The following is a 67,039-nucleotide window of genomic DNA, read 5'->3' on the forward strand; positions in this document are numbered from 1 at the left end:
ATCCACTTCATATCCGTGGATCATTTTTGTGGATTGTGGATTGGCAGCAGATACAAATTTTGTATCTGTGCAGGGCTCTACACTTCTGTAAAGACGTTCACTGCTGGGGCATTGATGCAAACCCTGTCAAATTTAGGGTGACCGAATGTCCCGATTTTATAGACGCTGTCCTGATTTTGGGGGCTTTTTCTTATATACTCATCTATTACCTCCCACCCCCGCCCCTATATTTTACACTTTCTATCGGGTCACCCTAGTCCAGTTGTGCAGTAATCAAAATGTATTACTATCTGCTATCAGTTACACCAGCTGCAAACAACCCAAAGGGTTTCTAGCATTGTCAACTCCCATGATTGTATAGTGAGTCTCACAAGTGTTTGAATTTTCCTTGAAGTCCCAACTTCTCGAATCATGACCTGACACATAAGAATCTCAGGTGCTCATTTAAAAAAGAAGCAAGTTTGTAGCCCTCAAGATTTCTCAGCCCTGAGAGCTGGTAGAATAGCAGCTGGACTCTGACAGAGGACTCCAGTCCTGAGATCTGATTGGTGGAACCCCAGGAGATCTCACTGGTCCCCAACCTCTATTTAACCCACGTACAGGAACAGGACGTTGTCCATGCAGCTGCATTTTCCCTGCTTTTGCCTGCTTCCCCTGCGATAGGGGCTCTTACTGCCTGCTGCTGATCTGGTAACCTGGCTCTGCCTGCCTCCCACCTGACTCTTGGTTTCCCCCCTCTGGACTCTGAACTGCTGTTACTGGACCCAGCCTGACTACCGAACTGGGCAGCCTTCCTGCATCCCGGCGTGACATCGCTGCAGAGAAAAGCTTGGAAACATGAAGTGAGTGCGTCCTAAAGACTCAAAAGCCAGAGGGCAAAGAAAAAGAACCCACAAGTGTATTGCTTTTAAAAAAACCCATGATATCTAAACCAATCTCATACTTTGGGGGATGTGAGGGCTGGATTCATGATTGTTTCCCCCATTAGATACTAGCACAGAACGGCCTCCCTGCAGCCAAGTGCCTGGGCCAAGCCCCTCTAGTCCAGGTGTGAGGTCTACTGGTGGATGGCAATGTGTGGGGGAAGGTTGCCCACTCTGTGGATAAATAGGGGAGTTCAACGGCCAGGGCTGCTAACAGAGCATCTTTCACAAGCAGCACATTTTATTAAGTCACTCTTTAAGCTTAACCAGCCTCTGATGGTTGGAAAAGTTTAATTTGTCTTGCATGAGTGGCTAGACCCAGGAATTTACCCTGCATGATGTACAGAAGAGTGACGCCATAAAGTCGTTCGTACTGTTCCAGCACGATTTTAACCTGCCACCTGTTCAGACGGATGCGTCCCTTCATGAAAGGGGTGTAGAGCAAAGGCTAAGGGTTTCAAAGGCTGCATTGGATTTGAGGTGTCTCAGTTTTTTGGGTGTCCAACTTCTGCCATCCTATAGGTGCATCATGAGGCCCGTGCTGGGCAACCATCCCTGATAGTGTCTCAAGTGAGGCCCTGAAAAACAGGCATCTAAAATTACTCGTCACTTCTGAAAAGTTGCCCCAAAGTTCCTACGCCAACCTGCCTGATCTGCTCTATAGTAAATCAAAGGGCCAAGGTCCTTCATGCTTGCAACTGGGCCTTGAAATAAAACATCAGATATTTAGAGATTGGTGATAAACTCATGGGAGTTGACAACACTGGAACTATCTATTTAGGAAAAAAAAAATCTCGTTGGTCTTAACTGATCCTTTCACATTTGCACCTGCAGTACAGGCTGATAGACACAGACAGAAATGTCCACCATCCCCAGAAGGTTACGTGAAAGATCTCACTAGTATTACCAACACCAATAAGATGCCTTACCTGAAGTTGCTTTTCCCAGGCAAGACTTTTATATGACAACACAAGGCCGACAGCAATCAAATCAAACTTGCTAAAAATTCAAAGTAGGCTTCTGGCTCGGGAACATTTTTCAAAAGCACTTCACGACACTAACGCTTTCTAATTGCTGCTAACAAATGGCGAGCTATTGGCACTGGTATTATTATTTTTCTCATGAGTGGTCTTGTCTCAGAACTGCCATTAACTTACTGTCCCTTTATAAGAAGCAGCATCTCTCACCTATCTCTATCCTCAGCAGAATTTCACCTTTTAAGGTGCTAATAAATATATGTTGTGCAAGGGACCATTTGTCATTTCATATCCGATTGGTTATCTAGAAAGATAATTCAGCAGCCTGAAAATGATAATGAGAGTTATTCTGCATTTCCCTCTGTTGCCATATGCAATTATTTTAATGGTGAACTTTCTAAGAGTCAGAGCTCTGGCATTATATTTAGAATGACTTTATCATTTGGATTTTTTTTTAAGCAGTGCTAATTTTTTAGTAGTTCTGATACTGTAGTTTTTTGTGGCACTGTTACAGTTTATTCCGTATATTAGATCAGAGGCAGAGGTAACAGAGTTGGACAGAGAAAGGTCAACACATTTGCACAAAGTATTTAATTATTTTGAAATGGAATGAAACCAAAAATTCTGAAATTCTTTGTGAAAGGGAAAGGAGTCTCAGCTGTGGGGCAATCTGCCTGTTGGGCTGCCCCAGAGCCAGGGACCCCAGAAGCTCTAGGATGCACCTCTAGTTCCAGAACCTATGCAGGTAATTCCAGCAGCACAGCACAACCTTATGCTAGCTGGTAATACCTAGGGAAGTGGTGGAATCTCCTTCCTTAGAGGTTTTTAAGGTCAGGCTTGACAAAACCCTGGCTGGGATAATTTAGTTTGGAATTGGTCCTGGTTTGAGCAGTGGGTGGAACTAGATGACCTCCTAAGGTCCCTTCCAACCCTGAGATTCTATAATTCTATGACCTGGTGCTTAGGTAGTTGCACTAGACAGTGAAAGAAGAGGCAGTCTGTTTCTAGTTCTGCTACTGTTTTGCTGTGTGACTTTGGGAAAGTCACTTCCCCTCATACCCTTTATTCATTTGGGGCAGAAATTGTCTTTTATTTTAGATTTGTACAGCTCCTAGCACAATGAGGCTGTGGTCTCGACTGGGTTTTCTGCATGCTACCATAATATAAACAGCTGGCTCTTACACTCCATACGCACAGGCCGCTAGAGGGACTTGTGACACATTATAAAAGCGTGGTACACGCCTGCACAATACGGGCCGCAGAAGGGTACATGGGGAATTCAAACATGTCAAGCACGGCAGTCTGCAAATATAAAAAAGTGAATGTGTGCTAGGGACTCACACATGGTGCAAGAGTCCCAGTGCCCTTTGGAAATTCACAGATTCTGTTGCTGGAGCGTTCAGGCAGGCATAAAACTAATAAACCAGGCGCCCATGGGAAATGACTTTCTGACCTTTCCAGAGGTCAAACTTCAATTTAATCACTCGACACTTCTGTTTTCATCAGCGTACCTACAAATTAGTTACATCAGAAAGTAATTACTCGAGTTCCCATGTAGTATGGAATGATAGCCAGGGCTACTTTGGGAAATGAAAGATTAATTTCAAATATATGTATATATAGTAGGTCCTGATAGCAGCAGGTATAAGGGAAAAGGTAATTTATGATTAAACCGGCAATAGGCGTGGGGAGAGAGATACCGTGTAAGGCATGGAAGAAAATTTGGGACTAAGGACCAATCTTTGTTAAAATGTAGGGCCATTAGGGGAAATGCCTTATCGGGGGTCATCTTATTCCATTAAAATTTGAGCAAAGGTTATAAAACCAGCAATAATCCCTCTTGGGGAGAACGAGATGAACAAGAGAGTTTTTTGCACGCTGGATGGACTTGCCCACATATCCAGGAATTTGGTGGAAGTGAGATCTGCCCTTTGTCAACAAAACTATGCATGGTTATAACAGTGAATTGGACTAACTGTGCATACTAGCTAAGGCATTGCAACTCACAGATCATGGGGCAGATTCTGCCCAGGGTCCGTGTGGCGGGACATGCAGTCAGTAAAGACACTGTATCATAGTCCCTCGGGGTTGCTAGGTGTCCGAAAGGAGGTGGAGTGAGGGCATGGCCTTGGCTTCACCTCTCCCACTGCACAGTCTGTCACAGCTGGCTCCACTCATTTGAATACAGATACATGTAAATGTTTTCATCTAGGACCACAGCCCTCAGGCCAGACTGACAGGCTGGGGGACTCTATCCTGGGAAGCAGTAACTGCGAAAAAGATTTGGGGGTCGTAGTGAACAAATCAGCTGGACGTGTGTTCCTAGTGTGATGCTGTGGCTAAAAGAACTAATGTGATCCTGGGATGCATAAACAGGGGAATCTCGAGTAGGAGCAGAGAGGTTATTATACCTCTGTGTTTGGCATTGGTGCAACCGCTGCTGGAATCCTGTGTCCAGTTCTGGTGTCCACAATTCAAGAAGGATGTTGATAAATTGGAGAAGGATCAGAGAAGAGCCACGAGAATGGTTAAAGGATCTGAAAACCTGCCTATAATGCTAGACTCAAAGAGTTCAGTCTATTTAGCTTAACAAAGGGAAATCTAAGAGGTGACTTCATCACAGTCTTTAAGTATCTACATGGGGACCAAATATTCAATAATGAGCTTGTCAGTCTAGCAGAGGAAGGTCTAACACAGTAGTTCTCAGTCAGGGCTACACGTACCCCTGGAGGTACTCAGAAGTCTTCCAGGGGGTCCGTGAAGTCATTTAGCTATTTGTCTAGTTTTACAACAGCCTACGTATAAAGCCCCAGCGAAGTCAGTACAAACTAAAATTTCATACAGACAAAGATTTGTTTATACTGTTCTATAAACTGTACACTGAAATGTAAGTACAATATTAATATTCCAATTGGTTTATTTTATAATTATATGGTTAAAGATAAGAAGGTAAAAATTGTTCAGTAAGAGAGTGCTATGACACTTTTGCAAGCAGGTAACTCTTAAATGAGGTGCAAGTTAGGAGTACACAAGACAGATCAGACTTCTGAAAGGGGTACAGTAGATTGGAAAGGTTAAGAACCACTGGTCTAACATAATCTAATAGCTGGAAGTTGAAGCTAGACAAATTCAGACCAGAAATAAGGTTTACATTTTTAACCGTGAGTCTAATTAACCACTGGGACAATTTACCAAGGCTAACGGTGGATTCTCCATCACTGACCATTTTTAAATCAGGATTGGATGTTTTTCTAAAAGTTCTGCTCTAGGAGTTATCTAGGGGGAGTTTTATGAGTTGTGCTATGCAGGATGTCAGACTAGATGATCGCGGTGGCCCTCCTGGGCTTCGAATGTCTGAACTCCTATCTCGTCTGCATGGGGACGTAATGCCCAGCATGCCAGGGGGTGGATCTAGAGTGCAGTGGCTTGCCATTCACTAACTGGCCAGGTGGACCTGCAACAGCACATGAAAAGGTCCTTCATGCACTTTGACCCACTCCCATTTGAAGAAACCTGTGGAACTTTAGGCTACGTCTATGCTGCACACCACAGGCGGCAGCAGCTACACGTCACAGTGAAAAGCAAGCTGTGTCCACACTGTAGCTACCAGGGTCAGTGAAAGGCTCTGCCGGTGGGGAGGCAGTGGGAAAGGCTCCACTAGAGAGAAGACAGCAGGATACTGTACTACTAGAATTAGCAGTGTAGAGGTGGGAGGCACTGCTTGGACATGTGGCGAGGCATGTAGGGTACATACCCCAAGGTTCTGGCATGTCTGGCAAGCTAGTGCCCTGGAAATTCACATTGGCTTCCCAAGCCCTAAATCTCTGCATAGATCCTCTGAGACGGGGGTCAGGTAGACCCTCTGCAAGAGTTGCACCATGGTACATTGGTGTGTAACGACAGGGCGTGTGTCTGACTCACAATTCTGCCTGACACTGCTCCACCTGCTCATTCCGAATTTTTCCCAGGGACTCCATCCTCTATGTAGACCCTTTTCTTTAGCTAGCCTGGTTGTACCTAAAACAGAATCCAGCCATAGATAGATGACATCTCTGTTAACAAGTCAGCAGCATCGAGACCCCAATGGCTGTTAGCTCTGCATGTAGGCCGAGTTCTTAGAAAAGAAGAGGAGCGCTACACAGAAAACAGAACGTCACAGTTTCAGACGGTTCCCTATCTCAAATGTCCTGCTCCCAGCTGGGCTAGGAATACTTGATAAAATCTCATGGTGTTCCAGCCCTTTCTAATACAGCAACGATGGTGCCACGTTCCAAGGAGACCTGTATAAAGGACTGGAATCTGTCTCCATCTGAGTAGTTCTCACACAGAAGTCCCTTAATTCTGTGGGGCTGCTGACAGGAGTAAGAACTGTTTGCCTGAGGGAGATCAGCAGGACCTTGATCAAAGTAACATGACTCTTCTCCTCCACCCACTTCTGGCTTCCTGTGGTGCCCTCAAGTGCCAAACTCATCACTTCTGTCTGCAAAAAGTTCTATGGCCTCTGGAAATTCCCCATCTGGAGTGGGGTAAAGGTGGTGGAGTAGAAACGTACCTTTCCAAGCAGAGAGATGCAGTACATAGGCAGGGTGTTGAGTCGGTGGGCATCAGAGTCACAAGAGACTATGGATGTGGAATCAGAGCTTTTGATCCAGCTAGCAGGTTGTGTATATATATATACACGCAGGGCTCTAGAATAGCAAGGCCCTCTATGAATGTGATGGCCATTAGTGCCTAAGGATACCACTGGGTACCAGTCCCTGCTTAATCCAGTACAGAGGTGTTAGAAAAATAAAATGAATGGTGAGAAAAAGGTTCATCAAAATTGGTGAAACCTTCACAAAAGTTTTGTTCAAGTTTAAGGTTAGTTCCCATTGTGTCAAGGCTGGTTTTCCCATTTGCCATAATGTGTTTGAGCAGCACTGCCCTCCACTGGGTGGAACTGAATCTGCTGCAGTGTGATACATTGTGTGCTTTCAGAACTAGCAAATCTGAGTTCTATCCCCATGAAGTTCTGCATGGCCATACTCATAAATTACCAGGCATACCTGCACAGTTTAGACATATATATGAGATGGGGCAATGGCTTAATATGGTTTTGAGATGTGTGGAAAAGTCCAACAGAATTTGATTAACTCAGAGTTAGGGTAGCTGAGCCAGTTGGGAAAAAGCAAAGAGCCAGCCTGATCACTGGGCCTTTATGAAGGTTGAGATTTGATCCCTTCCACTACTGATCCAAGATCTGTTCTGCCCAGAGTGAAAGATTTCTCATCTGGCATGTAATTCTTCTCAAGGCGAGCATGGGTAACTTGGCATTGCTATAGTCACTGCCCTGTGTATGTTGATGAATAATACTGTTACCCCTTTTTCACCTGAGCGATTGGCCAAAACTTGTGGTACTGCAGCTCATTCTAGATACACCTCTCCCCAATATAACGTGACCCAATATAAGACAAATTGAGATATAATGCGGTAAAGCAGCACTCTGGGGGCACGGGGCTGAATGCTCTGGTGGATCAAAGCAAGTTTGATATAACGGTTTCACCTATAACACACACAGTAAGATTTTTGGCTCCCGAGGACAGCATTATATTGAGGTAGAGGTGTAATACTTAGTCCTGCCTTGGGTGCAGGGGACTGGCCTAGATAACCTCTCAAGGTCCCTTCCAGTTTTCCTAGGAGAAAAAACTGATGCTGGAGTAAGATGTTTTCCGTGACGCAATCCTGTTGATTTACAAAGCGTGTACAAAGTTCTGTTTCCGTAGACCCGGGAGGAATCAAACAGTAGGAGCCAGTTTCTTTGCCCAGGTTCCACTTTTGAAAGTGGTATGTAGGGTCCTAAGTCACTTGGAGCAAGATATTTAAAGGAATGGGTGTTAGGTGCCTAAATACTTTTTAAAATTTGGCCTTTGGGCATTTTGAAAACGTTACCCACTATCAGGAGTAAATGACCTCTTACATTGTAGAATAGGGACAACGGTGCCTGCAGCACTCAACGAGCCGTTTCAACTGCCTTTTCCAGCTGCAGCACTCAAACCAAATTCACCTTTTATCTCTTGGTGTTAAAATTAGACATCCAGTGATTTAAGAAGTAAATAAATGTGCTAACTAGCGAGAGCTGCAATCCTATTTTTTATGCAAAAAAATAATTATAGGGCAGGAGCTAATTGCCTTTGATCACATGGCAGAGTGAAGGAAAAACAGCAATCATGTGACTGGGGGAAAAGTGTAGCAAAAAGAGAAGCACAAAAATAATAGGTAGGGGAATCAGGAAATGAAAGTGCACATTTCCTTGAAATGAGTCAACTATCAGTCACATATCAGATTCCAGTCATGCAGTTAAATATTATGGGTCATATCCTTGCCTCTGCAACACTCTCACACAATAAAAGACTTTTAAGGGGAAATTGCACTGGTACAGGATCAACGTAGGGATGATGTACGTAACTCTGTGCTGCCTTCCGCGCAGCCCCAGGTGAACGGGCACGCTGGGAGCCAGGCTAGGGGATGGTAGGGTGAGTGGCCAGTGGTCTCTGCTCTGGCAGTTCTGGGCTGCTGAGATGATGAGGAAGGCTGCTGCTGGTTGGAGAAGCCTCTAGGATTATGCTAAACTGTGATCCAGAAGCCACAAGCCACCTGTGTGCTTCTACCTCCATCCTGGGCTTTGCCTCTCAAGAGGCACAGATAGGTAGATACTGTCTACCGATCCCTACACATGGGAGGGCAGGCACTGGCTCATGACAGGAACTGGTGCTTCCGAAGGGAAACCACAGCCGGCCTTAGGGAGGCACAGGGGCAGCACCCTCTAGCTCGTCAATGGATGGTCTGGAGCAGGGGTCTGGGGAGGAGCGAGCAAAGCCACCACGTCAGTGCTGGGAAAGCCAATTTCATTTGTCCTATTGGAAAAGGGAGGCTTCGCATCGCCAGCCTGTACGATTTCCCCAGTATGGTGAGTCCCCCATGCTGGCGGGGAAGACAGCTAGTTTAGACACTAGTCTTGTGATCACAATTAACCAATGGGATTTTAAAGAGATTTGATCTGAATATTTTCATCATCGTGTCATTCAAATCCCCAAAAGGCTGTTTTGTCAAAGCCAAAACGTTTCATGGAGACACTTTGGTTTTGTTGGAGTCTCAACCACACACACACACACACACACACACACACACACACACACACACACACACACACACAGAGGAAGGGCGACATCACCAGTGCCAATGCTACTCCTGTCTTCACCACCTGCTCCTGTATCCAGACAGAACCTAACCATGGATGCCTCTACTCAGATCCTAGTGTGGATTTGCCAAGACTGTGGCCTGCATTTCCCACTCACAGAAAGCCAGGCTGGGGGACCATCCAGTGTGTGAGATGCCTGCTGGTGGGATCTCTCAGGAAGGAGGTGGGAGAGCTACAGGAGGAGGTGGTGTGGCTGAGGAACATCCGTGCCCATGAGGAATTCCTCGAGAGTGTTTTACATGGAGATATCCATGGCTAAGGAGGCTATCAAGCTACAAAGCACTGCTGTCACAACACCAGGGGAGAAGGATATGTCTCTGTCACAAGGACTGGCAGCTGGTTACTTCTGGCAGCAGGTCATGCTCCACCCCTCCTCCCAACCCACCCGCCATGGTGATGGAAAACTGATATGCTGCCCTGGCCGTGAGCAATGAGGAATCTCCCCCAGAGGAGGAGGAGAAGCCATGTACCCCCAAGGCTTGGAAGATCGCAGCCACCACTAGCAGAAAGAAATACAGGGTAGTGGTGATTGGTGACTCTCTTCTGAGGCGGATGGTGGCACCTATCTGTCACAGCATCCCGAGAGAATGCCAGGGGCCCAACTGCAACACATTTCGGAGGGATTGTTGAGGATCATGCAGCCCTCTGACTACTACCCCCTGCTACTCATCCACGTGGGCACTAATGATACTGCAAGGCATGACCCTCAGCAGATCAGAAGTGATCCAAGGCTCTGGGAGTAAGGGTGAAGGAGTTGGGAGCATAGGTGGTGTTCTCTTCAATCCTTCTGGTCAAGGGTAGGGGCCCAGGCAGAGACAGATACATCCTGGAGGTGAATGCCTGGCTGCGAAGATGGTGTCTCCAGGAGGGCTTCAGCTTGACCACACGATGCTGTTCCAGGAAGAAGGACTGCTACAGAGATATGGGGTCCACCTATTGAGGAAGGGGAAGAGCATATTTGGATACAGACTGGCTAATCTAGTGAGAAGGGCTTTAAATTAAGTTTGAAGGGGACAGGTGAACAAAGCCCACAGGTAAGTCAAAAACATGGAGACCCAGGACAAGGGTCAGAATCTGGAGGGAGCATGGGCTGTTATAGCAGGGACAAGAGAGAGACAAGTCAGAACTGGGGGGCAGGAATCAAATCAGTATCTTAGATATCTGTATATTAATGCAAGAAGTATGGGGAATCAGCAGGAAGAACTCAAAATGCTAGTAAATAAACACAACTATGACATAGTTGTCGTCACTCATTACTGGAATATTGGAATAGAAGGTACAGTTTACTCAAGAACAGGCAGGGAAAAAAGGGAGGAGGTGTTGCTTTATATATTAAAAACATATACACTTAGACTGAGGTTGAGATGGAAATCGGAGACAGACTTGTTGAAAGTCTCTGGGTAAGGATAAAAGGGGTAAAAAACAAGGGTGATGTCATGGTAGGGGTCTATTTCAGACCACCTAACTGGGAAGAAGAGATGGATGAGGCTTTTGGTAAGCAACTAACAAAATCATCCAAAGCACAGGACTTGGTGGTGATGACGGACTTCAACTATTCAGATATCTGTTGGGAAAATAGAGCAGGGCACAGATTAGCCAACAAGTTCTTGGAATGTATTGGAGACAATTATTTTTTATTTCAGAAGATGGAGAAAGCTACTAGGGGAGAGGCTCTTCTAGATTTGATTTTGACAAATAGGGAGGAACTGGTTGAGAATTTGAAAGTGGAAGACAGCTTGGTGAAAGTGGTCATGAAATGGTAGAGTCCATGATTCTAAGGAATGGTAGGAAGGAGAATAGCACAATAATAACAATGGATTTCAAGAAGGCAGACTTAAGCAAACTCAGGGAGTTGGTAGGTAAGATCTCATGGAAGAAAGTCTAAGGGTAAAAACAACTGAAGACAGTTGGTAGTTTTTCAAAGAGACATTATTAAGGACACAAGAGCAAACTATCCCACAGCATAAGAAAGATAGGATGTATGGCAAGAGACCACCTTGGTTTAACCAGGATCTAAAAATGGTCTAAATGACCTAAAAATCCTTATCATAAAGAGTCCTACAAAAAGTGGAAACTAGCTAGAGCCATAAAAGGTAACAAGAAAACTTTCTACAATTACATTAAAAGCAAGAGGGAGACCCCGGGTAGGCCTGTTACTCAATGAAGGGGGAAAAACAATAACAGAAAATGTGGAAATGGCTGGAGGTGCTTAATAACTTCTTTGGTTGGTGGTGACTGGACGTCTAACACAGTGAATACCCCTACTTCCCTAAGTAGTCCCTACCAGTGCTGATATATTTAGTTGCAGTATAATTTTTAACAACTGGATCTCACTCTTTGCTGTATGGAGACCCAAGCTGGGTGGGGTCCATGGTAAACAAAAGAGACAAAACTGGGACTCAAATACAGTGAAAGCCTGTTTGATTGGCTGCAATTGTAGCTGTCTTCTACAATAAATGACTCCTCTTTAAGCCAGTCTATAGTACTATATAGAATACTACCCAAGCAAGTAGCCCCAATGAAAGCAATTAATAGGGATTACTTATGTGATTAAGGGGTTTACAGGAATAGGGCTGGGTTAAATGGGTATAATAGTAAAGTATGAAATCAGTGGAGTTACTTCAGATTTACACCTGTATATCTGAGAGCAGAATTAGCCCTTTAGGTTGCAAGCTCCTCAGGATAGGAACCTAACTTAATCTATAGACTTTCCCACACTGGAGCCTTTCCGGGGAGCCTTTCCACTGATTCCCATTGATCCCAAGACGTCGATATAAATCTGAGAGGAGAATCTGTCTATATGATTTAACTGCACATTTTGGGCACTGAATAAATGCATAATAGTATAAATAACCAAATAATTACAACCAGTAACACAAAACAACCAGCCTTTCAAATTGTTGAGCAAACTTTTAATTTTTTCCTCCATCCAAAAACATCTTCTGTGGTGATATTTCTGAACAGGCTTGTGTTATTCTGAAAAGCTTTTTACATACTCTCAAGTATAAATATTCTGATAGGAAAAAAATAATTCTCAAACCCAACCACTCATGCTCACATTTGGAGAGATGGGTAACGTGGCATGCGTCGCTGAGACCGGATATTTTCTGCTTAACAGCATCTGCCACGGAGACTCCGACTGGGTGTGGCACACAACGTCAGACACCTCTGGACTGTGCTGGTTGTTTGTATAGCCTGGGTCACCACCAGCCGGGAAGGGAAATGGTCTGGATCTAAAAGTCTGGCACACTGAGATGAGATGATCAAAATAAGAAAAGCAGAGATACCTCCAGACAGGCAGAGATGGCACCATAACTGCATTTTTTGTGACCGTTGATGGAAGGAATCACAGAGCCAAGCAGTTGGGTAGAGGCATATCCTATGGGATGGTGTTGGTAGCACTACCTTGGGTGATAAAAAGCCGTGTATGGGCGGGTTCATTGTACAGTTCAGTTCTTCACCATGGAAGGCCAAACATGGGACAGGTGCTGGTTAGCCAAAACATTGCACGGGTATTAGTTGACTAGAAGAAATGAGCTTGCTTTTGTCTATTGTACAGTAGCTGTGGGTTGTACCTGGCTGCAGGAGTGTCCCATCCTAGCACATCTTCAATGCCACACTTCGCAATCACTGCTTAGTTTCACCTACTTACTGATAAATGCTTTCTGCTTATAATAATACATTGGTCATTTGTGAGGGCAGGTTTTCACACTCAGGATCCAAGTTGCTTTTAATCCAATTTGCTTCTTAAATAAAATTACAGTACGCACAGAAACAAAAGCTGCAGAAGAACACAGCGAGGATTCACAGAACTCATAATCAAGTACTTAGTAACAATATATATATATATATATATTAAGCTTTAGATTAAAAAATATATTTCTGGGTTTTTATATCTGTATACTATAGGATGCAAGGGACATTAACACATTTTGGCACGCAGTGATTCACGGTGCTTTGCCCTTTAATATGATGTCTGCTCTAACATTATAATGTTTCCTTTTTAGAAGAATGCAGCTAGACTAGACTTTTTTTTCCTTCTTTTCTTTTATTTTAAGTAGAAAGCTGGATGTAGTGCTGCGGCGGAGTTGCTCCTGCGTATGCATGAAGGTCTTCTGGCACAATTCTGTTACTTTATGAAGGAGAAATATAATAGTGCTCCAGGTGTTTAGATGATCTTGTTTTCCAGGGCTGCGATCCTTTTTGTCACAGCTTCCAGTGAGCAAGAGTTAAGGGAAAAAATGGCAGTGCATTTCAATGATTCCCATGCCAGATCCTCAACTAGCACAACTCAAAGCCAATGGCGATACCCCAAGGTATGTCTGCTGAGGATCTGGCCAATTATAATAATCTAGTCCATGGTTTCGCCACCTTTTCAGGTTGCTGACCCTGCATCTGAAGTCAAACATTTTCACAACTGCTTTACATTTACTATAAAAAGCTAGAATAAAAACGTTACAGTGATCTGTATGTGTGTTTTTGAGATGATGACCTTGAAGGACAAGGTTTTGCGGGGAGCACAAAGGGAGATATTCTTTATTTTAGATTCTCATAAAATTTTCAATGCCTCGCAACCCTCTGACTGCTTTTTGTGTCCCCTCTTGGGGTTGTGAGCCAGTGATTGAGATCCATTGATATAGTCCAGGGGTGGGCAACCTATGGCACATGTGCCAACGGCGGGACATGAGCTGATTTTCAGTGGCACTCACACTCCCTGGGTCCCAGCCACCAGTCCAGGGGCTCTGCATTTTAATTTAATTTTAAATGAAGCTTCTTAAATATTTTAAAAAACCTTATTTACTTTACATACAACAATAGTTTAGTTAAATATTATAGACTTATAGAAAGAGACCTTCTAAAAATGTTAAAATGTATTACTGGCATGCAAAACCTTAAATTAGAGTGAATAAATGAAGACTCAGCACAGCATTTCTGAAATGTTGCGGACCCTGGATATAGTCTGACCTCCTGCATGACATCAGCCCTTGAATTTCACCCAATGATACCTATAGAGGAGGGAATTTATTCCATCAGTGACACTATGGGGTCTGGTAACTTGGAGCTGACCTATAACATCTGACTTCAAAAGACATCCAAGCTCAGTGGTGGAGAATCTTCCTTATCCTTCAGTGAGTTCTCCCAGTGATTTATCAATTACCCTTCCTGTTAAAAAGTTGTCACTGATTTCCAGCTGGAATTTCTCCAACTTCTACATCCAGCCACTGGCTCTTGTTCTGCCCTTGTCTGCTAAATTGAAGGTCTCCCTGTGCTGCAGTGCAATGCTCCTGTTCTCACTGTCGTGAACTGGAATTCTGCCATTGACTCAGCAGGAACAGGCATCTATTGCATACTTAAAGCAGCATCTCCTTGTGATGAAGTGCTGGTAGACTTGTATTTAGCATGCACCTTGCAGCAGAACCTCTTATGAGCTCTCTGTTCTGCCCCCTCCCTGCCTCTTGCTTTCTTCTGTCTCTTTCCCCTACTTCTGTGAGCTTCTTTACTTACCCAAGTGGCAGGAGAAACTGAGGGAACTGGGATTGTTTAGTCTGCAGAAGAGAAGTATGAGGGGGGATTTGATAGCTGCTTCAACTACCTGAAAGGGGGTTCCAAACAGGATGGATCTAGACTGTTCTCAGTGGTACCAGATGACAGAACAAGGAGTAATGGTCTTAAGTTGCAGTGGGGGAGGTCTATGTTGGATATTAGGAAAATCTTTTTCACTAGGAGGGTCGTGAAGCACTGGAATGGGTTACCTGACGAGGTGGTGGAATCTCCTTCCTTAGAGGTTTTTAAGGTCAGGCTTAACAAAGTCTTGGCTGGGATGATTTAGTTGGGGTTGGTCCTGCTTTGAGCAGGGGGTTGGACTAGATGACCTCCTGAGGTCCCTTCCAACCCTGATATTTTATGATTCTATGATTCCTTAGTCCTGCTTCAAGTCTCACCTCAAACTCCCTTTGACTGTCTAGCCTTCCAGGCTAACTCCCACTCCACTGCTTCCTGCTCCTGTTTTCAGGCTGATGCCTCTCATGAATGGGAAAAATTCCCCTCAGTATCCCTAAAGCTGCCACCATAACCTCCTTCAAATCCCTCTTTAAAACCTGTTTCCGCTATGGTGCTTCCACATCATTATTGGCTGGCATTGGTTCAGCAAGTGCCAATCTATTTGTCTGTCTTGTCCTCCTGTTGTGTCTTGCCTCTCTCAGAGAAGGTGAGCTCTCTGTGGCAGGGACTGCTTTCTTTGTTAAAGTCTGCACAGAATCTAGGTACAGAATGTGGTGTTTTTAAAAACAGTGTTGGAATTGTAGGCTGTCTCTTTAATTTGTAAAGGGTTTCTTGGCGAAGTTTCCAGTCTAGGGGGCTCTGCAAGAAAGCATGAGATCAGAGTCAGTCTGCAGAGAACCTAGAGCAAGGTGGGTTGAATTGTGCAACACACTTTTAAGGGAGCAGCCTGCTTTGTCTCTCTCTGTTTTGTGGTTCTTGTGCTGAATTCTAAGTAATAAAACAGTGTTATGTTGCTGCCTTCCGGCAAGCGTATTTAATGTTTTTATCTAACTTCTGTGTGTGCATGCCATGATTCTCAACACTGAAACCTAGTTTCCTGACTACTACTCCAGTTTCTTGATCGCTGCACTAATCTGTCTCCCTGGTTGGAAGGTCTGGCTAATCTGCTGTCTAGAAAATGGAACCTGACATTGTGAAAATAAGCTGCTTCTAAAGGATATGTTTTTGTGTCAAGGACTTTATGAGGTCTTCTACTTTTTTCTGGAAGTTCACAATGGCTTTACATTCACATGGGTCCTCTTCTGTGGGTAAGAGAACAAAAATGATGATGAATCAGTCATCAGACAGAGCAAGAAAGGAATATATCAAAACCTAAACCATGGGGACAAGTGCAATAAAACGAAAGCCTTTTCTCCAGTCAGAGGTATGGAGGAAATCAGTGCATCATTCAGCCAGATTCTCTGAATGGTTATTGCTGTGTTTAACTTTAAACGAACTAGAGGGTAGCACACTTCATTGCTTATGTAGGCCAAGCTCTGTGTGTTATCCAAATTTTTGTATTTCATCAATGATTTACCTAATACTGATTACCCAGATGTGGCTTTTCTGATTTTCAGCAGGGTTCTGTTTATTCAGGCTGTCACGGAGTATGGGGGGAGACTAGGCCCGGCACCCCTGGCTTCCTGCGGTTCACCATGACTCTCAGTCAGTCAGTAAAACTGAAAGTTTATTTACACGACAGGAACATAGTCCAGGACAGGTCTTGCTGGTACAGACAACAGGACCTGCTTTAGTTAGGTCCGTCTGTGGGCCCCAGGGAGGCCACAGCCCCATTGGGAAGCCCAAGTCCCGTCGGGGTGCCCCTCTCCATTTCCCAGCCAGCTCCAAACTGAAACTCCCTCCAGCTTCTCACTCAGCCTCCCCCCGCCTCTTCTCCCAGCCTTTGTGTCCTTTGTCCAGTTTCCCGGGCAGAGGTGTTACCTGGCCTCCAACCCCCCTCCTGGGTTCTCATGTTACATGCTCAGGTATCCTCCCTTCCCCAATGCCGGCAGTCCCAGCAAAACTCCCCTGCAACCTTCCCAGGTTAATACTCCCCACTCAGCAGTCACATAACACATCAAGAACATTCCCACTTCATCACATATGCCTACACCATCCCTGCAATTTCGGAACTGATCAGCTGCGGTGTTTAAAAGTGATTGTGCTACAGACAGACAAACAGAAAGGTCATCAAATTGAATGTGGAGCCAATTAACAGACCTAAGTCAGATACTTGGCTGTCATTCAGTCTTTTTGTGCCACTCTGGTTGCAAAAGGGGTGAGAGGGCCAGTTTAACTGGCCAGTGATGGAGTCCCCTAGAGAAATTGTGGGTGGTGCAATTCAGGAAGGCTTGATGTTTTAACGAATTACTGGTTTAGAAGCATGCTGAGACCTTTGGTTGAAAAACACTAGGGCAGAAGTGCAAAATGCTATAATTTGGGCAGACTGACATTTTTTCAATCAAAGAATTTCGACAAAAAAAAGAGAGAGAGAGAGAGACAGAGAGAGAACCAACAAAACCACACCCCTACACAGAAACAAAAAAATAATAACAACCCAACACCTGTGAGTGGAAACCTCTAGATGTACTTTTGCCCCTTGCTTCAAGAGTCAGTGTTTTCCACTTGTAAACATCCTCCTGCCCTCTCCCCCACTCACCAACACAGATTTTCGTGGGCAGTTCCTTTGCAATCTTGTTGATGGTACTGAAATCAGCAGTGTAGAAGTAGTGTGCTGCTACTGGCTCTGAGGCAATTTCTCTTAATTCATCTTCAACGGCATTGCCCACTCCCACAGCAAACATCTCAAAGCCTGCAAGCAATGAGGAGCATCAGTCCTACTGCGACCATCTCATTGGAACAGCAAAAGAACCCAGCCAGCTTGTAAATCCTTCTTTGCATTTAGCACGTGATGTGCTGCGTACAAACTAGGATGCCCCCAAACGCTCAAAGATGGACACCGGAGAACACCCACAGCATTTGCACATGGAGTCACTGTGCTTTCAAATCCCTCAGCTGTAGGGTCTTGTGGAATGGGTGTGATTGTGGCCATTTAATGCAGAGCGTGCAGCCTGAGAATGGGCCACCTAAACTACAAGCGCATGTATTGAGCCACTGCAGAACCCCAAAGAAGCATTGATATGTTTATGTATTACAAGGACAAACTCAGACCAGAATCCCTGTACATCTGGGAAAACGCAGCTCTGGATTTGTATCCAAGTTTGTCTACAGTGAGGCCATGCCGAAACTGTGGATCAAACTGCTGAACTCTGGGAAAGGCTGAAGCTAGATCTGAATTTTATTTTGGATCCACCTCTAGGTTGTTCTTAGGGCAGAGGCAGGTGGGTAAATACACTTGCCTTTCATCTCCCAAGGCGGGTGTAGTTAATATCCACTGGCAAAGGTTCTAAAGCGAGTTTATATATATGGGTTGGGTGAAAAGATAAGGAAAAAAATCAAGAACCCTTTTAAACTATCACCCCAAAATGACTCCGAAATGTTTGTCCCAGGCAACTGTGACAATCAGAGTCCAGACACCCGAGGAGGAGGACAGGGGGGTCTGAATGCCAAAGAATAAGCAATTGAATCAACTGACTTTATTCAATATTTATTGCACTATAAAAGAGCATTAAAGTCTTTTATGAAAGCTGGTGACCCTCTGGTCATTAATATTATTGCATGATGTGTGTATGGCTAGTGTGTAAAGAGGTACGTGTGCACACAGGAAATAGGTTACTAAAATATGTTTGGGGAGCAGACTTGCTAAACGTTTGTTCTAGACAAAGGAAGGTTGTTTGCCTGGATCTCCGGTGTAAATTGAGCAAGGTGATGCCAGAGACAATGGAAGTTACATTTACATGTGAGTCAACAGGGGGGCTGGGAAATCAAGATGAAGAGACAAACAGCGGGGGAGAAGAACCCATTAGTTCTCCATCACTGAGGGGACAAAAGGGGCCAGCACCCTTTGATTCTGTGAAAGTTGGATCCCCTTTCCTAGAGTGTTGGAGATGCTAGTAGCTTGATGTAAGTAAGAAACTGTTTTAGGCAAAGACATAACTGGTTCAAATTAAGTTTGAAGCACTAACGTGTGTGTAATTTTTGTTTTGTTTGTAACCCCATTTTCTCTGTTTTATTCTTGCTTAGCATGACAAATCTGTGTTCTTTATTAATACACTTATCCCTGTTTTATTTCAAAGCCATCTCAGTGCTGTACATTAAACTAAAGTGTGGGACCTCAGCGAAACTAAGAGACTGGCGCGTGCACTGTCTCCTTGGAAGCAGCAGACTTAATAATTTCTGTGAGTGTCCAGTGAGAGGGACTGGACACTACAGAGAGATGTCTCTGGGGGAACTTGGGAACTGAGGTTCATGGAATATTATCTGTAGGGCAAAGTTTAGACTGGTAAAGTCTCGAGAAGTTTGCTGGTAAGTGCATCAAGGAGCTAACACACAGTTTCAATTCCAGGAAAAAATAAAATCCATCTATCTCTTGCTGAGGCAGAGGGGTGACACAGTGGATTATGGTTGTGGGCACCTCACGCATAGCATCACAGGAAAGTTGTCTCAGCCTTTGTTCAACCTTTCCTAGAAAGGAGGATGTTATAATTCATTTTAATCCTGTTCATTGCCCCCACCACAGGGGTCATGACCCCCCGGCTGAGAACCTATGGTTTAATAGGTACTCTAGGGGAAGTTTCCGAAACAAGGCACAAAGCAACTCTTCATGTTCTCAGCACTTATATCCAGAGGACAAGGTCACCCACTGAAAAGCAGACCAAATGCTGGAATAGGGGAGTAACAGGAGCTGGTCAAAAATTTTTAGATGAAATATTTTGTGTCAGAAAATGGCAGTTCATAAAAAGTGAAACTTTTTCTAGGAAAAGGTTGATTTCAATCAATTTTTCAACTCAGAAACAAAACTGAAGGGAAAAAAAGTTTGAAATTGTTGAAATGTTTCATTTAAACTTTTTCAAAACGAAAAATTCATGTTTTCCAGTTCAAAATTACTTTTGGTTTTGAAATTTAAACTAATGATATAATAAAGAGGCTTGAAATAGGAACAAAATGTTTTGATTGACCCAAATTGATGGTTTTTTTTTGTTTGCTCACAAAAAAATTCAACTTTTTAAAACTTTTTTGTCTCAGTTTTAGATGTACGGTAACCAGATGTCTCGATTTGATAGGGACAGTCCAGATTTTGGGATCTTTTTCTTATATAGACTCCTATTACCACCCCCCCATCCCCTGTCATGATTTTTCACATTTGCTGTCTGGTCACCCTGTTTGGATGGGACATTGTTTTTGAAATCTCAAATTTTTTTTGCAGGCTGGGAAAACCATATCCTGACCAGCTATAGTAGTAACAGACTGCTGGGTCTCTTTCCCAGGAAAACCTGTCACTCACTAGGGACAGCAGATGGTGTTGTGAAGGGAGAGCATTTGTGCAGGTACTTGGATGGTCTCCAGGGTCTAATGTAAACTGTCTGAAGCCACATCTTGGGTGAAATCCTGGCCTCATTGAAATTAGTGGGAGTTTTGCCATTGACTTCAATAGGGCCAAGATTTATCCCCTGAACTACAGGATGCTTGTGTGAACTCTGGCCCTATTTAGATTCAAGCATCACTAACTTTTTCCAGCGGCTTTGCCTTAGTTCATTTGGATTTGCAAATTAATTTCAATTCTGCAGTTTCTCGTTGGAGAAAAAAAATTCAAAAACAGACTCCAATGAAAAACTGCAGAATTGGAATTAATTTGCAAACTGGACACCATTAAATTAGGCTTGAATAAAGACTGGGAGTGAATGGGTCACTACACAAAGTAAAATCTATTTCCCCATGCTAATTTTTCCCCTACTGTTACACCTTCTTGTCAACTGTTGGACAAAAGTGTTTTTTTCCTCCTACTGATAATTGCTCACCTTAATTGACCACTCTCTTTACACTTGGTATGGCAACATCCATTTTTTCATGTTATTTGTCTATATAGATCTTCCTACTGTATTTTCTACCGCATGCATCCAATGAAGTGGGTTTTAGCCCACAAAAGCTTATGCCCAAATACATTTGTTAGTCTCTAAGGTGCCTCATTCTTTTTCCTGACACAGACTAAGACGGCTACCACTCTGATACTTAATCTGTGGGGCTGTTTTATTTATCCCCCAATACTTTTTTTAGTTCTCAGTGCTGCTGTCCTTAAATACATCTCTGTGGGTTTCCTTTTAACGGCCATTGGCTATAGTAGCCCAGCATCCTGTCTTTGACAGAGGCCAGTGCCAGATGCTTTAGAGGGAATGGACACAACAGGGCAACTTTGAGTGACCAATCCACTGTCAACCAATCCCAGCTTTTGGCAGTTGCAGGGTTAGGGACACTGATGGTCCTATCCTCCATGAACTTATTTTCCCCCACCATGAAGGCAGCTGATGCTGATAGTGACTTTTATTACAAATATAGGGCAGATCCTCAGTTACCCACAGGATTGCATTGTGCATGGCATGAAGGGGCTCTAATTCAGCATGTAATAGGCTGCTGAGCATTCTCCCCAGACAGAGGGAATCTTCAGCTGATATAAACCCAGTGGGTGCATCTTAACACCACCTGCTTTCACCCCTCTGGCATACAGGGAGTGTTGGGGATACAGTAAAAAGCTATCCTGAGGGCATGTTAGGGCAGACCTGGATCATGATGCCTCCCCCCATCCTAGGTGGGTGCAATGGCCCTGTGGGAGCACGCTAGCTGTCATAAGTTAGAGCTGCCCTGTGGCTGCTCCAGTTTGTGCCATGAGCCAGTTTGGCCTTTGTACATCCCCAGCAATGGGGAGGGTTTAGAGCATTAAGCAGAACTGAGGAGTCAGCCAGCTTTCCGCCTAGACCCATCACTGGATGGGAACTGAACATGTGAGGAAGTGCGACTGTCATGTGAGACGGCAAGAAACTAACCAACCTAACAATTTAACAAACAAAGAAGTCGAAGCCCAGCACTGCAGAGGACTGCTCTCATGTCTAGTGACATGCTGTCCCTGGAGTAAAAGCTGAGCCACAGAACTTCCATCCTCCTCCTGAAATGGGGGGTCAGTAATCTCTGAAGCAAATTCTTTCCACAACAAATGCACCTAACCACACCCTGCCCTCAGTCACACTAACAGGCCCCCAGTACGTCCCCTGAAGTTATCACAGTTACTCTGGTCTTACACTGAGGAAGGGTGTAGCCTGCAGAGCTTAGTTTAACTTTGCATTAGGACACTGTTCTGATAGCCAGAAAGGGAAGAGTTCACCATTTAAAAAGGCTCAGAAGAACATAACCTCTATCAGACAGGTGCTAACTGCAGGGGCGGCTCCTGGCACCAGTGCCGCAAGTGTGTGCCTGGGGTGGCAAGCTGCAGGGGGCGGCCTGTCGGTCGCTGTGAAGGCGGCAGTGCACCTGCGGGAGGTCCGCTGGTCCTGCAGCTTCAGTGGCAATTCGGCAGCAGGACCGGCGGACGTCCCTCAGGCGCACCACCAAAAGCCACCTGACTGCTGTGCTTGGGACAGCAAAATATGTAGAGCCACCTCTGGCTAACCGGCTCCTTTGCTGGTAGCCTCAGAAAGAGGCCCATGACTGACACAGAATAGAGACAGAGGATGGGCCTTCTAAAGGGACTATGGGAGTTAGCTGCCCAGCTCTCATTGAAAGCCAAAGGCCCTCTGAAAATCCCCTTTGCCCACATCAGTGGCCCTCTAAGTCAGCACTGAAGCACATGGGCAGGGATTGAGGCAATGTAGGCCAACGTTTTGCTCTACTGATGCCCATGTTCTATGGTGAATGGAGGACATCGGTTTCTGGGACTGCCAATCAGCATCATACATAGACCAGTATTTGACCCAAAGGAAAACCAATGCCACTGAATTGTGGAGGCCTACCTGAATCCTTGGCTTTCTTGGCAGCATCGCTGATGTAATCTTGTGACCGTCCATCCGTGAAGACAATGCCCACCTTGGGGAATCCAGGTCTGGCTCCACTGGAGGGATCAAAAGACTTTTCAGTGAGGTGCCTCAGTGCTAGGCCTGTCATGGTTCCTTTCTCCATGTAGGACATCCTTTTCACTGCTGCCTTGATGTCCTTCTTGTTGTTGTACCGTCCCAGAGGGAACTCCTGCCTGACGGAGCTGGAGTACTGGACTAGGCCCACGCGAGCATTTTTATCGGAGACATCCAATGAATCCACAATCTGGTTAATGAACTTCTTCATAAGCTCAAAGTTCTCAGGCCGCACACTCTTGGAGCCATCAATCAGGAACACAAGGTCAATGGCAGATTCACCATTGCAGGCTGGGGAGAAACAAGAGAACAGGGTAAAGGGAATAGGTGAGAAGTTCATCTTCCAATTAACCAGAGAGAGAGATAACAAAAAACAGTATGGCTTTATTAATAATAATAACTCAACATTATAGTAAATTTCAAAAGCATGTCGCTTCCCAGCAGATATAGCACTGCTGACATAAATCTCGACCTAGGTCCTTAAGTTGGTCTGGCTAGATATTCAGTTTATGCCATTGCTAGTGATTTTATCACACCACCAAAGCTTTTAGTGACCATGTGGTGTCTGACCGTGTAGCAGCATTCCTTGGTAATCATATAATAATAATTAATAATAGCTGTTTGAAAAAGGACAATTATTTTTCACACAACTGTTTAATATTATTTCAAAATTTCCCATGAAAATTTTTATTTAAAAATCAAAAACCATTTTTTTCCAGTTTTTCAAAGCTGTTTTCAGTTAAAATTCTAGGTTTTAGTTAAAAAAAATCAGTTTTCAAAACTTAAAATCCAAATTATTTTACTGGAATCCAAAAACGTGTACTGAAAAATGTTGGGCTTCTTGGTTTCCATTTTTAACAATAAAAATAGACCAAAAATTTTTTTGTTCATTTTGGACAAAGTTCATTTTTCCCTAAAACAAAAAGTTTGACAAAAAAATTTAAACCCACTCTAATAATTATTAATAATAATAATAATAGAATCATAGAATCATAAAATATCAGGGCTGGAAGGGACCTCAGGAGGTCATCTAGTCCAATCCCCTGCTCAAAGCAGGACCAATTCCCAACTAACTAAATCATCCCAGCCAGGGTTTTGTCAGGCCTGACCTTAAAAACCTCTAAGGAAGGAAATTTCACTACCTCTCTAGGTAACTCATTCCAGTGCTTCACCACCCTCCTAGTGAAATAGTGTTTCCCAATATCCAACCTAGACCTCCCCGACTGCAACTTGAGACCATTACTCCTTGTTCTGTCATCTGCCACCACTGAGAACAGTCTAGATCCATCCTTTTTAGAACCTCCTTTCAGGTAGTTGAAAGCAGCTATCAAATCCCCCCTCACTCTTCTCTTCTGCAGACTAAACAATCCCAGTTCCCTCAGCCTCTCCTCAGAAGTCATGTACTCCAGCCTCCTAATCATTTTTGTTGCCCTCCGCTGGACTCTTTCCATTTTTTCCACATCCTTCTTGTAGTGTGGGGCCCAAAATTGCTCACAGTACTCCAGATGAGGCCTCACCAATGTTGAATAGAGGGGAATGATCACATCCCTCGACATGCTGGCACAGACCTAGTTATCACCTCATAGAAGGCAATTAGATTAGTCAAGCATGACTTGCCCTTGGTGAATCCATGCTGACTGTTCCTGATCACTTTCCTCTCCTCTAAGTGCTTCAGAATTTAATAATAATTAATAACAATAATAATAAAGCTTTTCACTGGCAGATACACAGTACCTTTCATTTGGGATCTCCATGCACAGTGAAGCCAATAATTGGTTAAGCCTCTGCAGTAGGCTAGAGAATGCAACTGGCTGAACCTCAAGACCCATTGCAAAGTCTGTTTGTTCTCCCAGGCTTTCCATGAGGGGTATGTATTGGGCATAGGGGAATATATGAGGTAGGAGCATTTAATCTGTGTGCACTGGGGAGTTTTAACAAAGGGCATTGGTCTAATCTGTGAATTGGTGTCATGGGACCCTCCAAAACCTCAGCCCCCAACATGCATGCTTGGTGAGGAAGTGATTAGAGCATATGAGTCTGGAGGAGGCATAATTCCTGGGGCCACATTATGTCCCCTCAGGGGTGTGTCCAGAAAAGATTAGCCAATGAGATCGGCATGAAAGTTTCCAAGGGCAAGTTTCAGCTCTGCCACTAACAAACGTCTTATTTCACATGATTCAGTCTGTCTCTTGATCAAACCGGCAGTGACCATATGAGGAGTAAAAGGAAGCATTGAATGGAGCACACACCAGAAGGTTTTTTTGCTCTGCCGGAAATCACAGAGCCATGAAGTCACTGGACCCTGACACAGTGAGCGATGGTAAATCCCCTTTGTTGCCTCCAATCATTCCCCACACTCAGTGCACAGCACAGCTGCCAGCTAACTTCAGAGATGGCAACCGAGCCCCTACCAAAGCATCCACCTCCTGCCCCTCCCAGCACCCCACTCTTCTACCAGGGAGAGGGTCCCACATGGGTCTATGGCTTCATTTGGGCCTTGGGACTCTGCGTGTTGGGGTTCAGACCCACAGATCAATGGAGCCCATAATTAATCTGCCCCAGTTTGGAGGGTGTTGGGTGCCTTCCAGGAGATATCTCTGCTAAGAGTGTAAATTTTGTCCAAGAGCCTGATCCAAAGCATGTTTAAGTCAATGGAAAGATCCCTACTGACATCAGTGAGCTTGAATTAGGCCCTGAGTCCATAAGGATCCTTCCTAGGGGAGAGCTACTTTGTTAAATTCTCAGTAGTGAGCAACCCATGGGATTGGGGTGAAGGCACCATTCTTTTAGCCTCTTGCTTTTCTGAGGCAGTGCCTCTGATATCTCAGCAACCCCCTGACATATCATTGCACTGCCACGTTCATATCAGGGATGCACAATGGTATTTACCACTGCAGGTTTTCCCATCGCTGTTCAGAGTGAAGCCCTCTTTGCAAGCACAGGTGTATGACCCGGGTGTGCTGACACAGATCTGCTGACAGTCGTGGTCTCCAGAGGCACAGAGGTCTGACAGATCTGTAAGGAAAGATACAGAATAAAAACATGGTGACTCTGAAGAAGAAAGTGTCAAGGCCACTTTGACCAAAGACGGCACGAGACTTGTGTTCCTCTATCTGCCTGCATAGCATGTGCTTTAATGTTCTCCCTTTCTATAAACTCCTTCTATAAGTCCTCATTTAATAACACATTGCTCATAGCAGGATTTATCACTTGATGATTGCCTGCTCTGTTCATTCCTTCTGAAGGATCTGGCATTGGCCACTGTCGGAAGACAGGATACTGGGCTGGATGCATCATTAGTCTAACCCAGCATGGCTGTTTTAATGTTCTTTTATGCTGCAGATCTCAAAACACCAAGGGAAGTAAGAGTTATTATCTTGATTTTTCAGATGGGGAAACTGAGGCACACAGAGACAGTGACTTGCTCAAGGTCCCTCTGGGGCACCACACATTGGCCACTGTCAGAAGACAGGATACTGGGCTAGATGGATCTTTGGTCTTTGCCAGTATGGCCGTTCTCATGTTCTTATGTCATGCATCTCGGTGACAGAGCCAGGAATAGAGCCCATATCTCCACAGTTCAAGTGCAATACCCTATCTACTGCACAACTCGTTCTCCAACATCCCCAGCAGCAGATCACAATTTACTTCACTGTTCAATGAGAATTTTGCAGTTTTTGTTATTCTTTGAATTGATCACGAATAACTGTGAATAGCCAACGTTCACTCTTCCGGCAGTTGGGTCAGTTGTGATTAGTGCAATAAATCACATGGGATCATTGCTGTTCTCTGGTTAGATTAGTGTGCAAGCAAACTTAAAGTTCATTTTACAGTAATACTTGCACATTCAGCTGTACATTTGCTCTCTGCGAACACAAGCGCCGATAGAACTCGACCTGGGCCTGAGCAAACAAAACTGGAATTGAAGTCAATGGGCACATCCAGTATTCATGTCTGAAAACCTGGCCCCAGTGTATCAATGCTGGTCGAAAGGAAACACAAGGATGTAACAAATCTGGCGGAAGCCAATTCGTTTACAAATTCGGTGAGTATTTGCAAGAAATAGTGTATGCCAGTATTTACCTGGCTCTGCCACAACCACAGGGCCTGAGTCAAAGTCCATTAAAGTCAGTGGGAAAGTTTCCATCTGGTCCGTATATATGTGCTCAAGCCTTCTGATTGTTCTAAACAAAGCAGTGTTAACCTCTAGCATTTATAAGCAACCCTACCTTAATGAGTGGGTTAGCACATCTCCAATGTAGAAAAGGGGAACTTCAATCCTGGGCAGAGGATACAAACAAGAACTATGCACCATTTACATCACACTTAAGTGCTCAAAATAGACCTTAAGTTGCCGAGGCCTTGAGCTGTCCTGATGCACCAGGGTGAATCCTCCCCCTTGTGGATCTCTAAGACCATCACAAAGGGAAATAAGTATCATCATCTCTGTGTTGGGGAAAATAAAGCACAGTGAGATGAAGTGATTCTCCCAAGGTCCTGGGAACAGAACTCAAGTTTTTTGTGTCCCAGCCCCTGTTCTATGTACTAGCTTCTGCTGGCTCAGCTGCATATTAGCTCCATTTTATAGCTGCGGAAACTGAGGTAGCTACAGTCTCCATAACACGTCAGTGGGCATATGACTTCGGATAACTTGGTCCCCATGTCTGTTCCTAGACTTTGTTTGTGTAGTTAGATTGTAAGGTCTTTGGGCCAGGGACAGTCTTCTTGTGTTTGGATGGTGCCTCTTGGATCTACTGTAATACATATTGTGAGAGTATGACTCTCCTGCAAACTCCTGTTCATACCTACAGGTAACATTTATGGTAGCTGGGGAACTGTGCTATTAAGGGCTGAGCTTCCCAGAGCCTGGGGAATGTGTTGTGAAACTCTTGTTCTCATGCACAGGTGTTGTATCTGGACACAAAATAAAGGAGATCTCTGGCAAGCATTGAGACCCAGACCCTCAAAGGTATTTAGCCTCCTAAATCCCATTGATTTCACTGGAAGTTAGGAGCCTTCAAGGATTTGGTCCAGACAGATCACCAAACACAACACTGAACCCCATGGAAGGGTACTGCTATTTCAAACAAAACCTGCAAGACTGTAGGAGGTGAAAAATACTCATTTCCCGTGTCAACTGAACAGGCCCAGGGATTTCCCACACCCTTCCGGCCAAGCACGGATGTGTGGCAGCAGTCTGGGAAAGGTGTGACACAATAAAACAGTGAAGGAGGCCTGTGAGATGCTCTGAGACTGATGTGTAACAAGTCATGATTAAGTCTTTCTGCAGTCTGTGTGGAACGGTGTTAATGTTGAATCTAACATGAGACAAGTGTCTTTTAATCAGATGCAGTTGTGCATACAATATTGAAAACCAGGGCAGGTGTTCAGATACTAAGGGAATGGACATCCAGATATAACCTTGAGGGTGAAATCCTGCCCCCACTCAAGTCAATGGAAGTTTCTGAAGCAAATGAAGATTTCAACTAAGATTAAAGATTTTTGAAATTTCACCAACAGTTGAAATTTTAAGAAAAAAAAAGGGGGGATACATTTTCACAACATTGTGACATTCCTTCCCCCCTCTTTTTTTTTCTGGACTGGTTCTATTGCCTGTCTGGCAGAGATTTTTCAAATTTGGATTTTTTCTAATTTGGGGGGAAAGGTCAACGTTTCCCTTTTCATTTTTTTTTCAGTCAGCTAGAGAATTCAGAATACTTTTATTGAAAGAACACATAACGAACCTGTGGACCTAACTGCCAATAGGCACTATTGAAACCAAGACCTTCGAAGGATTTTTTTTAAATGATTACAGAGGAAATAGAACACCCACAATTATATTAGATACTATTTAAAAATGGAAGGGATATGAAGCTTCCTGATTCCTAAACCTCATAGCTGGGGGTTAAGAGGAGATTTCCCTTATGGGGCAATTATTCCATTATCCCCTCAAGAACGTCCTCCACCTTCCTCTGAAACTGTTGATAATTGCCACTGTTGGACACAACACAGGGCTACACGGATTCCTGTTCGGATTCAGTCTGGTAATTGCTATGTTCCTTTGTTCCTGTCTGTTCATTAAGGAAGGTCTGCACCTCACCTTAGATCCTCTTGCTGCTCCTTTAGGACTTACCACAGAAGGCTTCTTGAAATTTCGTGGCCAGCTTCTCAATGACACTATAGCTTTCTACATAGTCCACGTGATCGTCCAGCGGCTCGCTCGCCATTTGCCGAAGAGTGTTCTTGTCCACTCGGCCCACCCCGATGGCAAACAGCTCAATGCCAAGGGATCTTGCCCTCGCTGATACATCCTTCACACCATCCTGGGGGCGTCCATCTGTTACAATGATTGCCACCTGAGGAGAAGAGGGAGGGAAATGGAGAGAAGGGGTGATGGAGTGTCTCCGTGCAATTTAGCACAGTAGTTTTTCTATAACGTGGATGTGCTCAGGGAGGAATCTGGCTCAATAGCTAACTTCTTCATATCCATGGAGTTAAAGCCCAGTACAAAGTGGAACCATGATTTCCTTTCCCCACAACACACCAGAACATCAGCATAGTCTATTTCAGGGGTAGGCAACCTATGGCACGGGTGCCGAAGGTGGCACGTGAGCTGGTTTTCAGTGGCACTCGCATTGCCCAGGTCCTGGCCACCGGTCCGGGGGGCTCTATATTTTAATTTAATTTTAAATGAAGCTTCTTAAAAATTTTAAATACCTTATTTACTTTACATACAACAATTGTTTAGTTATATATTATAGACTTATAGAAAGAGACCTTCTAAAAACATTAAAATGTATTACTGGCACGCAAAACTTTAAAATAGAGTGAATAAGTGAAGACTTGGCACAGCACTTCTGAAAGGTTGCTGACCTCTGGTCTATTTTTCTGCCCCCGTGGTTTGTTCATTTCTGGGCTGCAGGGGTTAAATTGACATTGTCTTAAACATCTTAAATAGGGAATGGCTGGATGATACCAGATTTAAGGAAAACAAAGTAAAGACAGCCTTCTTAACACACAGCATTAACACTGGATCAAACTCAACAGTCGATGCTCACCCAAAACTCCTGCTGAAGTCAATGGACGTTCTGACTAAGTAATGGCTGAAGGAGAGAATTGGCCCAATAATAGTGCCTTTAATTCCATCTGAGGATATCAAAGCACTTGGCATACATTAAGTGATTAAGCTTTATCTCCATTTTACAGATGGGAAAACTGAGGCATAGAGGGCAGAAAATGGCTTGCTTAAGGTTAGTGACAGAGTCAACATTTTTGACTCTTAGGTCCCCGCCAAGTGAACTGCTAAGCCAAATCAAAACTGTTTCACAGGCAAATGCTCTTGGTAATAGAGAAGATAAAGATATGTGAGAAGAAAAATGCAAGAAATAGCTAATTGAACCACAGCAGTAGAATTCTCAGTGATCCATCAACACACAGGTCCTTAAGGTTAAGCTTGTGTATTATTCACCTTCACATTTATACAATAGAAATCACAAGTAGAGCAGGGGGAATCTTTTTGGCAAGCAGTAAATTCACCAAAAAATGCATTTTTCAGGGTATCAAAACTATTCATAGATTTGGGTAAAATCCAATAAATTGTTTCAGACAAAAAAACTGAAAACAAACATGTCAGAAATTTTGGAATGGTTCATTTTTAAAAAATGAAAAAAGAGCCGTTTTGAAACTATCATTTTTAAATGACTGTTTTGAAATAAAATGTTGAATCCAAATGACGTTTTCAGAATGAAAAAGTCAAAAATGTTATGCGAGGTGATGTCATTTTGAAAAATGTTTCCTTTTGACCCAAATTAAATGTTTTCAGTTTTTCATTTTGGCAAGAAAAAAATAAAAAACTCTCAGTTTAAAACAAACCAATGTTTAGCCATATCTTCAGTTTGTCCATTGAACCAAACAATCTATTATTCACTCAGGGCTAATCAGAGAGAACTTGGATGGAGGGCTCACCGGTTGCTCAGTTAGGGGTAGCTTTAAGGCTGCCCTCCATTGCTGTGGGGGGCAATCTCATCTGATGCCAGGATCTGGCCCTTGGTTTATATCAAAGATGAGCAAACCTCAAAAGACATGGGCCTTCTATTCTGATAAGTGCCCATAAATTCATGTGCTTAGTGGAAGGACCTTAACCTTTTGGGAGCTGTAGAATTTGGAGTTAAAACTATAGTGATTGGAACATTTTTGGTTGAAATGAAATTTCCCTAAAAGCACATTATTTCATCACTCCTCTTTGCAATGACATGGATATTGCTTTTTTCATCAGAGACAGAATGTCTCACGCTCAACAACCTGGTACAGTAGTTACAGCATTAAGCAAGGATTTGGGAGATTCTGCTTTGCCTTTTTCAGAGTAGAGTTTATCATCCCAGATCCTTCTAAGGGTAGATCTATACTTACAACGCTGCATTGGCACCACTACACCAAAGTAGCTCTACCACATTGCTGCTAAATGGTACATGTTGTCTTCCAGTCAGCTCTATTTGAAACCTAACAAGAGCACAAGATCTCTGGCGTTTGTTGTTTCCAATGGTGACAGAAATATTGCAAGCACAGTCTCTCGTGGTTCAACTCTTCTTCTGGCCAGACTCTGGAAATGTGGGTGTGAAAAAGATTAATCTGTGAAAATCATCACTGTACGCTATGCGATTAGTCGCTATCAGGAGAGAAATAGCATTCCACTGAGATGTAAAGTTCTTTCTTCCTTCCTTTATTGACATGCAGCTTCAATAGAAATATCAGCCAAAGTCAAGCAGGGCTCCCCTCCCTCCTGTTTCTGCAGAAACCACCCATGCAATCCATTCTTTTTGCCAGAAGAGAGAGCCATTGATTCAGCAACTCTGCATGAAAAATGCCACTCAGCAAATGGCAGCATAACTATGCTTTCATGTGGTGCTACTGATTACCGCTTAGCAACACCATGCATTATCAGCTAGCTTTAGTGAGGGGCACCACCCAATGAACAGGGTTCTGTCAGTGGCTAAACGTCTCTCTAACAGGATTTATCACTAGCGGTTGGATGCATTCCTTGCATTTTCTTTGTCTGAGGCAAATAAGTGAAGTGAAGTGAAGTGCCCAGGCTAATCAGTAATTCCACTTCTTTAAGCCCACTGACAACCTGCACAGATCGGATATGGGCCTGAACCAAAACCACAGACCTGATCCCTGGGGATGTCTGATATCCAACCAGAAGCCTGGATCCAATGGAAATTTGGACTCAAGCTCCGAGCAGCTGTGAACCCAAAATTCACATCAGTTCCTGAGCTTTGCTGCTTGAGCCTGTGCTTAGGGCAGGTCATGTTTTAGGACGGCGTTGCACAGTGGGGATGCAGCATGGTGCGGTGGCTAGAACTCAGGCTGGGCAGCAAGACACCTGTGTTCTTGTCCTAGTTTTGCCACTGACCTGCTCTGTGACTATGGGCCAATCAGTGTGACTCTTTCTCCTCCCTCCACCCCAGAGTTTCTCTGGCAAGGTGGAACTGTCTGTGGCTATAACTACATCTGGAGCTAGGGGAGTGAGCCGCACTCATATAGACATATCAATTCTAGCTCCAATGGGCCAGCATGCTAAAAAACAGCATCGGCGGGATAGTACAAGTAGCAGTGAGTGGTGGGGTTCCAGTGGATTTGTACTCAGAACAGCTAGCCCATGCCCCAGCTGCACGGCTATTTTTAGTGGACTAGCTCAATGGGAACTGGGGTGCGTATGTCTGCACAAGTTGGGAATCACACCTCCAGCTCCATGTGTAGGTGTGTCCTCCCACTCTGTGTATCTCCAGTGCCTGGCGCAATGGAGCCCTGGCCTCAGCTGGAGCCTCTAGTTTATAGGAATAGGATAATAACCCTTTGAATATATTTTCTTAGTTCTCTAGCTGTGCTCATTGTGTTCTATGTGGTAGAAAAATGGTAAGAAACCAACAAGAGCAGCAATTCATATGTAACTAGGTCCTCATGTTTGTGCATATTTGGGATCCACCTGAGACTAGCAACCGGCACGAACTTGGAGGGAGGAGCACAGGTTGCAAGGAGGAAGCATTTGGAGGAGGCACTAGGAAGTCAGTCTGTGTGCACATGGCTGGAACACTGGCTGGAGTTGCAGCATCTCTGTCATTAATTCGCCTCATAAAGAGCTAGTTTTGTTTTACAAACAGGGAGTTGCTCATGCTGTTGCCCATCATGTAGCACATGAAACACTGAGCCTGTGTGGTTTCTTCACAGTGTTTTTCTTGGGTAAAGAGCCAAAGACACATCAGGGCCACTAGGTGATGTGCTAATAGTAACATGGCAGCCTTGCTGAGTGGGCTGAGAAGAGGGTCTATAGTAAGGAGAGCCTGTGACAAGTTCAGAGGGTCATAATCAGAGAAGTATTAGGGATGGATAAACTGGTTTGATAAAATAGCTGAGCTGAATCGCCATCCTAGCCCCCGACTGACTCTGAACTGAACCCTACATTTTTTGAGGTTCAAAAATTTCCACCATTATGGTCCACTTTCTCTACCAGTCTCTGACTTTCCCAGCTCCAGATTCCTCCTTGCACTTCTCCTGCGGTGGGTAGCTGTCCTCTGCCCCTTACCAAGGCCTGTGCTCTAGTGATACAATCTAGCCCTTAGCGAACTAGGATAAATCCCTATTTGCAGCAATTCCTAGGTATTCTCCGCATTAGTATAGGGACGTGAGGCAATCCTGTGGATTCTGAGGCAGGCATATCTAATGATTGAAGGCACAGCTGGATGTTTTCAAGTGCTCTCACTGTAGCAATGAATGCAGTCCCCACACCTTGTGAGGCAAGTGGATATGTGAATACCCTCCTCACTTTTGTAATTTTCTTTGCAAAATAATGATCCAATTTTTGCTGTTCCTAAAGGAAGACAGTAATAGGCCAAAGTCTCTGCAGTCTTTGCTGGTGGAGTAGCCAGCTTCGGGCTACAGGAGAGATGTAAAACAAATATATTTACCTTGGTCTTTTTGGGCCCCTTCCCTCTAGGAGCACAGCTGGGCCAATGCTCTCGGGGTCCTCCTAGCACGTGTCCTAGATATCTGGAAACAGTGGTGTGGTTTTTCAAAAGCATGAGGTTTGGGCCTTGCTCTGTTCCCGCTGCAGTCAATGGCAGTTTTTCTATTGACTTTAACAGAAGCAGGATTGGCCCAGCACCTTCCAGGTTTAGATTTCTAACCGGTCAGCCCCACTGACTACAGTGGATGTAGCCAGGAGCAGAATTTGGCTCACAAGATGGGAAAACGTGACCTTCGGGCTTGAAAGAAGATGTTAAAAAGAACAAAGCATTTAAAAAAGGAAGTAAAAAGTGCAAAATGTCTATTGTCTATAAGGTCCCTCCCACAACAGGCCAGGAAGCTCAGTAACAGTGGAGAATGAAAAAGAAATGGAAAGACCAGCAGTGAATAAAGATCTGGTTCAGAAACAAGAAGATAAAGCTAGGGGGAAATGGCCAGTTCTCTAACTAGTGGTGTGCTCAGGAATCAGGGCTAAGAAATGGGCAATTGACTTAATGGGCTGGGTCCTCAGCTGATGTAAATTGCTGTAGCTCAATGGGATGAACTGTGCGTGAGCCTGATTTGCTGATGGGGTAACATTTTTTAGGCTAGTAAAAATGAAAGGGAACAATGAAGAACTTCAGAAGAACCTGAGTGATATGGATGGCAGCGCAGACCAGAGCAGGGCAATAATGCACATTGGAAGGAATTATTTTAAACTACTTGGAATGGATTAGTGGGATAAAGATCCTGACAGTTTAATGGCCAACTCAAGAAAGCTGTCTGGTCAGTGTGCACAATGTGTAAAGGGAACCTTGATAGACGCCAATCCACATCTGAGCTTTCTTGGAAACATCCTGTAGAAAACTGAGTCATGCATGGACATGTGACTTGCCCATGTGACTCCAAGACTCCATTTTGTAGCTGGATTCTACACAGGGGGGAACAGGGGTTTCCACTCACAAGAGAGAAACTATATAAGTCCCTGGAAAACCCCCCCATTTTGCCTTCAGCTGGCTCAAGAGATAGCCTCTCCACCCCAAGGAGATGCCTGAAAGAAACTGGAACAAAGGACAGTAACTACTGGAGTGTGAGTGATTGCTGGACCCAGACGAGAAGGTGGCTAGTCTGTAAAAGAAGCTTATTGGAATATCTCCAAGGGTAAGATTTCATCTGTAATCACTTTCTTACTGTATTAGGCTTAGATTTGCATGCTTTATTTTATTTTGCTTGGTAATTTACTTTGTTCTGTTTGTTATTACTTGGAACCACTTAAATCTTACTTTTTGTATTTAATAAAATCACTTTGTACTTATTTATTAACCCAGAGTATGTATTAATACCTGAGTGAGGAGGGGGGACAACTGTGCATATCTCTCTATCAGTGCTATAGAGGGTGAACAATTTATACAGGGTAAAACAGATTTATTTGGGGGTTGAACCGCATTGGGAGTTGGGTATCTGAGTGTTGGAGACAGGAACACTTCGTAAGCTGTTTTCAACTAAGCTTGCAGCTTTCGGGGGATGTGGTTCAGACCTGGGTCTCTGTTTGTAGCAGGCTAGCATGTCTGGCACAATCAGGCAGGGCACTGAAGTCCCAAGCTGGCAGGGAAAGCAGGCTCAGAGATAGTCTTGGCACATCAGGTGGCAGTCCCAAAAGAGGTTTCTGTGATCTAACTCATCACAATTATAATTCAAAATTATCTTAACAAACGGAGAAATGGTCTGAAATAAATAGGATGAAATTCAATAAGGACAAATGCAAAGTAGTCCAATTAGGAAGGAACAATCAATTGCACAAATACAAAATGGGAATTGACTGCCTAAGAAGGAGTACTGTTATACTATGTCAGAAACTAAATATGCGTCCACAATATAATACATCTGACGAAGTGGGTATTCACCCACGAAAGCTCATGCTCCAAAACTTCTGTTAGTCTATAAGGTGCCACAGGATTCTTTGCTGCTAATAAAACGCTGTTGCAAAAAAAGTGAACATAATTCTGGGATGTATTACCAGGAGTACTGTAAGCAAGACACTGGAACTAATTCTTCCACTCTACCCAGCATTGATAAGGCCTCAAATGAAGTACTGTGTCTGGGCACCACACTTCAGGAAAGATGTGGACAAATTGGAAGAAATCCAGAAGAGAGCAAAAAACTATTTAAGATCTAGAAAACATGACCTATGAGGTAAGATTGGAAAAAAAGGGCAGGGGTTGTTTAGTCTGGAGAGGAAAAGAGTGAGGGTGGCCATGTTAAGTTTTCAAGTACATAGAAGATTGTTATAAAAAGGATGGTAATAAATTGTCCTTCTTATACACTGAGGACAGGACCAGAACTAATGTGCTCAAATTGAAGCAAGGGAGATTTAGGATAGACATTAGGAAAAACTTCCTAACTGTCAGGGTGGTTAAGCACTGAAACAAATTACCCAGAAGGGTAGTGGAATCTTCATCATTAGAGGTTTTTAAGAATAAGTTAGACAGACACATGCCAGGGATGGTCTAGATCAGTGGTGGGCAACCTGCATCCTGGGGACCGCATACGGCCCGTCAGGGTAATCCGCTGGCGGGCCGCGAGACAGTTTGTTTACACTGACCATCCGCAGACACGGCCGCCCGCAGCTCTCAGTGGCTGTGGTTTGCAGTTAGCTCTGGAAACATGAGGAATGAAAATCCAGCCACTTCCTAGCGGGAGTTGCTACAGCTCTGGGAACCTCTGGGAGCTGGGTTCTGTTCAACCTCACCCTGCCCATTTGGTTCCAGCTGCAGCTTCCTGGTTATCAATGGAGGTGTAAGAAGCAGGACAAGTCAAGCTGGATTGTTCAGCTGAGTGGGGTTTGTGGAGCTTTCGGTTTTGAATCAGAGCACTTGTGATGCGGTAGATATAATTTACCTAGATTTTAGTAAGGCGTTTGACACGGTTCCACATGGGGAACTGTTAGTTAAATTGGAAAAGATGGGGATGAATATGAAAGTTGTAAGGTGGATAAGGAACTGGTTAAAGGGGAGACTCCAGAGGATCGTATTGAAGGGTGAACTGTCAGGCTGGACGGAGGTCACTAGTGGAGTCCCTCAAGGATCGGTTTTGGAACTGATCTTATTTAACCTTTTTATTACTGACCTTGGCACAAAGAGCGGAAATGTGCTAATAAAGTTTGCGGATGACACAAAGCTGGGGGGTATTGCTAACACGGAGAAGGACAGGGATACTATTCAGGAAGATCTGGACCACCTGGTAAACTGGAGTAATAGTAATAGGATGAAATACAATAGTGAAAAGTGCAAGGTCATGCACTTAGGGATTAATAATAAGAATTTTATATATACGTTGGGGGCGCATCAGTTGGAAGCGACAGAGGAGGAGAAGGACCTTGGGGTATTGGTTGATAACAGGATGACTATGAGCCGCCAATGTGATACGGCTGTTAAAAAAGCAAATGCGATTTTAGGATGCATCAGGCGAAGTATTTCCAGCAAGGATAAGGAGGTGTTAGTACTGTTATATAAGGCGCTGGTGAGACCCCATCTGGAATATTGTGTGCAGTTCTGGTGTCCCATGTTCAAGAAGGATGAATTCAAACTGGAACAGGTCCAGAGACGGGCTACTAGGATGATCCGAGGAATGGAAAACCTGCCTTATGAAAGCAGACTCAAAGAGCTTGGCCAAAAGAAGGCTGCGGGGGGATATGCTTGCTCTATATAAATATATCGGGGGGTCAACGTTAGGGAGGGAGAGGAATTATTTAAGTTTAGTACTTATGTAGGCACGAGGACGAATGGGTACAAACTGGATATAAGGAAGTTCAGACTTGAAATTAGACGAAGGTTTCTAACCATTAGGGGAGTGAAGTTCTGGAACAGCCTTCCGAGGGAAGTAGTGGGGGCAAAAGACTTTTCTGGCTTTAAGACTAAGCTTGATAAATATATGGAGGGGATGTTATGATAGGATAGTTTAATTTGGACAATTGATCTTGGATTATCACCAGATGGGTCTGCTCAGTGGTCTGCGGGGAGATGTTGGATGGGATGGAAACTGAGTTACTGCAGAGAATTCCTTCTTGGGTGCTGGCTGGTGAGCCTTGCCCACATGCTCAGGGTTTAGCTGATCGCCATATTTGGGGTCGGGAAGGAATTTTCCTCCAGGGCGGATTGGCAGGGGCCCTGGAGGTTTTTCGCCTTCCCCTGCAGCGTGGGGCATGGGTCGCTTGCTGGTGGATTCTCTGCAGCTTGAGGTCTTCAAACCAATTTTGAGGATTTCAATAACTCAGTCTGGGTTAGGGGTTGTTATAAAAGTGGATGGGTAGGGTTCTGTGGCCTGCCTTGTGCAGGAGGTCAGACTAGATGATCATATTGGTCCCTTCTGACCTATGAGTCTATGAGTCTATGAGTCTATGGATTCATTGAGTGAGACTTGGTCTGCCGGACAGCAGAGAAAGAAATGCTAATGTTTTGTGTGATGATCTTTAAGGGTTGATTTTTCTAAAGATGTTTCCCAGACATTTTTGTTCATTTCTTTTTCAATGACTAATCAAATCCAAAAAATGAAATATTTGCATGGGAGCTTTGAAATCCAAAAAATATATATTTTTTTCTGCCAGAAGACAAAAAAAAAAATTAAAATGTTTGGTTCTCTCATTAAGATGACGAAACTGAAAACTTTCAACTGAATGAAAATTTATTATTTTTTAAAAACCACAAATTAATTTATTTTCCAAAAATTGTAAAATTTTTCAGTTAAAAATGTGCTTGCTCTTTTAATGCTAATAAACAGGCCCATTTTGATGAAAATGAAAATTTTCCACAAAAATGTTTCTTTGGACAGCAAAACCATTTCTCTTTTTAAAAAAAAATGTTTAAGTACAAACATTTTGACCCCATTTTAGTCCTGCATCATCATTATTACACAATGGCTTCTCAGAAAAATGGGGCAGGGAGGCTGGTATTATTTGTGATAGAGCCAAAAATAAATAAATAGGTAGTCGCTAACTTTTTTCCTTATCACAAAAATTGGACCAAATCCATCCCTGGTATAAAGGCTCTCGGAGCATCTCCCATTGAATTACACCAGGAAGGAATCTAGTCCATTGTTTTCTGTTCTGCTTTGGGGTTTTGCAATGGCTGTTCCTAAGACCTGACAAAAATCCTGTAGCATGTGATTGCTGGGTTTTTGTTTTGTTGTTTGTTTGTTTTTTATTGTTACACTGTGAATTATCCATTGTAGACAGGTTAGGAGGAATGTATCTTCCTGGCATTCTCTTCCCAAAGGCCAGTATCAGACAATAGTGACCTGTTCTTTAGCACATAATAAAGAAAAATCATATTACACTGAGCACAAAGCTACCTGAGAGTTTGGAATATGCCCAGCCATCTCTCAGTGAAGTAACGACTGTATTTGCTAGAGAGTTTGGGAGACCCAGCTGAAAGGAGGCCCTGTCTTTGTCCCTATTTCATTGAGTTTTCTGTCTAGTTTGTAATCTCCAAGGTGCACTGAGCTACTAGCTAACTGACAGGAGGGCTTTGTGGGAAACTTTAATATCCTTCCCTCATCGTCCCCTGCTCCCGCTGCTACTACTGTCTCTCCCTGGTAAGGTCTTGCTGGAGATAAAGTTTCCCATGCACGTGCAGAACTGCTCTTAAGGGGGTGAGCTGTAGGTCAGGTTCAAAGAGGAGGGGAAAAGTTCCCTCTGAAGCTATTCCCAGTTCCACAGGACCACTGCCAATTCATTCATGCTGTTTGGCTTCAGGGAATAAAGCTCTAGGGGAGGGGAGGAGAGTTCTCTAGCAGATTCAAGCAGGAATTTTGATGCCTCAGGTTCTGCATTCAGAAGGAGTCTTCAAGTGTGGGGTGAAGAAGCAGTGGGCTGTAAGGAGCTGCTCTCTGAGATGCAGGAGTTTCCTTATCACCCTTGTTGGCCTGGAAGCTGGCAATGCTAGACATGTAGTGGCGAGTCAGATGATATGTGTGGACAGCGCTACATTCAGTGACAAGGGCCCGCATGCCCCATCCAGAAGCATGGAGTGCGGATTGAACATTTTAAATGGATTTTCTTAGACAAAACAGGGCCATTTTCAATCACTGGAAATAAAATTTTACATTTTTAAACTGAAGAATTTGGGGAGTTTGATTGTCTGGATGAAAACATGAAAAATGTTGGCCAGTCGGGGAAAAAAAATCATTTTTCTCAAAAGTGTTCACAGGTATGAGGACTGGAGAAGTGACAGGCTTCTAAAAGCTCACGGGGTGGAAAATTCCATACGTGGAGCGAAGCAGAGATGATGAGGTGGGAGATGCAATCAATGGGTTTTGTGCATTTCCAGACTGCTGGTGGATCAGTGTCTTACTTCATTTTAATCCGGCCTTGGGGGCAAGGAAGGAAGACTCTAGAATCTCCTCTTTTAATCCAGTGATGGACACACTCCAAAAGGCCCGAAGGACAGTTTGGGTCTGAATGAGCCCAGATGAGTTTGAAGCCATTTGGGACTTGGGCTGCAAATACCATTGAATCAGCACCTAGATACTATGTGTATAAACACAACACATTAGATAGCAGTCCTGTTTCATCATCCCAGGCTGCCTCTCTTGGGTAATTTACCATTTCTGTTTCCATGAGTAACACCTGAAAGCAGTGAAAGGCAAAATATACCTGTGGGACAGAATGAACAATTTTGAATCTCCAAAAAAGATTAAAGTTGAGTCCATTCTTATTCTATTTGCACAAACTTGGCCAGAATCACAACCAGGATCATCCCAGGATTTCAAAGCACTTTACAAACATTAATTATTATTAATAATGATAATAGTAGTAATAATAATAATAATACCAAACTATTATGCACTTCCTTATATCCATTGGTGAGGTGAATGTCATTACATTAGGCATGAAGTATCATTAAAATTAGGCTTGGCAACACCCCTGTGTGGGAGTAAAAAGTTATTACACTTTACACCATTTTACACCTGGCCACACTTCATCCCTAAGTGCCTTGCCCAAAGTCATACACAGCCAGTGGCAAAAGTGAGAAAAGAAGACAACAATTCTGGCTTCCAGGCCGCTGCTCTCACTTTCACAGGAAGGATGTTTTTGTGGTTATGGCACCGGACCGAGCTTCAGAAGATATAGGTTCCATACCTAACTCTGCCACAGACTTACCGTGTGACCTTGGGAAAGTTAGATTTTCAAAAGTGCTCAGTTTTGGCCCTGCCTTCAATGTCTGTGCCTCAGTTTCCCCTCTGTGAACTTGGGCATAAAAGAGTGATGTGAGGTAAATCCATTCATATTTGTTAGGTATGCTGATGCTAGAGTGACAGGGGGCGTAGACGGTAGGTACGTGGAGAGATCTGATCCCCACTTATTGGCACCACTGTTCAGTAATGTCTGGTTGATTTCTGTCTACTCCAACCATTAAAATGCTAGTGTCGGGCTGTTTGTTTGTTTTTCCAGGTGTGGTCACCTTTTTACGAGATGCATTTCTTGCATTTAGGCTTTGCTGGTTGTTGGGGGTTTGTTTGTTTTTGCTGCCTTTGGTTTCTATCCCCTCTCCTTTTTGCACACACCTTCACATGGCCGGCTTCCCCGTTCCTCTGCTAGCAGCAGAGGAAAAAGGAAAGAAACTGACATTCCAGAAATGTTAGAGTTGGGAATGGGGGGAAACCTTCTTCAAACAGCTGGTTTCCTGATTGATTGGGACGGAAGCTCTGGTTGCCCATGTTAAGCCCTTGCTTACTTTTCTGCTCCCGTCTGGCTAGCAGAGAGCCTGGGGAGCCAGTTTTGGGCATGTGGGCCTAGGCTACTTCATGACTAATGTTTAGTTAGAACCCAAGCTTCTAATGAAACGAGCTTTCTGCATGCACAGAAGGGAGAGGTTTCCCCCAACTGTCACTGAGCTGAGACAGGTGTAGCCAAATTCAGAGGTGAGGAGACAGGGGAAGGCAGATGCTGTTGTTGTTATATGGGAGGGCTTCAAAAAAGTACTAGATAAGTTCATGGAGGACAGGGCCATCAATGGCTATTGGCCAGGCTGGGCAGGGAAGGTGTCCCTAGCCTCTGTTTGCCAGAAGCTGGGAATGGGCGACAGGGGATGGATGGATTACTTGATGATAACCTGTTCTGTTCATTCAGAAGACAGGATACTGGACTAAAAGGACCTTTGGTCTGACCTAGTATGACCGTTCTTATGTTAAATACCAACCTAGACCATGATCTCTCTGCCCCACACTCACTACATGCACAGAGAAAGAGGTGGTCTCTACCCCAAAGAGTTCACCATCTCAATAATCAAGGCAGACAAGAAGTGGGCTGGAGGGATGGGGGAATTAAGGTTTCCAGGGCAACCTTAATTGTGACATTTCCTACCTTGTGAGTTCGAGGTGGGGTTTTTTCAAAGGCAAAAAGAAGAGTGAGGCACCAAGGCCCAGATTGTCAAAGTGAGTTAGGCACCTAATTCCCATTGAAATAAATGGGAAATAGGCACCTACATACCTTTGAGGATCTGAGACAAAGATCCCACTGACTTTCAATGAGAATTGAGTCCCCAGTTGCTCTGTCTGTCAAGAAAACCAGCCTCCTTGCCACTGCAAAATTAAAAGTCCTTTAGTGTCATCTCCTTGGTTGGGATGTTAGTAAAGACGGCCATTGCCACAGAGATAACAATCACTTTTTCCCTGTCCCGAATAGTGTGGGGGGGGCTTTGGCCATTTTCTTCATCGTTTCCAGTCTCTGATTAGACAGAAGGAAGGAGGGTTGTGGGGGAAGGGAGAGTGACACTGACTTCTCCCAGTGCAACAGATCAGCAGATAATTCACTTACCTTGTTAATCTCAGGAGACCTCACACGGGCCCCTTCTGAGTCGCTGAATGCCCTATTGATGGCAAACTGGATCGCCAAGCCCGTCATGGTGCCCGTGGAGAGCGGCTTGATCTTGCGGACTGCTTGCAGCAGGCTGGCTTTGGTCCAATGGGTCTTGAGGGAGAACTCGTTCTTGACTGTGCTGGCATAATTGATCACCCCCACCCGGGTGGCATTGGGGCCCACATCAAGGGACTCGATGACCTGGGACAAGAAGACTTTGACCTGCTCAAATTCATGGGGGCGCACGCTGCGAGAGCTGTCTATAATGAACACCAGGTCGGTGGGTCTTGTCCTACACAGAGCACCTGCACAAGAGAAGTAGGAGGAGAAAGATGAAGAAATAAGGCTACAGAAAAAAATAGTGAGGTTCGTGGGTCAGAGCAGGATGCTGGGGAGTCAAGACTTACTGGTTCTTGTGGGGAGACAGGGTTCTACTGGGTTATGGCACAGACCTGGGTGTCAGGATGCCTAGCTCCTATTGCATCTGATGAAGTGGGTATTCACCCACGAAAGCTCATGCTCCAAAACGTCTGTTAGTCTGTAAGGTGCCACAGGATTCTTCGCTGCTTTTATAGGTCCTGTTTGTAGCTCCAGAGAGCTTACAATTGAAACAGATCAGACAGATCCGGGAGGGGGGGAGTGGAACACACCAGCAGGATGAACAATGTGGCAGCAGCAAATGGCACCTTAGTTCCACAATTTTTGGAAGGGGACTGGTTTTAGTTAGGAGGCAATCCTCTAAATAGAAAGAAATGTGAAGGGAGAGGGGACACTGGAGAGAAGGCAGGTGAGGGGGCAGGAAAGTGGAGAGAAGAGGGTAAGCGAGACAGATGCAGGTTACAATGGAGGATTGTGAATCAGGGCTCCTAGCTCCTATGCATGGGTCTTTGTAGATGACAGAGAGTGAGGTCTAGCGGGTCAAAGCTGGGTCATTGCTCTGCATGAGACTGGGCAAGTCACCTCACTGCCCCGTGACTCAGTTTCCCCATTTGTAAAACCAGTGAGATGATGATAAATATTTACTTATCTCATGGGGCAAAGTGGGAACTAATTAATCAATGTTTATAAATGTTCTTTTACTTTGTGTACAAGAAAAGTATTTTTATTGGTTAAAAAACATAACACCGCATACAAATACATGTACTTATAATGCACAGAGATGATGAGATAATAATATTTGGCATTTGTGGGGCTGGATTCACCACTCCAGTTTTACGCTGTTATGCTGATGAAACTCAGTGCAGTCTCAATGGAGTAAAACAGCAGTGGAGCAGACCAATTGTTTGAAGCACCTTTCTCAGATGCCCTGCAAACGCTTTGCAAAAATTAACACATAAATTCCCACAAGTCAGTGCAGTAAGTATTATTATTCCCATTTCAGAGATAGATAAACAGAGGCACATCTAGGTATTAAATAACTACCTCACAGCTCCAGGGGGTCAGTAGAGGTGGAAATAGAACCCAGGAGTCCTGACTCATACAACCCTCTGGTATAACACTTAAAGCAGTAGTTCTCAACTAGGGGTACGTGTATTCCTGGGAGTACACAAGGCTCTTTCAGGGTGTACATCAACTCATCTAGATATTTGCCTGGTTTTACAACAGCCTACATAAAAAGCACTAGCGAAGTCAGTACAAAATAAAATTTCATGCAGAAAATGACTTGTTTGTACTGCTCTGTACACTGTACAATGAAGTGTAAATACAATGTTTATAGTCCAGCTGATTTATTTTATAATTATATGGTAAAAATGAGCAAGTCAGCAATTTTTCAATAACAGTGTGGCTGTGACACTTCTCTATGTTTTTGTCTGGGTAAGTAAATAGTTTTTAGTGAGGTGTAACTTGGGGGTATGCAAGACAAATCAGACTCCTGAAAAGGGTACAGTAATCTGGAAAGATTGAGAGCCACTGCATTAAAGCACGTTTCCTATTGGTATCACATCACGAAGCACTGGTGATTATACTGTAAAGAGTAAGGCTGCACTAGACAAGTGAATCGGTGTGAAAATGTAAAATAGATTAACCTAAGACTACATATTTCCCATGTAACGTCTATGTTTCCTTGGTAAGATCAGTAATAAACATGTGGAGAAAACTATTGGTGGTTAAAATGCTCTGGGGTGCAGCGGGATGGAATTTCTCAAAACTGACCATTTTGATGAGATTTTGTTCATCAACATTTCAAACCGTGACCAAAAAAATAAAAAGTATTGATATTTTTATGAACATTTCCCAAATTGCCCCATTTAGCCTGCCTCTGTGAGGTTCTGTTCTCCTGTGCTCTGTTAATATTTCATTTTCACTCAGGGAGGATACAGGGTCTGTGATACAGGGAAAAGTTCTGTCAGACTTTGTTGGCAGATTGTTACACGCAAGCTTTATGACCAGCAAGTCTGTCTAAAATTAAGACATAGATTTAGAAGTTGGTCATCAGTGTGGAATGCAACTGATCTCTCACACTATTAGACATATGAAAACAAATATCCTGCTGTACATCCATGAAGACAGATCATCAGGTGAGTTTCCTGAAAGCCTCTAGGTCTGAATGTGTCACTGGCTTCAGAATAATGTATCTCTAAACAACACAATGTGCAGGAGGGATTCAAGGAGGAATTAGTCAGTAGGACACAGTGGTTGCCATTGAAAAGTAACCATTTACCTCAGGGGGTTGGTTTCACTTCACTTCCATATTTCATTGCAGGAAATAGAAATTGTCGGTTTATAATCAGTCTTACATAGTGCTTTAATTTTTAGACAAAAAAAGAACTTTATGAAGTGTCATTATACCCATTTTACAGGTAGGGACACTGAGGCACTGAGCTTTTCCCAAGGTCATGCAGTATGTCCCTGGTGGATCAAGGAATGGACAATAGGTCTCCTGATTCCCACTCCAGTGACCTAAGCACCATTTGGGTTTTTTTTTGTTTGTTTTTTTAATTGTTAACTGCTGCCAAGAAATAAGTGTGGTACCAAAGCATTGAAGTGTGGGATAAGGACTGACTAAGCAACAAAAGATTTTAGAAGCAACTTTTTTGCAAAACGCTTTTGTATTTTTGTCCCAAACAACTTTTTTTTTAATCTCTTCTTATGGAATTAAAATGTATTTATGGGGAAATAAAGAGAGAGTATTGGAAAATCAAAAGCAAGTCTAGCTAATTGTGTCCAGCCCCAGAAGGCTCCCTAGTCTATTCAGGAAGAACTATGCCAGAACAATTAGTCCTGAATAACTCCACAGATGGACATGTTTATTCTGGCAGAGGAGTGCCTTTTTCCAAAATAGCTTAATTGATTTTGGAAGTGGATTAAATTAAACCAAAAACAGCACTTTTATTTTGGAATAAAAATGGCCACATGTGGACTTATTCCAGAGTAGATACTCCACTTTAAAGCCACTGTCTACCTTATTCTGTAATAACTTTTATAATAGTCAAACTCTTATGGCAATGAAACAGAGTTTGAGGAGCACCATGGTGCTGTATTAATAAAAGAAACAGAAAACTGTTGATAACTCAGTATTAAAACATGTTTATATTACAAGCAGCCTTCAATCATACTAGAAATATAGTGGATTGGATGAATGGTCCATCTGTCATTTCCTGACTCTGGTAATATCTAGTACTGGATGGTTCAGGTGTAGAGATACCATCTCTTCACAAAGCTGATCAGTTGGGCAGTCTGGGAAGAACATTCCTTTCTCTAAGTGGCTATCTCATGCCTTGCAGCATGTAGTCACATCACCCTTATCATTGCTGTGATCTGCACAGGTAGAAATGTTTTAGAATGTCCCAAAATCACTCAGCCTTTTTACAAATCCAGCCCCAATATTTGTCTTGACCACCTCCTGCAGCCATGAGTTCCGCAGATTGGCTGAACATTAATTGTCGTCTGTAACTTCATCCACTCCCTACCAGATCAGTTAGTGGACTGATTTCTTTACCATTTTTACAAGCCTCTTTCACTATTTGCTTTTCCTTTTGAATTCAACACTCGTGCATTTGTTATATATTATTTGTAATACCACAGTGCCTAAAAGCCGACAACATGGACCAGAACCTCATGGTGCTAAGTGTTTTACAAACACAGAACAAGCCAATAGCCCCTGCCCCAAAGACCAGAGATAACAGGTGCAGACGGACAGACTGGGAGTACAAGAAAACAACATGACAGTGTTGTTCAGCATGATAGGCACTGAACTCAGCACACTGGCTGCCCACCATTGTCAAGTATTTTGTAGCTGGGAAATGGGGATTTGCAGACATTAAAATTAACCATCCTTCTTCGAGGATGCTCACAGGGTATCTCTTGGGCAGCTTGTCTCTAAGGCAAATCCTGTCATCCCAATTCAGGCAAAATCTACAATTAACTTCAACAAACTGAAGGGAATTCACTGAAAGTTTGCTTGAAAAAGGACTACATTAAAACCTTAAGAAGGACCAACCTCAAAACCAATCCATTCCACTTTACTGGGAAAGGTGAATCAGCGCTAGGAATGTCTGATCAATCCAGGCCAATTTGCTTCTTGAATTCCCCAAACAAAACCAGCTCTTTGAGGAATGGTTTGAGAGAAGAAGCAAGTTCTATTCAGGAGATAAAGAGGGCACAGGACAGCTCCTTTAATGGCAATGCCTCCTCCAGCTAAAAGGAACTGGACCTGATACTATGCTGAAGACACACTGAAGCAGCTTCTGTTAACAGTGTCTGTTCCATTCACATGGCTCTAATTCTTAAATAATGAAGCAAGCAGGAGAACGCAACACAGACACCAGGATTTTGCTGCCTTTATCAACTATTTACAAAAGATTCTTTGCACAGTCCTGCAATCTGTTTGGTGTCATTTTTCTCCTTTTCTCCTCCCTGTGTTCGCATCTGCCCTAGCAGGATGGCTTCAGGTGACGAGAAGGCACCGCAACCAAACTGACCTCTTCACTTACCTCTGGGCTGAGGGGGAGCCCCGTAAATGCCATGATCCTGGAAGAGAAGAAGCAGAGAGAGCAAGAAGCCAGAGAAAATCCTGTCCATGGTTGCTCAGAAGCTGGAGGCAGAGTGACAGGCAAGAGGCTTGGGCCAGAGGTATTAACATGCCGCTCCTCGGAGAGGCAGCAGGCCAGCCTCTGACACATGTGACATATCTGGGGGGAGGGCAAGGTTGGGAGTGGGGAGGGAGAAAAAGCAGAAGAAAACTTTGAATTACATGAAGGGTTGCCTGGCTTTGTCCCGCCCCTGGGGCTTTCCACAAGGGGTTCATTGCTTGGGTAGGGGATGGGAAGTAAGAAAGAGGACCCGCTACTGCCTGGAATGTGGAGAATCTGAGACCTGGACAGTGGGGCCAGTGAAACCAGGTTGGGGAAAGGGGTTAACCTGTCATTCACTGGCTTTAATCTGCACAGCCTGATGTTTGCTCCACTCAGTAAACAGTCTGCGGTGTAAGGGGCTAGCATCCTTCCTGAGCCTGAGACTGGAGGGGGTGGGAGAGTGGGACAGGAACAAGGTCACACAAACCACCCCTTAGACATCCAGCTCGGCACATGAAACGCAGGCCTCAGGATTTCGGAAACATCTGCCTTGTAGTGGGCTCCCCCCTCCCACCCTCCCCCACAGCTTTTTAATAATCGGCAGGCAAAAATATCAATCTGCTAAGGTAGGAGTGAGAGAGTAGAGGGGAATGAAAGGACTGGAATTAGCTTAGTGAGATACACCCAAAGTAATGTGAAACGGGAGTTAATTTCAGGGGGAAATTGTTACATCCATTTTAAAAATTGTACCCTTTGGGATACTGAAGAGAGAGAGAGAGAGAGGTAAACCAGGAGATATCAATAGCAAAGGATAGATAGATAGCTTAGTAAACCTAGATAAATAGACAGATTAGAATAATGTATGAGTTATTGTTTTTAGCAGGGTGCACCATTCTGCCCAGACCTAGACGAAGATACAGTGCCTGCCACAAGCGGCTGACCATCTAAATAGACAAATAAAACCAGAGATGCATTGGGTGAATAGGAATCAGATGTCTTCACTATCTATAAAGCACTATGCAGATTTAGAGGGCTGCGTTAATACGTTAATAGTAAGCAGATGCATTCATCACAAAGTAACATAACAATACTTCCGTGTTGGCTGATAAATGCCTTTAGGCTGCAAGTGATCTGCCAATCTCATCTATCCAGCCATCCATTCATGTCCTTCAGCATTCGTTCATTTCACGTGCACTGTATGACCGCGAACTTCAGCAAACCACCTTCAGATCCAGAGGAGGCCAATTCCGCCATCCTTATGCTGAGTAGCTCTTTACTCCACAAGTGTGCACACCTCCCCGAAATCAATGGGACATCACACAGAACAAGACGCTACTCAAGTGAGTTGTGAGCAAGGAAAGCACAATCTGGCCTTAGAAGAGCTGGCCAGAACATTTCAAAGCCATCAACATCTTGATGAGAAATGGATAAACTCTCCAACAAAATTTTGCAAGAGGGAGCCCGGGCTCTGAGATCGTCCCATCTCGGCAGGTTTTAGCCCCAGTCTAAACATCTGTGCTGCTATTTTTAGCCACACTGCACGATCCCCGTGAGCCCAAGTCAGTTGGCCCATGCTCCAAAACTTGCTGCTTTGGGCTTTTTATTTTCAGTGTCGCCAGACCCCAGGGCCCCAACTCTGCTGCTCTTGCTTGTGGTGAGTAGCATCCTATTTCACAGGTTGCGCCATTGAGATAAATGAGGCCAACTTATGGAGGAATTGCTATTTAAGGTGAGCAAGAGTAGGAGAATTTGGCTGCAGGTTATCATGGGAAAACACACACACACACATATATGTATGCACACACAAAGCATAAGTATTATACACACACACACACACACAAATATACATCCACACAAATGCATTCATACACTCATATATACATTCACACTTGCAGACACACACATATAACTCCCCTACACACACACACATATACACACACACACATAACTACAAATAGTGTCAGGGAACAAAATGGAATTAGAAGATGTGGTTTTTGCTTCCACCCCCATTTTTATATATATAAAATATGGGTTTTTTTCCCCTTTTGCTCTGCTCAACACACAAAGACCTATTGGTGCAGACAGTATTGCTGGCCATGAATGGGGATCATTCAGATCCCTCCATAAATGAAGTCTCTATGGCCGTTCTTGCAGAAGAAAATATAAAGTTTCTCTGTGTCATTTTTCTGCTAATTAGCAAAGAAAGGTAAATACATTTCAGGTGAAACTTTTCACTACGGAGGTCGGGGCACACATGCGACATTAAAGCTTTGAAAACAGAGTGAGGGCAGAGGCATTTTGGATACCCTACGTCTGCATTTATAGATCTTTAAAAGAAATGTTTATTTTTAAAATATGAACCATAATTTTTGCCTGGGCCTCAGAAAACTAAAACACTGGAGCCAATATTTCCAGAGGAAAATATGCATTTAGGGCTGTTCTCAAGGCCACTCACAACACAAACAGACAAACCATTAAAGGATTACGCTGGCCCCATCCTGTATGGCAGCTATTGTAGCTTCATGTTCCTAGAAGCATAGAAGATTGTTCTCTCTCCCTCTCAAACACACACACACACACTCCTCTTTACTGAAAGGAGCACTCGTTTCCAGTACTAGATCCGGCTCATTCCTTCTATTTCTAAGGAGCTTTGAATCAAGGCAGTACATCAGGATCAACCTTGCCCTCACTGGAGTCAACTGTTTAGAGCAAATAGCAAAGGTCATGTGCATTAGCCCCTCTTTACCAAGGAAAGCAAAGGGTGAAGGTGGTGGGAAACGGCAAAGAGAAATACATTGCCCAGAGTCTCAGTCGTAGGGGTCCCTGTAGATCAGGGTTTCTCAAACAGGGGTCTCCGCTTGTGTAGGGAAAGCCCCTGGCGGGCCGGGCCGGTGTGTTTACCAGCCCCATCCGCAGGTCCGGCCGATCGCGGCTCCCACTGGCCTCGGATCGCTGCTCCGGGCCAATGGGAGCTGCTGGAAGCGGCACGGGCCGAGGGACTTGCGGGGTGGGAGGGGAGCTTCCCATAAACATCTGCAAGGCCACCTCATTCTCCACCTTCCAATCCCTCCCTAAAACTCTCCATTGCCGTGATGCCTATTAAAAAAATTGTCAACTGTTAGGCCTGTGGTGGTCTGAGACAACAGCCAATCATGCAGACTCTTGTTTCGTTGTACTTTGCTGCCTGTTTGCATCCGTTGTCTCTTCCCTTATACTTAGATGGTTGGCTCTGTTGGGCAGGGGTTGTCTCGTTGTTCTGTGCTTAAACAGCGCCTAGCACAGCGTGATCCTGGTCCATGGCTAAGACTCCTAGGTGCCGCGGTAATAATAATAATAATAATAATGAAAAGTTCCTAGAAAGGCTGTGGAACCCAGGCATGTCCATAGCCAGCAATCCCACATGCTACAGAATCACTGTCACGATTTCTTCTCACAAGTGAATGGGAGACTTAATTAGAATAAGCTTCACGGGGCAGAGTGGCCCAAAGCCTAGAGCATTCTCTTATTCAAGAAACCTGGATTTTATTCACTCATTCATTGCCTCAGTTTCCCCATCTGCGCCATGGGAATAACAATACTTCCCCTTCCTTGGTAAAGCACTTGGAGATTTGTTGATGGAAAACGCTGCACAAGAGCTTTGTAAGTATGATCATTATTAGTTCATTTACACAGTTCTGTTTCTGATCTGCTCCTTTTTTCCTTCAGCCACCCAATTCCCTTGAGACGTGCCAATGAATCCAGTTTTCCCAGTCATCTAAATCTGCTCTGCTGTAGTTTGAACCCGTTGCCTCTTGTCCTGCCCTCTGTGGCAAGAGAAAACAACATTCCTCCATCTTTTTTATGGCAGCCTTTCGAGTATTTGAAGACTGCTGTCCTGTCCCCTTTTAATCTGCCCTATTCCAAATTATACATACCCAGCTCCTTCAGCCTTTGCTCGTATCTGACTTGTATTCCATCCCTTTGATCATCTTTGTCACTCGCCTCTGGATCCTTTCCAGTTTCTCTACATCCTTCCTATACTTTGGTGACCAAAACTGGACACCGTACTCCAGCTGGGGCCGAGTGGTACTCTCACCTCCTCTGACTTTCATGCTTTCCATTGCTTTTTTGCAGCCGCAGCATCGCATTGCTGACTCATGTTGAGGTTGTGATCCACCACAACTCCCAGATCCTTCTCAGCAGTGCTGCTGCCAAGCCAGTTTTTCCCCGTTCTGTATTTGTGCATTTGGGTTTTCTTCCCTAAGTGTAGCACCTTACATTTCTCTCTGTTGAATATCATTTTGTGGGCTATAGCCCAGTTCTCCAATTTATCAAGATCCATCTGCATTTTAGCTCTATCCTCCAAAGTGTTGGCAAACCCTCTTCCTCTGCAATTTTGTGTCATCTGCAAACTTGATCAGTGTGCTCTCTATTCCTACATCCAGGTCATTAATAGAGACGTTGAGCAACACCAAAGCCAGAACAGATCCCTGTGGAACCTCCCTTGAGACCTCCCTTCAATCTGACATCATTCTATTAATAGTTACTCTTTGTTTGCAGTTGTTTAACCAATTATGTATCCATTAATGGCAGTTCTGCTGAGCCTGCATTTCTCCAGTTTACTGTGTCAAAAGCCTTGCTTAAGGCCAGGTATATTATGTCCACCACACTCCCCCTATCCACAAACCAGTTACCCTGTCACAGAAGGAAATCGAGCTAGTTTGGCATGATTTGTTCTTGGTAAATCCATGCTAGATGCTAGGGATGCCCCTTTATCCTTCAGGTATTTGCAAATGGAATATTCTATACATTGATTTAGTAGCTTCCCAGATATCAAAGTCAGCCTGATTGGTTTAGAGTTTCCTGGGTCCTCCTTTTTACCCTTTTTAAGGATGGGCACCACGTTAGCCCTTCTCCAGTCTTCTGGGACCTCTCCTCTCATCCATGAGTTTGCCAATATTATTGCCAGTGGTGCTGAGATTTCTTCAGCGAAATCCTTCTGTACCCGCAGGTGAATCGAATCAGATCCCACTGATTTGAAAATGACAAAACATTTTTACCTTATTGAAATGAAACATTTAGACATTACTGCAATGAGATGATTTGCCATCATTGACGTGAAACATTTTGACATAGTTGAAACACAATGTTTTGATGGTCTCAAATCAATTTTTTTTCAAGGTCTGTTTAGCTGGAAATTAAGAAAATTTAGCTTTTTGTTCTGGTTCAGACCAAATATCTGTTTTCAAAAAGCTGGAATTTTCCATAAAATGGACATTCTGATTTCCATCCAGCTCTAGCTGTGAGGCATTGAATATTTTATTACATTTCAAGGCAAAGAAAATCTTGTTTTCCCATTCTCCACAAACCCTGACTCCAAGATTAAGACTTCTCAGTCACCCTTTTGAAATGTGCACGCAAATACATGGTGTAGGCTTAGCACTTTTATCATTTATGTTATTTTTCTTTTACAGTAAATGTAAAAGCACCAAGATATTTTTTTACTTCATATAAGGGGTCACCATCAAGCTGAAAAAGTTGAGAAGCACTGGCTCAAGCTGTAGGTTTTTGGATCCAAACTTCCCCTATGTTTAGGGAACTGTCCCCTCAGAGCTAGATTTTACACACGGCTGCCTGTGTTCTGAGTCCTCAAAAGTAAATACTTTCTAGGAGGAATCCGGAGATGTGGCTAAAGTCATGTTAATTGGCCACCTAAGTCGTGGAGTAAAGGAGAAGGCTCCGGTTGGGAAAGCCAGCCAAACACTGAGTAGTTTACTGTTGATTTTTATTTTAGTCAAAATAAATATGCTTCCTCTGGTAAACATAACTTTCTTCCCCGCAAGCCACCAGAAAAACGTGACGGTTTTAGCAAAATACCTTAGCACTCTTTTAACAATTAATTTTTTTTTAAAGGCGTCCTTTGATGTTACCATTTCAATGTTACTGAGCTTGACTCAGCCTCAAAAATACATGGGGAAATTTTGTGTCCAATGCTTCCATTTACCCAAAGTCAAATTCCAATGTTTTCTCCCCGTTTCACTGCTGGTTTAAAGGGAGTGGAGAAGCCACTTTTAGTCCAGTTGTTTATCAGGGAGAATGTTTATTGTCAAACCACTTTCCTGAGGAAATTAATACTGTTTTTGGCAGGGTGGGCTCGATAAGACTTAAACAAACAATGGGAAAGGCGGAAAACTGGGGAGAAATGTATGGCCTTAAATACAGACCTTTTGAATAACTTTTACGACCAAAATGGTGAGTGAACGTTTATTTTTTATGCTTTAAATAGCTGGTAAATATTACTGAGCTCTGATGCTATAAATGGGAAATGCTTTTTACAGCTAACAACTGTTTATGTATTTTATAGGTCACGCTCATTTCAAAGGGATCAATTTTTAATTACCAAAATTGTTGTACATCCTCAGTTTAACCACATCCTCACCAGGGGGTTAGGAATCAACAGGACACCTGGGTTCTATTCCTGGAAGTGCCACTGACCTACTGTATGACCTTGGGAGGTCAGGTCCTCTCTTTGGGCCTCAGTTTCCCCATCTGTGAATTGGCAATGGCAACACTTGCCTGTCTATTTTAAGAGGTTAATTAAGGCCACCACTTGCTCTGTAGGTGCATTGACAACCTTGGATTTTGTGAACTCGGTACAGGTTCATTGCACAGAGAAGGCAGGATTGAGGAGAGCTGTGCTGGATGGTCATATCCTCTCTAAACTTTGGTGGTCTGGGGAGGAATGAGGCTGGCTTCTGGGGGTTGACCCATGACTATACAGATCCATAGGTCATCTCCCCCCACCAATGAAGGGGATGGTCTGCATGGGGCACTGCCACAGAGAGGCTCTGCTGTTGCTGGATAGCCTCTGTTGAGGATGCTGCCTCCTTAGCCCCCAGGCCTCCTTAGTCTCCAAGAAGCTAGGATGACAGGAACTATATAAGGACACAGGAGTTGACATAATTCATAAGAGTTAACATGCTGCCACAGACATGGTAGCTCACCTCCAAACTAAGTGCAGGAAAATGCCCCATTGTAGGTATGCCCTTTAACCTGCATTGGGGTATTATTATTATTTTAATTAATGAATTAATTATATGCTCTCATTCCTTATGACACATGCAGCAGCCCAGGTCCACTTCCATCTGTCTAATATGCCACGTTTCTTGCTCCATTAGTCTGTTTCCAGGACGGCAGCATGTGCGTCTCAGTGGTTTTCTTGTATGCCATCTGTTGTCTCCCTCTCTTCTGTTTTCCGCCAGTAGGCATCGCACCCAGGGCTTGTCTAGGAAGACAATTTTCTGATAAATCTTTGTCTCTACAGTCTGCCGACCAGTCCTTTGTAACACATCAGCACTAGATACTTTATCCTACCAGCAGACACAAAGTTTTCTTCGCAAGCATCTCCTATGAAATCTATGGTTTCCTTCGTGGGTTCCTAGCATTTGCCAAGACTTAGAAGCCTATAACAATGTGAGTATCACAATGGTATTGTCTGACTTTATCTTGGTTCTTGTGTGCATGTCCTACTTTTCCGGAGATTTGCCAGTCTTAAGAAGGTTCCACTTGCCTCCCAATTCTTGCTTCCACCTTCTTTTTGAGTTGGTCATTGGCACTAATTGGGCTTCCATGATACACAAACTTTAGCCATGCTGTATTTTTCACTGGCAATCACATATGCACCTTCATTGCTGACTCTTCTTTCAACAGTCATGACCTTCATTTTCTTCTGGCTGATTCTTAACTCTAGTTTTGCGCCCTGACGTTTGATCTTGATACTGGTGTTTTTCATAGCTTGATCATCTGTGTCCAACAGAACAATGTAATCTGCACAGTCCATAACTTGATGTTTTCTTCTATTCCATATCCCTTTATCTTCCTTTGGTGTTGCTTTTTGCATCACATAATCTATCAGAATTCAGAAAAGAAGTGATAAAATGCCTCCTTGTAGCACTCCAGTGACAATATCAAATCTGTCAGTCTCTCCACTTTCTGTCATTACACAGCATTTTGAACCTTCATACAGCATCTTAGCTAGCGACACTGTCTATTTTGGAAGCCCCTGTTGTCACAAGATCTTCCCTAGAGCCTCTCTGTGAATGCAGTTGAAAGCTTTGGTAAAATCTAAAAAGTTTAAGACAAACCTTCACTGGTAAGCAAGCCCGTTCTCAGTCATTCATCTCAGTGTAAAGAGGTGATCTATAAACAGTTTTTTCAAACTACAGGCTGCTTGCTCGGTGTGTGGTTTTTCATCTATAACCAGTTTGATTCTGTTCAGTAGTCCACTGCAGAACACTGTTCTGGGTATGGAAAAGTGAAGTTATGCCTTGACATTGTCACACATGAGCTAGTTTCCTTACTTTGGTAATTTACAGACCATTTCTTTCTTTCACTCCTCTGGGCAGAATTCCTTCTCCCGGACTATATTACAAAGTTGACATATTCATGTACTACCACCTCTTCCCCGGCATTAAGCCTTTTAGCAGCGATCTTATCTTGACAAGGCACTTTGCCATTTTTAACTGCTTAGTTGCTTCCTCTATTTCTGCCTCTGAAATGCCAGTCAGGGAGACATGTACTTCTACACTTTCTTCTCCACATCCATCGACTGGAGCTGTTGGCTCTGGTTGGTTGGGGGTGTCATTAAGATGTTCAGGCCCTCGCTCCTTGTTCTGCTTCCATTGATAACAATCCTCCATCTTTAGTTTTTATGATACCACTGTGACTCTGGAAATGACAAATGCTTACACACCCTGGAACGGCTTCTTCAAGTCACTCCTCACTTCTTTGGCTTCTCTCACGTTTTTTGTCAAGCCAGGGGCTGTTATTTTTCCAACACAATTTCTTTACTTTTTTATCTTCCTCTGCATACTCCCATAGCAGAATGCATTGTTCTTCTTGTCTCACCTGTGCTTGCCTCCTTTTTAAGGCTTTTCGTTCTTTAATCAGTTTCCATGTGTGTGGCTATATCCACTCTTGTTTCCATGGTCCTGTTGGTTCTAGTGAAGATGCAGCAGTGTCTCAGCAGACATTACTAAAGTGAGCCCATTGTTCCTCTACGTCATCATTCATTACCCACTAGCAGAAATTGCTGCAACATTTGTGTCTGGGCACATTCTGGCAATGAGACTATAGAAATCCCATAGATGGCTACATATGAGGTATGTAAAGACAGGGGCCAGGTTATCCATTCCCCACTTCTCCTCCCCTGCGGCTTGAAGCAGCTCTCATCCCTTCTCTCCCGCTGAAAGGATGCTGCTGGGCACATTCTGGTGTGAACCCTGGCAGAAATATGGTGAGGGAGGGCATGTGACCCTTTGTCCCCCGCCCTCCATGTGTTGCCTTTGGAAAGACGCTGCATCAGGTACAAGGAAAGATGGGTCCATCCTGGGGGCCCAGCCAGGCATAGAGGACAGAGAGCGTCAGGCAGGAAGGGTCGGGTCAGTCGGTCACACACAACCCCTTGAGAGAGAGGCATAAGGGAGTGTGTGCATGTCACCTCTCCCCATGGGGGTGGGGGTGGGGTGTTGCTCCTCTCGGTGTGAACCCTAAAACCTTAAAGATAAGAAGATAAATAAAAATAATCCAACTATGTAGACTTTCTTTTTAACATGGACTTAGTCAACCTGATGTTAATTTGGATGTTTGTACTGCATAGTTGTGATTGGTTGCCACTGAACTTGTATTGAGTGATTTTACCTGGTGGCCCATATTCAGCAGAGGGAAATATGGTCAACCCAACTACTGGGCCTAGCTGCAGGGTGAAGGTAGAACCCTTTTTTGTATTGATTTAGGTGTAACTAGTAATAAAGGCTCCAAGTGCCCTGACACATCATTAATAACACACTAAAACCCCAGCAGCATTAACTCATTATGTCAGCAAGCATCAGAAGCCAGAAACTCCACCTTTCAGCAGCTGGGAAACCCACCCTCAGCCTTCTTCAAAGCCCAGGTGAACAGATGGGTTTAGGACAACTCAGCCCTTCTCACAGAGCAGACGCTATTGCTTGGGATTTTAAAAAACGCTTGATTTCCTGTTTTATTTGGTATTAATATTATTATTACTATTAGTACCATGGTTACGTCAGTTCTACTGTGAGGCAGTTCTCAATCCACTGACCATGCAGCTGATCCCTCAAACCCTGGCAGGCCAGTGTTCCATGACATTTACAAGCCTGTGTGTTCTCCTCTCCTTCCCGTCTGTTACAGCTGAACGACAGCCCTTCCATGGTCGTTTGGGCCCTCCGTGCCTGTGGGGGTAGCCTAAGATGACCAGGATAAAGGTTTAGGAGCCTGATCCTGTAAGGTGCTGAGCCTCTTGTTGGGAACTGAGGGTGCACAGCGCCTCCAGGAGTCACTCATGGCCTTCCCAGACTCAGCGTTGGATTCCTAAAGACACTTCGATGCCCAAGGCTGTTTTAGACACCTCTGTGATTGACAAAACTCCCGCTCAGCTGCTACCAAATTGTGTAGGTGCCTCAACTCACTTGGTGCCGCAATTTTCAGGGTAAAAATTCCCTGTTTCTGAATCAGGGCATGCACACTGGTGCCTCACTCTAGGCATCTGGAGATCTGTCTCTCACCCCAGCCCCAGAATGAGCCAGCCTTCAAGAGACGATGGGCAGAGGAGCCCCCATCTCCTGTGTGGGGCCCGATCCAGTAGGCATGCTCAGAGGATGCCTAACTCCACACATAGCTGAACAGCAGGGAAGGATGCAGTAGCTTGCCTTACAGTCCTTAGCCCAGTGGCTGGGGTACCCATGCAGGCTATGAAAGACCCCCACAGTTCAAGTCAGTCCAGGGGACAGTTTTTATAGCTGAGGTGCTGACCGCCATTGAACCAAACTGTAAACCCTGTTTATAACAGAATCCACTTCAAGCCAGGGGGTGAGGCAGCACCCGCAGCACCCCTCACTCCAGCACATATGCAAGTCACCTCTCTTCCTGAGGGGAAGAAAGGATTGCAGTAGAGATCTTCCACTTCTCAAGAGAGTGCCACTGGACCAGAGAGTGTCTCTCACTTTTTCTCTGGCCTAATTACCATTCAATTAAAATGTAACAGCTTCAACCAGAGAGACTGAGGGAGAGCTGGGTCAGAATCTGTCATAGCTCAGAGGTTAGCATGCTCGCCTGAGACAGAGTAGAGCTTTGTTCAAATCCTACTGCCCTCTCAAACAGGCGGGGAGTTAGAACTGGGGTCCCCTCACCCCAGGTCGGTGCCTTGACCCCAAGGCTATAAGTTACCAGGAAGGCCTCCGATGCCTTCTCATCACTGTGTGTGAAGCTAGGCAGGTGCCTGGCTCCATTTGGCAAGGCTTAGCTGTCTAAGCCATCTGACTCTAAGAGTGGGGTTCCCATTTGCAGGCCTGCAGCCTGGATTTTGGCTCTGAACTCTATGGGGGGCGCTTCTCATGCACCTCTGTCATCAGCATCTCCTGTTGGCTAGGGAGGGATAATAATACTTCATTTCACTCAGGCTTCATCTCTCTCATCTCTCTTTCTTTATATAAGAGAAAGTCCATGCTCCACAGAGGTTATTGTACATACAGTCCTATGGTACGGAGCCAAGTTCCACCCCTTTCTTCTTTCCTGTTTTGAAAGTCGGAGTTTCCCCTGGGACACAGACCCTGTTGTGATAAAACAGCAGGTTCCCAGCCTGCAGTCGCGTAAGCAAAGTGTTGCTTTTGTTGAACTGATCCATCTCTTTACAAAAATCCCCATTTTGCCAGTGGAGACCTGAGACCCAGGGCGATTAAATGATTTGCTGCAAATCATACAGAGAGACTATGGGAGCGTCAAGCACTGAACTTAGCTCTCCCAAGCTCTAGTCTAGCCTGCTTATTAAATTGATTGATTTTCCTTTGTTTAACAAAAGAATCTCATGCCCCATCAGCTAAACCACCCTCTGCACTGGAGAACTGCGGCGCGTTCTTCTTTTCTTTCGGAAGCAAAATGTGTGAACGTACTAGCTTAAGAGTGATGTACTTTTCTCTGAGCTGCATTCTCGCTGCCTGTTGAAGGCAGTGAGTTCGGAAATAGATCAGTAGCAAACAACAGAACAACAGTAGCACGTTAAAAAGACCCTTTTATCAGACTCAAATACAGCACTGAGGGCACCATAGTGTGACTCATTAACAGCCTCATGGCAGCTCACATTTAGTTTGTGTTGGCTAAACCATCTAACATTTCACAAAAACCAAAATCATTTCCTGTCTAGCACTCCAGCCCCTGCCCTGACTGGAAATGCACAAGAAATCTATGCATTTTATCAGATTTTGTGGCTCTTTTGAGGCAGGCTTTCATGAGGGGCTATTTTCAGTTCTGGATATAAATTACTATTCAAAGCAGAGCCACCGTTTGGCTTCCTAAAACCCACCAAACATCAGGTCCATTCATAAAGTCAGGTGCTCTGGTCTGGGTCTGAACATTTAAATCCTCTTAGGCTGTGCAATAAGATCCATCTCTGCTTGCGTGATATGGCCAGCAGATTTGAACATCTTTATTGTGGCAGATAATTAAGCCAAGAGGTTTAGGAACTCTTAACCCTCTTCAGTAAATGAATAGTCTAGAGCACAATTAGTGGTGATTTAATTTAAGGTAGGAGATTGCACCGTTTAAATTTTGGACCCATGGGAACATGCTCTTTTGGAAGAATGATTAATAGATTCCAAGGCCAAAAGGGACCATCGTAATGATTTGGTCTGACCCCTGAATAGCACAGCCCAGAGACCTGCCTCAGAATGATTCCAAGCAGGGCACATCTTTTAGAAGAACATCCAGTGGCGAAGACGTTCCACACTTGGAGTGCTGTGATGCATTCTTTAACCCTGTACTCATATGATGATGGGTGGTTGCATTAGGGCTAGATTGTGCCTTTAGGTGCAGCCCGGAGCCCAGGGCAGCGTATAAGCTGCATCACCCTCAGAGTAGTCCTGGGAGGCATTGTGCTTCAGAGACACTGCTCTGGGTCACAGCACCTCCCCAGGTTCCTATATAAGTGGTAAATGACTACTCTCCCCACACAAGCTCAGCATGTTAGGAAGGCACTTTGCACAGTTAAGGCACAAAGATTGCCACATGCCTGGGGCCCACAAGGGGGAAGGAAGGTCCTTAACATATGCGCCAAGTTACACTTAGAGATTATCATAGAATCACAGAATATCAGGGTTGGAAGGGAGCTCAGGAGGTCATCTAGTCCAACCCCCTGCTCAAAGCAGGACCAATTCCCAACTAAATCATCCCAGCCAGGGCTTTGTCAGGCCTGACCTTATAAACCTCTAAGGAAGGAGATTCCACCACCTCCATAGGGAACCCAGTCCCGTGCTTCACCACCCTCCTAGTGAAATAGTGTTTCCTAATATCCAACCTAAACCTTCCCCGCTGCAACTTGAGACCATTGCTCCTTGTTCTGTCATCTGGTACCACTGAGAACAGTCTAGATCCATCCTCTTTGGAACCCCCTTTCAGGTAGTTGAAAGCAGCTATCAAATCCCCCCTCATTCTTCTCTTCTGCAGACTAAACAATCCCAGTTCCCTCAGCCTCTCCTCATAAGTCATGTGCTCCAGCCCCCTAATCATTTTTGTTGCCCTCCGCTGGACTTTCTCCAATTTTTCCACATCCTTCTTGTAGTGTGGGGCCCAAAACTGGACACTGTACTCCAGACGAGGCCACACCAAGGTTGAATAGAGGGGAATGATCACATCCCTCGATCTGCTGGCAATGCCCCTACTTATACAGCCCAAAATGCCATTAGCCTTCTTGGCAACAAGGGCACCCTGTTGACTCATATCCAGCTTCTCGTTAGCTTGACATGTTAACTAGACTGTAAGACCTTCAACTCCTAATAGCCTTCATTTAGCTAGCCAAAGTCCCAACCAGGGCCCATTTCCCAAAGTATTCACTGAGTCTCAGTGTTTTGAGCCTGTCCCATCCCCGTCCCCATGTCAGTCTATTGCATAAAGACCCCTTGAGTCCCAGCTGCTACAGAACGGGGTTTTATTTCTCAGCTGCCCTGATGTTGGCTCCAGACTGGGGCACTGTTTACCTTTCTGGTGATTATTTACCTTCCTGGCATGGGAGTGCCTGCCAGCTTTGCTGTTGTTGTGCTGGTTTGTCTTTACGATTGCAGGAAAATACAAATGATTAAACCAGGACACCTGGTGTTTCTTGCCGGCTTTAGCCACAGAGTGTGAGTGCGAGAGGACCCGCTAATGGCAAAAAGGGGTCAGATCAGCTGGCATGGAGGGGAACATACATTTAGATGGGGAATTCCATTATTTGTTTTACTTTAACCACTAGATTCCTGACCTCAGACCAGGGCGCCATTGTGCTAGGAGCTGTACAAACATATGATAGGAGACCTCAGACCAGGGTGCCATTGTGCTAGAAGCTGTACAAACATATGATAGGAGACAATCCCTGTCCTAAAGCACTTATAATATGAACGGGCCAAAGAAGTATTATTAGCTCCATTGGACAGATTGGAATGATGCTTAGGGAGATAGTTTCACCCTAGTCTATACTAGAACTGGGAGCTGTACTCCAGTTTCTAGCTTCTGGCCCAGGCCAGGGGCCAGGGCTGGTGCAAGGATGTTTCGTGCTCTAGGGGAAACTTCCACCTTGCGCCCTTCCCCCCGCCTCCTCTCCCATGGCAGCTCCCCCCCTCCACCCTGAGGCGCCCCCCCCGGGCAGCTCCCCACCCTCCACCCTGAGGCACCCCCCCAATCCAGCTCACCTCTGCTCCGTGCACGAGCACAAGCACCCCGAGCACACCATCGCTGCTTCACTTCTCCCGCCTCCCAGGTTTGCGGCGCCAATCAGTTTAGGTGCCACAAGCCTGGGAGGCAGGAGAAGTGAAATGGCCATGGCCTGCTTGGGGAGGAGGCGGGGCAGGGGTGAGCTGGGGTGAGGAGTTCCCCTGTGTGCCGCTCTCCCACCTTACTTGCTGCAGGCGGCCCTCCCCACGCTCCACTGCCCCAGCTCCCTCCGCCTAAATGCTGGCGGTGACCGGGGCAGCCAAAGATCTAGCCGCCACGGTGGCTGCTGAAGAAAATGGCGCCCCCCAAATGCCAGTGCCCTAGGCAACCGCCTATGTTGCCTAAATGGTTGCACTGGCCCTGCCAGGGGCTTTACCATGATCCCAGGCTGCCCCATAAGTATTGCACTGGTGAAAACATAGATGACCAACACTTACTAGCTGCATTCCACTATTGCTTTGGCAGAGCTCCAGCTGTAGCCAATGGGAGTTTGTGCCTGTGTGAGGCCAGAGTGAAATGTCAGCATGGCCTTCGGGATGCAGCCCATGTACTGTAGACGATAGCAGGAGAGTTATTACAGGATCAGTTATGTGACAGCCAACAAGCAAGCAGTTCCCCAGCAAGAAATGAAAGGGACATCCAGAAGCTTCATGGAACGGTGACAACCTCCATTGGGGGCACGGGCTAGCAACAGGTCATGTCGTTACGGTAGTTATGGGTCTCCAGGCGAGGTGCACAGAACACTCTGGGTAATGTCAAAAGCCCTTAAGTGACTTAGATGCCTAAGCCACTTATGGCCAGATTGTCAAAGGGATTTAGGCACCTGCACATGTAGATAGGCAGCTAGTAGGATTGTCAAAAGCCTTTAAGCAGCTTAGGTGCCTAACTCCCTTTTCAATCACCACTCAGGCACTTTTTCTAATTGCAGTACGTGCCGAACTGCAGCGTTAGGAGTCTAAAGCCCTTCGACACTCTGACCCTTAGATGCTGCAGGATATTTTACTCTACATCAACAGTGGTGTTAACCTGCAGCCACTTCAGCAACGGAACAAAGTGGTGTTATTCCCTTGGACAGATGGGGAAACTTGAGGCCCAAAAAGTCCATCATACAGTGCACTCCCTAACAGACCTGCTTAATTTTTTAACCCTCTGATAGATGGGAAGACAGTTTAGTTTTGCTGTCTACGGCCAATAATAGTGCAAACCAAACCTACTGTGGTGTTTAAGAACTAGACCATTTGCACCATGGAAGCTCTTTGGGGCAAGGACTGTCTTTTGGGGCTGTGTTTGCAAAGCACAGTGAGGGCCTGGGACTGCTAGCACCTACTGTAATACACATAATAGTGCTCGAGCTAAAGGACCTGCTCTCCCAATGCACAGCTGCAATATTGTCCATCGCCTTTTCTGCACAATAGCCCCTCCTCAGGCAGGACAAAGACCCATCTCCCAGCCTAGGTATGATGAGTATAAATGTCTTTCCCTGTATTTGTGTAGAGCAGTGGCTCTCAACCTGTCCAGCTGACTGCACCCCTTTCAGGAGTCTGATTTGTCTTGTGTATCCCCGAGTTTCACCTCACTCAAAAACTACTTGCTTACAAAATGAGCTATAGAAATATGAAAGTGTTACAGCCCCACTATAACTGAAAAACTGTGGCCTTTCTCAATTTGACCATATAATTATCAGATAAATCAATTGGACTATAAATATTGTATCAAGTATCAGAGGGGTAGCCGTGTTCCTCTGTAGCCACAAAAACAATGAGGAGTCCTGCATCTGAAGAAGTGGGTTTTTTACCCATGAATGCTTATGCCCAAATAAATCTGTTAGACTTTAGACTCCTCATTGTTTTTATAAATATTGTACTTACGTTTTAGGGTATCGTTCCTAGAGCAGTGTAAACAAGTCATTGTCTGGATGAAATTTTAGTTCGCACTGACTTTTTATGTAGCCTGTTGTAAACTAGACAAATCTCTAGATGAGCTGAGGGACGTCCTGTAAGAGCTCTGTGTATCCCCAGGGGCACACGTACCCCTGGCTGAGGCCCAATCGTATAAGGCACTATCAGCTAGCCTGAACCTGCTCTGTTCTCCCACCTTGCCCTGAATATTAAAGCTGATATTTTGAAGCATTATAGCATGTTTGTTGCTTTCCTCTGAGCTCCTGCCTGTTTGTCTCTGGCAGTTGCAGAGCTTGGTTCATTAGCGAGCCTTTTTGATCCAGGAGACCAGGCCAACTCCCTGATACAGAAGACGGCATACGCCTCACGCCAATCATTCATTCACTGCCAGATCAAATAGACATCTGCTGAAGGAACGCTTTCAGCCCCACTGGCCTCTAGTTTTCAGGGGAGGGCATGAACAAGCAGCAATCCACGTGCAGATTGCTAGGAGAGCCAGAACCTCCCCTCTGCTGAGTTCGAGGACTAAATTCTGCTTTCAGAAACGTGTGCAGCTGGTTGAATTTGACTCATAAATTTGGGGGGTTGTCATTTAAATCCAATGAGATTTGCTCACCTAAGGTGCTTTGAAAATCCCACCCTGCAAAGTTCTCCTGGGATGTTTGCGTCAAGCTGAGTTTGTTTCATCTCATGCATCCTCACCAGTGATGAGCTCTGTGGGACAAACGGGGCCCCTACCAACATATGGGCAACCCCCATTGTCTGTAGCTGAGGCCTTGATGATGTGCAGGGTGGTCCCCTGCTCCTGCCCTGAAGGGCTTAAAACAGCCCTGGGGGAAGGTTGTGGCTGAGAGCTACGAAGCTGGGCTGATTGGGAAGTGGCTGCAGCTGGGCCACACCCCAATCAGACCACAGCTGGCCTGTATAAAGAGGCCAGGGAAGCCAGGCACAAACAGTCTCTCTCTAGCTATAAAGGGAGATGGGTCTGGCTGCAGGGAGCTGGACACAAGGGTACCTGAGTAGAGCAGGGCTGGAGAAAGGTTGAGAAGCTGAGGACCTCCAGCCTGGAAAGCTCCAGGCTGTGGCCTAGCATAGGCTAATAGGTACAGGGGGTTGCAGAAGGCAGCCCAGGGGTAGGCCAAGGCAACAGGTCCAAACCCTCTTTGCCAGTGATGAGTGGCTAATACTGCAGTCTGCCCCAGGGCGTGGGGCTAGACAGTGACTGGCAGTAGCCATATACTGAGGCAAGGTGGGGATAGAGGGTGGAGGTTCCCCAGGGAGAGGAGACTCTGAGAGAAAGGGGTTACTGCCAGGAGGCAGCACCCCATGTAAAAAGGCACTGGGTCCAGGAGGGACATGGGGGCCAGAGGACAGGTGGATCACTGGCCTGCAGAGGGTGCTCCAGAGCTGAATCAAGCTAATTCCTGGAAGACACCAGCAGGAGGTTCCGCAGAGGTGAGTCCGCTCATCTACAATCACCTAGAAGATCAGGGCTTCCTCGGGCTAGATGCTGTACAAACACATAGCAAGAGACAGTCCCTGCCGCAAAGAGCTTGAAATCTCAATAGCTAAGAAAGCTGGGAAGGGAAGGGAAGTTAAAGTGACTCTTGCCCCCGGTCACACAGCTGCAAAGCCGGTTGGGAATCTTTTGACTCTACGTTCCCCATGGAAATGCACAGATGAGATGAGCACGGTTTGTAGTGTCACTTGTACAGCTGGGCAAATGGTTGATTTTTTAATGTGCTGGGGAAAAGGTGCAGGTCAAAGCAATCTAGACTGTCCAGTGAATTGAAGAAATCCATTTTGTGTTTGGTTTGGGGATTCCAGCCTGAGTCTCCCTAATCCCCAGACTAAAGACTGTATGGGGGACAGGAGGGGAAGAAAGCAGCACCACGACCTCTTCTTCCTCCTCCTCTGCCTGATTCGAGAATGGTCAAAACTATTTGTGTCAAACTTGCACATAGTGTTGGGTCGCCCAAAACTCCATTTTTCAGAGAAATAAACTATTCGTTTATTCACTCAGGTCTAGCTACTTTATTCCTTTATTACTTGCTTGTGGTCCTACTTGAAAACGTGATTAGCTATAAATGGAATCTTATTGCCTGAGGAATCTTCTCTCTATATTTTGCTGACTTGAGGGGGAAAATCAAATTTTAACTGATTTTTACTCCCCTTAGCTCTGCAGAGCTAACACTGCTCTGGGAGTACAAGCAAGAGTCTTTCCATTTTGTGCATCAGCAGCAGCACTGGGTAATGCATTCTGGTCAGTTTCTTCATCTGCAATTTTAATTGATTGCTAAAGTGTAACAAAAAGCACAATTTGGCTGGCCGGATCTTTATCCCTGGAAATGATGGGCAGGAAGAAAAGAATCCAGCTAGACTCTCAGATTGTATAGGTGTAGTAAGCCTGAGTGTCCTCCCTCTGATCAGGAGTGAGAGGGAGCATTTGATGCCCTTTGGAGGGCGGAGCCTAGATCGCCCCGCCCTCCTCACCGGAAGTACTGGAGCGGGGATGGAAGTATAAAAGGCCCAGCAGCTCTGTTGGGGGAGAGCCTACAATGGATGAGGATGGTTGGCCTGTGCTCCAAAGGCCCCGAGAGGAACCTGCGCCTGGCTGTTCCCGATTCCCCTGGCGTGGATGAAGACTGGCCCATAGTACCCACTGTGGTTTACCCTGAAGAGCCGGAAGAGGCCTGGAGGCTGCAGATACCAAACCCTGGGGAGGCAGGAAGTAGCCCAGGGACCAGCCAGCTGCAGAGTCCGGTGCGGCTCAGTCGGCGTGTTGCGGCCGGATCCCCGCGGACACAGGGGCAGCCAATCTTGCCCCTGCCAGGGCCTTGGG

At 44.7% G+C, this 67,039-nt stretch overlaps 1 protein-coding gene across 1 annotated transcript; it reads right to left on the bottom strand.

Annotated features, from left to right (window-relative positions):
• Positions 1 to 15,848: 15,848 nt before the first annotated feature.
• Positions 15,849 to 47,570, bottom strand: MATN1 (matrilin 1). Its single transcript, XM_050932700.1, has 7 exons — positions 47,483 to 47,570; positions 42,507 to 42,853; positions 28,827 to 29,049; positions 25,583 to 25,708; positions 22,577 to 22,984; positions 17,338 to 17,490; positions 15,849 to 15,940 (listed from the first exon to the last, which is right to left on the bottom strand). Exons 1-7 carry the CDS (start codon positions 47,568 to 47,570, stop codon positions 15,849 to 15,851), a joined length of 1,437 nt encoding a protein of 478 aa, XP_050788657.1.
• Between the last annotated feature and the right edge of the window lie 19,469 nt (positions 47,571 to 67,039).

Source organism: Gopherus flavomarginatus, chromosome 22 (genome assembly GCF_025201925.1).
Source record: "Gopherus flavomarginatus isolate rGopFla2 chromosome 22, rGopFla2.mat.asm, whole genome shotgun sequence".
Classification (NCBI taxonomy): domain Eukaryota; kingdom Metazoa; phylum Chordata; order Testudines; family Testudinidae; genus Gopherus; species Gopherus flavomarginatus.

What these genes read in the sequence shown, in the direction of transcription:
- MATN1 (XM_050932700.1), bottom strand. Translation starts at nt 47,570, where the DNA reads ATGGACAGGATTTTCTCTGGCTTCTTGCTCTCTCTGCTTCTTCTCTTC. An exon ending in GGTCTCCTGAGATTAACAAG is followed by an intron (nt 29,050 to 42,506) that starts GTAAGTGAATTA and finishes TCTTCTCCTCAG; the next exon opens with GTGGCAATCATTGTAACAGA. An exon ending in CAAGAAAGCCAAGGATTCAG is followed by an intron (nt 17,491 to 22,576) that starts GTAGGCCTCCAC and finishes CATTGCTTGCAG; the next exon opens with GCTTTGAGATGTTTGCTGTG.